Source organism: Zootoca vivipara, chromosome 1 (genome assembly GCF_965207765.1).
Source record: "Zootoca vivipara chromosome 1, rZooViv2.hap1.1, whole genome shotgun sequence".
In the NCBI taxonomy this organism is placed as follows: Eukaryota; Metazoa; Chordata; class Lepidosauria; order Squamata; family Lacertidae; genus Zootoca; species Zootoca vivipara.
Window position 1 is genome coordinate 109,643,105 of NC_142582.1, and position 72,089 is coordinate 109,715,193.

Genomic DNA, 72,089 nt, shown 5'->3' on the forward strand with positions numbered 1-72,089 from the left:
ACAGAAACTTCTGCTGAGAAGTGGGCTGCATGTGCCCACAAAGGAATGTCAAGCAGGTTCAGATTGGACAACAAGAATCACATGCTAGAGAGCTGTGGGATTTTGTTCCTTCCAGGCCTTCCAATGAAATGATTGGTGAAGGGAAAGCTAGCCAAGCCAACAACCACCTGTGAGGATGGGTGCATGGATAAGCTTGCACATAGCTCCTATTATTAAGTGGGGGTTTACTACCTATTGTTACACCTTTGTATGTACACAGACTCTGATCCAGGAAGAAGAACCCATGTGTGGAAGGAGTGAAAATTTATGAGTCATGGAGGTGTGAAAAATATGTGTATGGACTTAATGGTGCTTAGTCTATCTTTTCATTGCTAGTTTGTTCATGCTGTTATTATTGTTCTACAGATCATATAGTCAAACCTCGGTTGTTGAACGCAATCCGTTCCAGAAGCCGAAATGTTTGACAACCGAGGCACATCTTCCGGTTAGTTGCAGGAGCTTCCTGCATTCAAGCGGAAGCCACGCCAGATGTTCGGCTTCCGAAAAACATTTGAAAACCAGAGCATTTACTTTTGGGTTTTTGGCGTTTGGGAGCCGAAACGTTCGAAAACGAAGCCGTTCAGGAACCAAGGTTTGACTGTAAAGGCTTTATTGATTTGTTAACCATATAATATAATCTTTGCTTTAATTGTGGTGTTTAGCTTATTGTTATTAGTTGTTGCTTTGTTAACAGTGTTCTATAGATTGCTATTGTTTTACTGATGCTTTGTTAGTCATTCTATATGATTTATGCTGTATTTGTGATGCTCTATCATGTTATTGTCATTTGTTGTTTTTAAGCTGCTTTGGGATTCATTCAAATGAAAAGTGACATAGAAATATAATAAATTCAAATCAAACCAAAATGCCCCTTCATCAGATATTGGGTATTCTCACCCACCCACCCCTTTCAGATAAGGTGAGCATCGGTTGGCTGCTGTTTATGGAGGAGTAGGATTTTCGGAGTGGGTCCTGATTGTCTACTGGGCCTACTTTTTCACCTACCCCACTCTTTTGTGGCTAATGGGGTTCTTCTGATCTGTCTGTTTGGCTTGCATTTCACTGGTTGTGTAGGTGTAGGTGATATAGGACCTCGGTAGAGCAACTGAGCTGCTGGAGGCTGAAAGAACCCTACCTCAAGCTACTTCTCATTGCTGTCTTGCTAGAATGGCTATGGTAAGGATAGGTAATGCACACTCCAGTTCATCAAATACTGATCACTAAGAAGATGCTGGAGAGACTTTGGGTCCCTTGGTCTGAATTTATGGCAAGCAGGCCAAGAAAAACATGGGTCTGTTTGGGTGGACTGTCCTTTGACCTAGAATGGTTTAGCCAAAATGAGTGCTGTCTCCAAAATCTTCAGAAGTTCCTGTTGGTTACTCTTTTTGCACTGTAAACTTGAGAGGATTCCAGTTATGCCTCATGACATCATTCCAGTGAGGGGACGGGCAGCTGGACAATAAGTGATTTAGAGAGCTTGTGAGTCTTTTGGTACAATGCACCATTCTTTAGGAAGCCATATCTGAATGCAAGGATGTTGATCCTAATGTCTGTTGGATGGGTGCACAGATGAGAGAGACGGCCAGCTAGATCAGTATCTGTTAAACAATGTTTAAATGAAAACAGATTCAACATAAAGACAAATAGGCCAGCTGCCAGTAAAGAAATGGTAGACTCAAAAGGGAATGCCACTGCAGAGAGGCAAACGTTTCCAAGACATAGTACCTTTGAGAGAAGAGGGAATTCCTTTGTTCAGAACTACTGAGAAAGTAATCTAAAGTGAAAGGGGCCATTTTTCTTTGCGTGTGGAAAAATATTGCAGGAAGATCCGTCTGATATAATCCATTTGATCATTCATATCTTATGAAGCATCTCCGCCTACCTGAGCCATGAATCACTCCAAGCCATGTCCTCCTTCAAGTCACATCTGGCAATCTTTTCATGGCAAAGAACGTTTTGCACGTAGCAGCTCTCCTTTATCTCTTTATAAAGAAGATACTTTCCCACATCGTATGTTTCCCTGACTCAGGTTTCTGTAGTGTCCCCAGACAGATACTAACTGTGTTTTCGTAGGGTCCCATTTGCTAATGTCTTTGAGTGCTTCTGGATGGGTTTGTGAATACCAGTCCCATTTCCTTCCCAATTTAATGCTCCCCATACAGTAAATTGGATGATGGCAATGTTTTAGAGTAGCCTCCTTTCCTCCTTCTTTGGTTTACTACAGGGTTGGGAACATTAGACCTATGGACCAAATCCTCTATCTGGCTCCTGGGACTCTACCCCAGGCCACACTACTCACTACCCCACTTTGTACCCTCCTTGACTGTTTATATCCTGGATGGGGTATATCCTGAAATCTGATAGTTCTTCTTGTTTTCCTTGATGGAAGATATGGAAGGAAGAACACTCACGAGGACACTCCTCCACACCTCAAAAGCAAGGTGTAAGTGCAACAAAAAAAACCCACACTCCACCGATGAGAATATGAGCCAAATTTATTTCCCCAAATGCTGTTTCTTTACTTATTAATAGATGGACAATGTAAGAGGGGGGGAAATGCAGTATGTTTTTTTTCAGCACAGCACTACTATCGACAGTGGAGTGCAAAGGCAGTCTATGAAATGACAATTTTGGCAGATGATTGCTGAAGACTCTAAAAGATCTCTGAGCAGCAGACACTTCATAGCTAGAATTGCCTTGGTAATAAACTTTAATGAGTTGGAGAGGATGGAGGAAACAGGGACTTTTCAAGAGACACTTGATTGGCACTTCCCTGAGTGTAATTCATTTAACTGATTCCTATAAAACACATACTTGTGGGCTCTTCAATTACCTTGTACATGCACAGTTTCATGGTTATTGACAGGTTTGTGGAATCCCTAACTGACATCACTTCCAGATGTGATTTGTGAGGAAGAAAGTGTCTACCTGAATGACAACAAACTCAGCTAAGCAGAAGCCAGGTTATTCCCACCCTCTGCCCCAGGGCCATTTATCTATTCTGCTGTACTCATCTTATAGTACTTCAAGGTACAGATGGGGCAGACATTTGGTTCACTTCATATTTTAATGCGAACCTAATTCTTCTTAAAACAATATGCAAGCGGATAAGAAGAAGAATAAGTGTATAAAATGTAGTGTTGCATGCCACCCCTATCTCCCAGCAACGCGAGAACCCAGGGGTTCCAGGCACTCATCCAGGGTTTGTGTTTCCTTTTTGGAATGAGGCACAGCAGAGACTGTGGTGTCTTTATGATATATGGTTTAGTTACACAGAAATAAAACCCGAGCCTACGATGGAGGGGTTCACAGTATAAACACCCTAAAAGAGTCTTGCCTACACTGACTGGAAGTGGTTCTCTGAGATTCAGTAACGTCTTAAGGGTATCCAGTGCTGTGGTGCAAGAATCCTCCGGTGCCCCCCCCCCCACGGCGGCAGTTGCGTGTGGCTGAGGGGTGGAGATGGAGGGTAGCGGAGCCTGGATGGCGCACACCACCTTGCAGGGGGCTGGCCTGGGCGCAGAACCTACCTCCCGCAGAGGGGGCCGCTCGGCCTCCTGCCCTGGAGCTGCCCCTCCTTGGCGCCCCCCTCTAGCGGCTGATTCTGCTTCATGGAGGAAGCTCAATGGCCGCATGCTACTGCCGCCGTGCTCCCAGACACCAGCCGTTCGGCACCTCTTCCGCACCCCTGGTGAACAGGCGCCTGGCGCCACCCAGCCCGGGCCTAGAGACGGCCCTGCTGAGATTTCAGGTAGGAGTCTCCCTCCAGCGATACATGGAGGTGCCTAGGATTCAAACCTGGGACTTTCTGCTTGTAGATCAGACATACTACCACCGAAATACAGCCATGGAGAACAATAGGACTAGATTGTCTCCTTATCCATCAAGGATGCATGCATTGGGCAGCAGCCACAAGTATCACGTTCTCAACATTTGTACCCGGATAACATCAGGCTAGTTTATGTTTTACCAAATATAATGTGACACATAACCCATGCCAAAGTCTACTATATCTCTCTGGAGCAACTAATATTTATAGTGCTCCAAAAGCATCTATTGGGAAGATGCAAAAGTGCAGCCTGAGGTCATCAAATGTTCTTGTAGTCTTTGGCAACTGTGTCTCCTGAGATGAGATGATAAAGGAAGTCATGAGTTTGAGTCCCACTGTTGTTGATGGTTTCCATTTCCTGAGCACTTCATTCTATTTGTTTTCATCCGTGATCATGTTCCAAGTTCCACAATGGAATACAATCCAAGTTGTTAACTTATTTAAAGAGTTGCGTGCAGCAAAATAGCTGTTTTACTTGGGTGAACAAGAAAGAGATTGGAAATGCAAATGACATATCCAGATAAGGACCTGACAGCAAAACACAACAACTCTCTGGGTTAATTTTCCATTTTTTCTTTGATGAGCATGGCCAAATGCTGAGGTGATGAGGTGGCCATCTGGGTATTCCTCCACGAGGCTAAAGACCAATTGAACATGCCAGTGGAAACATTTCAAAAAGTGTGTGTCTGGGTCATAGAAGATCACAGTTTGGGCATGTGCAAGTTGACAAAAGCAAAATCACCAGAGAAAAGAAACTCCAAATATGGCAACCTGACTAAGCCATAAGCTGGATGGATCTTTGGTAGGTTTTTCTGGAACAAGATAGATTTCTTATCAATAAAGTTACATATAAATGTTTAATAATGGTACTTCTTTCTTTCTTTCTTTCTTTCTTTCTTTCTTTCTTTCTTTCTTTCTTTCTGCTTTTAATGTCTGAGGGCAGTGTAGGTACATTATGTATGTTTTGCAACCCATTCCTTTTCCTTAGGAGCCAGAGCAATTGTAGAGAACTATCCCCCCCCTGGCATATTTCCTCATGTGTAACCTACAGATATGGACAGAACAATGGACGTGAGTCTTACCTGTGTATACCTGTTCCACTGTGTCCTATGATCTACTCTCAAGTGTCCATTTGGATATGCATCTGATTTTCAAACATCATGCTATATCAAAAGTGTTACAAGTGAAATGCTTACAAGTGTAGATCTTTACTTCAGTTGTAACTGCATTGGATTTGAAATTGTTTTTCCATACATGCAATTGTTTTTCATTGTTTTCACATATGGAATTGTTTCTTGTTGTTTTAATTGTCAGTGTTTTTACTGGGAAATCGCTTTGAGATATTTTTATGGGAACTGATTTATAACCGGAATTAAATAATAATAAATAATGGGTGGAATTCAACTCACTTTTACTTGGAGTACACCTGTTGAGATTAATCAGGGCAGTATCCCATCTAGTCCAGCATCCTTTTCTCACAGTGGCCAACCAGGTACATCCGAGAAGCCCACAAGCAGGTCCTGAGATCAGCAGCACTCTCACCTCCTGCATTTTCTAGCAACTGGTATTCAGAAGCCCCCCCCCATCTAAGTAGAATAATAGAAGCATAACCACCCAACCCCACCGGGGTCCCCTCTTCCCCCTTTTCTTCTTCTTCTTTCTAATTGTTTAAACCAATTCATGAACCAAGAACTTATACATTGACCATGGATAATGAAACGTATGTTGTAGACATTTTTCCACATTTGTTGTGCTGTTTTTGTGATATACAAATGACATGAGAGAACTTGGTATACCGGTACTTATTTGTATAACATTATTCTTGTTTGCAAAACCCAATAAAAAAAAAGAGGCAGAAGCCGACTGCCTCTGACAGACGAAGTAGTAAAGCAGTCGTGAGTCACGCTGGCCTAGGTTGGGACCACAATTTGTATAGAAAAGGAGGTTTTCCCTGTGCCATTTTCCTCTCTCGCCCCCACCTCCCCCCCCAAAAAAAATCACCGGTTACTATCCACTATCTTCTGACATTGTTTGTGCATGTGCTCATCTGCATTCTGAAGCCTCAGGTGAAGATGGGGAAGGAGGCGTTGAAAAATATTATTATATTGCAAACCTCAGGGGTCCATCCCATATACCGAGTCTGCTTTCAGCCTCGACATCCTGTACATCCACCCATTTTACATATACAGAGAGCAATGCTTGCGGGCAATGTGTCATTTTACTCCCCGGCGTGCAGTTTCATAAATATTTGAAGTCATCGTGCCATAGTAAAAACAGTGGACCCTATGCCACAGCGAAGAATAACAATTGCATTTGCTAAAGCCAAGGAAGAAAGAGGAGTAAAGAAATGGGAGCTAATGAGGTGAGCGAGGTAAGTGCGGTGCAAATAATCTTCTACTTTTATCCTCCAGGATTGGCAATTAGAGACTCATTTGTGTTCTGTCAGGAGGACACAAATTTGTAGTGGTGCGAGGGGGCAGAGGAGGGAGAAAATGAAACTAATGCTAGTATGTTTTATAAAGAAGGAAGTTTTCCATCTTTGTTAAAGGGAAATCTCATGCACACCATAACAGCATGGATTGGCCCCTCCCACATCAATCTCCCCCTTTATTGAGTTCTGCTGTTGCTATGGTCTGATGCACACATGCTAAAATTCTCCAGATGGAAATGATCTCTGCTGCAACCACATGGGGGACGATAGTTAAACATGATTAAAATAGCATACCTTGCTATCCCAAAGAAGTATGCAGCATCCCAAGGGTTACTATAGTAAGATACTGTATCTATTTGTTGTTTGATTAGAACCCCAGTTGTAATCAAATTAATTGCAAAGGACAGTGGGGAGAACTCTGGTCCTGGGTGATGGAAATGCAAAAGCTGCACCCTATTGTAATGAGGGTGAATTTTGATCCTGTTCTGAGTCGATGAGTAGTTTGAGCTCTGCTGCATAGATTCATCTCTGGGTAGTTTGGATACCTGAGCCAGTACAAACAGTGTGGAGCCACATTCATTCAAGCTCTGAATAAAGGTGTTTATGCATATATACAGGTACATATATACACAATATACAGGTGTTTGCTGAATGCATGGTGCCTAAACATTGGGAGGGGGCAGGAGCAGGGACAGACATTGAAATCTACCCCACTGCCCCAGTATCTACTCCTCAGTTGCATAGTCACTGTGTCTACCAGTGAACAGACAATGCCATACCCTATCCACAGGATCTAAGTAACACATATGTTAAGGTCATGGACCATAAGAGCTGTAATTTTCCAGCATTTTGGAACTGGAGTGAACATGGAAAGCCCTTAACACAACAAGTTAAACCGAAAGCTTGTTTGCTAATTGAATTTATAATTGGTTGTAGTTCTTCTTATCATTTGAACAGTGCATTGCGTTTTCAATTTTTAATGGCCTGTAAACTGCCCACGCAACTTAATTATATGGGTGGTAAACCAATGTAATAATTAATTAATTAGAAAGCTGTGCACATTCAGTTGAACCTCCTGTAATTTGGAACTCAGCCTTATCACCTGGGCCCTTATGAATCTAAGTGGATGAATCCAAGTATGATGAATTCAAGTGGATTCATCCTCCAGAGCTTCCTCCTCAATGTGAGAAGATCTGATGTGGAGTCAGGACACAGAAGGTCAGTGGGGTTGGGGGTTGTTTGCATGTTCCTCATGTGTTACTTTTCCCATGCCATCTTGGCACCACGTTGCTTCTGCTTTTCTCTCTGTGCACCCTCCGTTGCATGTCACCCACGTGTTCACTGCAGAGAGAATTTCTTTCTCCGTGCACATACTGTGAAGGGCAGGCACCTCCAGCAGAAATGGCTGGGTGCCAAAGTTACATTGTGGGATAGGGGGTGGCTATATGGTCTTCCTCTCACATGCAACACCAGAAACATATTGGCAAGCTGGAACGTGTGCACAGGAGGACAACCAAGATGATCAAGTCTGGAAACCAAGGCTTATGGAGAACAGTTGAAGAAGTGGGTAGGTTTAGCCTGGAAAAAAAAGAGACTGAGAGGAGCCATGTTAGCCATCTTCAAATATCTTAAGGGCTGTCACATGTAGGATGGACCAGGCTGTTTTCTCCTGCTTTGAAGGGTAGGACTCAAACCAATGGAATCAAGTTAAATGAAAGGAGATTCTGACTCAACATCAGGAAGAACTTTCTGACTGTAAGAGCTGCTCAACAGTGGAAGAGTCTCCATCAGGAGGGGGTGGACTCTTCTTCCATGGAGGTTTTTAAGCAAAGGTTGGATGGCCGTCTGTCATGGATGCTTTAGTTGAGATTCATGCATTGCAGGGGGTTGGACTAGATGACTCTTGTGGTCCCTTCCAACTCTATGATTCTATGTCCATAGTAAATGCAAATAGTTCTGCCAACAGCTATTTTTATAATAGATTAAAATGCCCTGGTTCTATCCCCCCATTTCTGATATGTAGCTCATAATGTAATAGCCGGCTATACAGGATTTTGATAGCTCCCATGGGTGTTATTCCATCTCTGGCTAATTTAACTTAATGTCATGGATATTATAACTAATTCCCTAATATTTGTGCCAGAGTGGATCTTATTCCAGCATGAATTAGAGTTTTCACTTTGGATACGACTACTTACACATTTATTTACTTGTCCAGATTTATGTGAGAGCTGAATTTATTTCTAGAACTGAATTCAGTGTTTAAAAGAAGTGTTTCATGCAATAAATATACCCACTGAAAAATGTATTATAAGAGCATTAAAGTGTGTATCCATCAGCAACCTTTGCAATATTGTACCTTCACATCTTGTTCCAGGGTGTCAAACTCCAAAGTGTTGCAATACTCACTTTGAAATTGTGGAGTTTCAAAACACAGTGATCCAGTAAAAGGAGTACACACATATGGGGGGGGATTAATTAGGTGCACCCAGAACTCTTGATACCAGATTGGGATGGGAAGTGTTTATGCAACACCTGAATCTTCCTCCTGCCACACATCACAACCCCCCCCCCTTTTTCACATTCTGCCCAATTATGAAACCACCACCCCCTCCTTTTCTTCAGATCCTTTCATTCTCCTGCTTTTATCTTCAACCCCATTCCCATGCTTCCTGCTCTCTCTTTTTTTGCATCCCTAATTTCACCTTCGGGATGTGGGTGACTCTGTGGTCTAAACCACAGAGCCCAGGGCTTGCCGATTAGAAGGTTGGCGATTCAAATCCCCATGGCGGGGTGAGCTCCCGTTGCTCAGTCCCTGCTCCTGCCAACCTAGCAGTTCGAAAGCATGTCAAAGTGCTTCCCGGCGGGAAGGTAAACAGCGTTTCCGTGCACTGCTCTGGTTCGCCAGTAGCAGCTTAGTCATGGTGGCCACATGACCCAGAAGCTGTACACCGGCTCCCTCGGCCAATAAAGCAAGATGAGTGCCACAACCCCAGAGTCGTCCGCGACTGGACCTAATGGTCAGGGGTCCCTTTACCTTTAATTTCACCTTCACTCTCATTTTCCTCCTCTCTCCTTACTTTTCACAGCTCTCCCATGCACACAGATCACTCCCTATTTCCATGCCTCATTCTTTCTCCTGTTCTGCAGCTCCTTTTGTGCTCCCATTGATTATTTGTGTTACTGTATCTTTTAAAATGAGCAGAATTAGAAGTGTGAGACTGTCAGAGAAAGATGACATCAGTTGGGGGATATTGTACATGTAATAATAATAATAATATAATTTATTATTTATACCCCACCCATCTGGCTGGGTTTCCCCAGCCACTCTGGGCGGCTTCCAACCAAATATTTAAAACAGTACAGCATCAAATATTAAAAACTTCGCTAAACAGGGCTGCCTTCAGTTGTCTTCTAAAAGTAAAATAGTTGCTTATTGCCTTGACATCTGCTGGGAGGGCGTTCCACACGGTGGGTGCCACTACCGAGAAGGCCCTCTGTCTGGTTCCCTGTAACCTCAGTTCTCACTATGAGGGCCAGAAGACCCTCGGTGCTGGATCTCAGTGTTGGATCTCAAATATGGGTATTTGCTTATTAATGAAATAAAGGTAAAGGGACCCCTGACCATTAGGTCCAGTCATGACCGACTCTGGGGTTGCGCGCTCATCTCGCATTATTGGCCGAGGGAGCCGGCGTACAGCTTCCAGGTCATGTGGCCAGCATGACTAAGCTGCTTCTGGTGAACCAGAGCAGCACACGGAAACGCCATTTACCTTCCCGCCGGAGTGGTACCTATTTATCTACTTGCACTTTGACATGCTTTCGAACTGCTAGTTTGGCAGGAGCTGGGACAGAGCAACGGGAGCTCACCCCATCGTGGGGATTCGAACCGCTGACCTACTGATTGGCAAGCCCTAGGCTCAGTGGTTTAGACCACAGCGCCACCTGCGCCCCCGATTAATGAAATATCTCTTACAAATTATTATATCGAACACAACACATGGTATCAGGAGTGAAACACAGTGTGAGAAGGCTCCGGATCTTCTGAGGATCAGACATCCTTTGAGGGCTCTGCAACTTTTATCTCTCTCATATGAAGCAGCTAAGGAATGGAAGAGAGAGAAGTTTAAAGCAGCCATGTTTTAGTTCAGTGTCTCTACCTTTTCACCATACTCAAACAATGGCCAAAGTAGGAAACAAGCAAGGGTGGAGGGACACTGAGAGAAAAAATGTGTTTTTAAACAATGGCAGAAGCTTGAGTTGGAATGAAGATAAAACTGGTTTTAAAAACAAACAAAAAACAAGCAAAAAAACCCCTTAGTGTAAGGATGACCTCAGTTCACATATTATTTCAGAAAGTGTGAATTGGGGTAACTTCCCTTATAAATGCCAGCTTATTCAAATTTTCCTCCTATCTCTGCAGTCAAGTGTGATGAACGGGATGGAATTATGAGAAGGGGAGGTCCCCCCCCTGCTCAACTACCCTCCTCTTTCAACCCCTCCTGCCATCATTGAGATGATAATTTGAGACAGAAAAGGGGAAGGGACTACAAACCTACTTTTTCTAATTCAGCCCTTGCTTCCGTTCTCTCAAACTGGACACAGCCTCCAGAAAGAGGCAATTTATATTTATGGACGGAATACAGTTATGCCCCATTTTTCAGAGCAAGATTCCCTCCCAAGGCAGCTTGCGAGCATTTAAAGAACACAAAGAGTAGTTTAAATACAATTACAATGCATCAAAATAACTAGATTAAAAAACAACTACAACAAAAGCAGCAGCAGCTAACAATCAGCATGCATGACGAATCAATAAAACTTGAGCTAAACAGAAGTTTTTAAAATATCTGCTGTATGTCGAATATAGACAAGGCTGTACGCACTTGTCTAGGGAGAGAATTCCACAGCTGTGGAGAGACCTAGGAAGCTGCCTTATATGGAGTCAGACCTATGTCTACACAGTATTGTCTATACAGAGTGGCTATGGAGCTCCAGAGTTTCATACAGGGAGTCTTGTCAGCCCTTCTTTGAGGTTTTGAGATTCAATCGTGAGACCTTCTGCACTGAAGACAGATGCCCTGCCATTCAGTCAGGGCTGCAGGGCTGTTAGGGAACACTTGTTTGCATCACATGTAGTGGATTTCCTACTGGTCCTCATAACACACACTGACAACTCTGTTTGGTCATCCTGGAGAATGCAATTCTCAGAACATTATTAAAAATTAAAAATTAACTATGCCTATCTGAATGTTGCTGGATGGATCTAAGGGTTAATTTAGTCACTGAAAATTGAGCTATTTTCATAGGAAGGTGTAAAACAGCTGAATTATTTCACTGGGAGGGCAATGGGATCCCAAGTCCATTGCCACCACCCTCATTTCCAGTGAGCCCTGTGAGGGGGAAAGTGTTCTCCTAGCAACCCATAGAACTCTTAAGAAACTACACCTCCCAGAGTTCCAAGCAGGAAGTCATTAATGTTTAAAGAGGGTATAATACTTACAACACCTTCTATAAATGACACCAAAGAAGGCTGTTCTTCTCATTATAGGGGATTGGAATGCTAAAGTAGGGAGTCAAGAGATAAAAGGAACAACTGGCAAGAGACGACTCTACACATGGACATCACCAGATGGACAGCATCGAAATCAGACTGATAATATTCTCTGCAGATAAAGATGGAGAAGCTCTATACAGTCAGCAAAAACAAGACCTGGAGCTGTCTGTGGCTCAGATCATCAGACCTGGAGCTGACTGTGGCTCAGATCATCAGCTTCTTCTTCAAGCTTCAACAGAAGAAAGTAGTAAAAACCACTGGGCCAGTAAGATACAATGTAAACCAAATCCCTTATGAATACACAGTGGAAGTGAGGAACAGGTTTAAGGATTTAGATTTGGTGGACAGAGTGCCTGAAGAACTATGGATGGAGGCTTGTAACATTATACAGGAGGCAGCAACGAAAACCATCCCAAGGAAAAGGAAATGCAAGAAAGCAAAGTGGCTGTCCAACGAGACCTTACAAATAGCAGGGGAGAGAAGGCAAGCAAAATGTGAGGGAGATAGTGAAAGATACAGGAAATTGAATGCAGATTTCCAAAGAATAGCAAGGAGAGAGAAGAGGGCCTTCTTCAACAAGCAATGCAAAGAAATAGAGGGGGGGAATACAATGGAAAAAACCAGAGATTTGTTCAAGAAAATTGGAGATATGAAAGGAACATTTCGTACAAAGATTACCATAATAAAGGACAAAAGTGGTAAGGACCTAACAGAAGCAGAAGAAATCAAGAAGAGGTGGCAAGAATACACAGAGGAATTATACCAGAAAGATATGGAGGTCTCGTACACCCCAGGTAGTGTGGTTGCTGACCTTGAGCCAGACATCCTGGAGAGTGAAGTCAAATGGGCCTTAGAAAGCACTGCTAATAACAAGGCCAGTGGAAGTGATGATATTCCAGCTGAACTATTTAAAATTTTAAAAGATGATGCTGTTAAGGTGCTACACCCAATATGCCAGCAAGTTTGGAAAACTCAGCAATTGCCAGAGGATTGGAGAAGATCAGTCTACATCCCAATTCCAAAGAAGGGCAGTGCCAAAGAATGCTCCAACTACTGCACAATTGCGCTCATTTCACATGCTAGCAAGGTTATGTTTAAAATTCTACAAGGCAGGCTTAGGCAGGCTTAGGCAAGCTGGATTTCGAAGGGGCAGAGGAACCAGAGACCAAATAGCAAACATGCGCTGGATTATGGAGAAAGCTAGAATGTTCCAGAAACCATCTACTTCTGTTTCACTGACTACACAAAAGCTTTTGACTGTCGACCACAGCAAACTATGGCAAGTTCTTAAAGAAATGGGAGTGCCTGACCACCTCATCTGTCTCCTGAGAAATCTCTTTATGGGACAAGAAGCTGCAGTTACAACTTGATATGGAATAACTGATTGGTTCAAAATTGGTAAAGGAGTACAACAAGGCTGTATATTGTCTCTCTGCTTATTTAACTTATATGCAGAATTCATCATGCGACAGACTGCACTGGATGAATCCCAAACTGGAATTAAGATTGCCGGAAGAAATATCAACAACCTCAGATATGCAGTTGACACAACCTTGATGGCAGAAAGTGAGGAGGAATTAAAGAACATTTTAATGAAGGTGAAAGAGGAGAGCAAAAAATATGGTCTGAAGCTCAACATAAAATAATAATAATAATAAGATCGTGGACTGGTTCCATCACTTCCTGGCAAATAGAAGGGGAAGAAATGGAGGGAGTGAGAGATTTTACTTTCTTGGGCTCCTTGATCACTGCAGATGGTGACAGCAGTCACAAAATTAAAAGACGCCTGCTTCCTGGGAGAAAAGCAATGACAAACCTAGACAGCATCTTAAAAAGCAGAGACATCACCTTGCCGACAAAGGTCCATATAGTTAAAGCTATGGTTTTCCCAGTAGTGATGTATGGAAGTGAGAGCTGGACCATAAAGAAGGCTGATCGCCGAAGAATTGATGCTTTTGAATTATGGTGCTGGAGGAGACTCTTGAGAGTCCCATGGACTGCTAGAAGATCAAACCTATCCATTCTGAAGGAAATCAGCCCTGGAAGGACAGATCGTGAAGCTAAGGCTCCAATACTTTGGCCACCTCATGAGAAGAAAAGACTGCCTAGAAAAAACCCTGATGTTGGGAAAGATGGAGGGCACAAGGAGAAGGGGACGACAGAGGACAAGATGGTTGGACAGTGTTCTCGAAGCTATGAACATGAGTCTGACCAAACTGTGGGAGGCCGTGGAAGACAGTAGTGTCTGGCATGCTCTGGTTCATGGGGTCATGAAGAGTTGGACCCGACTAAACGGCGACAACAGTCATACTGTTTTAGATGTATAGTTTGAATGTGGCCCAAATGAACCAGCTTCCACTGATAGGATATCTGGTGCATGGGGAATTACTAACAATGGCCTTCTTAATCATGGTGACCCCAGAAGGACATGGAGCAGTTCCGAAGACAAATTAAACTTGATTCAGTATTCATCCATTGTGTGTGTGTGTGTGGCTTTGTTTATTCCCTCATCTTTTATTCCTGCTTGTATCCACTCACTTTTTAATATTAATTTGTTGCTGCAATACTTTATGGAGGATTTTTCTTTTCTCTCTCCCTCCCTCTCTAAGAATTGTGCATATAAATTATTGCCTTGCACTATTTTCTTTCTGCCTTCAAGCGATTCGTTCGAGAATATGAAATATTTACCAAATACCGCTTAGATGTCTTTTCTATCATATTCTTCAACGTTACAAAACAGATTGTTTACAACTGCGTTGCCCTTCTACCTAATGGGCACCCTAGGGGGATGTTGTTGGCTTTGAGACTCAGCTACATATATTTCAATAAACAATTTCTGAAGCAAGCTCTCTTTCATAGCAGTGAACATTAATCAGGGACCTTTCTGAATGGAGTACTCGCTGTTCCTCCCTTTGGGAGGAAACAGGAAAAGGACACACGTTGAATGTGTATAATCAAATGTGCATGGAAAGAGCATTGTCACATATTATTTGTATTATCAGAAGCTCACCTGATAAGAACATACCCTTGTAGTATGGCTATAGATTTTTACCTGGTGGAAGACATCTTTTGTATGCTTTTTTTTGGGGGGGGGGAGGAGATAGCATTGTTGTTTTGTAACCTGTGGGCATTTGTAACTCAGAAGGCAGCTTAACTACCCTAAGGCTGCAATCCTGCACCTGCTACCTGGCAAAGCAAGCCTCACTGAACTCAAAGCACAGAGAGTGTCGAAATAGCATTAGAAATCCAGTAAGTTGTAGTGCTTAGGGCATTGGACTAGGGCCTGGAGGACCATGAAGCTCACTGGGTGACAAGTGGATTGAATGGATTGAATAGAGATGATACACCAATCATTTTCACCTACCATTTTTAAATCTATTAAGCAGCCCATTCTTACTTAAAAATAGAACAGAACATAATTCAACTGTAATTCAGCTACTGCATAAATCCATTTTGTGCCTCTCTTCTAGGAACCCATTTTTTTAAAGCTGTTTATGCAAGTGATTTATCTCTGGTTGACAAATTCATTGAGAAATGGGAAGAAGAACATAGGAATAAGTAGACAAGTTCTTCCAATGGAGGAACCAGAAACCTCTGCTTTTCAACTTGCTCACAAATGATCTAGAACAGGCTTCCCCAAACTAAGACCCGGGGGGCCAGATGCGGCCCACAAGGCTCTTTTATGCGGTCCCTGGCGACCCCTGCCACCCGCTGCCACCGCCCGCTCTTAACTGCGTGGCACGGCACAGCTGCCCACTTCCGGGTTGCTGGAGCATCGGAAATAGCTTGTGCACATGCGCATACGTCATTTCCATCGCACTTCTGGGCCGGAGGAGACCCATGCACATACACACAAGCTATTTCTGGCGTTCTGGCGACCTGGAAGTGCACCAGAAATCGTGTGTGTGCGCACATATGGGCGTGAGCTCTCACGGGCTCCCACGGGCTCTGGCCCACAGCGCAATCGGCGCTGGCAACACCGGCCCTCATCGACAGAAGTTTGTGGACCCCTGATCTAGAACTAGGGGTGAACAATGAGATGGTCAAGTCTGCTGATGATATCAAAATATTCAGGGTGGTAAAAACAAGAAGGAATTGCAAAGAGCTCCAAAAGGATCTCTCCAAACCTGAGTAAATGAGCAGTAAAATAGTAAATGAAATTGAATGTAAGCAAGTGTGAGATGGTGCCCATTGAGGCAAATAATAAATATGTCTACAGTTCACAGATACACTCATGGGGTTTGAACTAATGGTGACTGGCCTTTGGATTCCAAGCCAGAATGGCCCGGAGAAAGAAGGGACACTTAAGATGCAAGCTATTTCTGGTTACCATGATTACTAAAGGAGCAAAAAAAGAGAAGAAAGCGGCATTGGAATGGGAGGGTCCATTGGGAAAATGCATGTCAAAATCCGCTCAGATTGGCTTCCAAAGCAGTTGCTGGCAACAGGGAAGAGGAAAGAAACAGAGGAAATTGGAGGGGAAGAAAATAAGGGATTGCTGAGCCTAATCTGCTTCTGAGCTTTTCCCACTAGCGCCTAGAGTCTAGACTGACAGGCGGAGAGAAGTCTGTAGGGGGTTACACTTGGCCGTCCCATTTTTGCATCATGCCCACTGAAAGGGAGACATCTGAAGAAAGCAAAGCGAGGAGGAAGCCAACAGCACTGCAGTTAAAACAAAACAAAAGTGTGCAGAAAGCCAAAGGGGGATCTATTAGACGACTCCGGCAGATGAACTTTGGCCTGAAGAATGTACATCTTAGAAGCTACTTGCCAAGTTGTTTTCCTGCCTTGCATTGTTTGATTAACCCCAAAAGAGCTGGCATGGCACTGCTGGTCAGGAAGAGCCTCACTCAGCTTATTGTGTTAGCAACCTGAGGGCACTAATACCAGTGATATAAAATTAGAAGGCTTCATGCTTGGGCTGTTAGTCTGTCCCCTGGCACTGTGGAATCAGACAGGGACGATTGATCTTGACCTTCCTGTTTAGCTATTTAAGTGGCAATTCTTTAGTCACTTACCCAGGTGTAAGTCTTATTGAACACAGTAGAGGTGTCTTCTGAGTTGACATGTAGAGGACAGTGATGACAATCTTTAAGATTCCACTCAAGTTGTTTCTTTGTTTAGACTATTTGCCAAAAAGGTAAGCATGGTGACTTACTTAAGGCAGTCCCTGCTCCCCCCCCCCAAGCTCACAATGCAAGGAAAAGTATGTTTAGCCTGGAAAACAGGAGATTGAGAGGAGCAGGCGCATAGCAAGGAAGGGGCTTAAGGGGCGGGCCGCCCCTAGCTCCACACTAGCTCCACTCTGGCGGGGGCAGCACATGCGGGCAGTGCCCCCGGCCCCTGGCCCACCCCTCGCCTCCTCCGCCTAAGCAGGAAGAAGCAGAGTGTGCTACAAAGCGGATTGCCGGGCGGTGTGCATACGATGCATACACGCTGCGGAGTGACTCCCCTCCCCCAGGGGGTGCCACTCCGGGCAGCCAAGCGGCACCGTTCGCCAGTGGAGATGAGTTAATATTTATTTATTTATTTGTTTGTTTGTTTATTTATTTATTTATTTGTACCCCGCCCATCTGGCTGGGTTTTCCCAGGCACTCTGGGCGGCTTCCAACAAAATATTAAAAATACAATAAAACATCAATCGTTAAAAACTTCCCTAAACAGGGCTGCCTTCAGATGTCTTCTAAAAGTCAGATAGTCGTTTATTTCCTTGACATCTGATGGGATATGACAGCCATCTTCAAATATCTTATGGCTGTCACATGGAATAGGGAGCAAGCCTGTTTTCTCCTGCTCTTGAGGGTAGGACTCAATGCAATGGCTTCAAGTTGCCCATTAGGTAGAAGGGCAACACAGTTGTAAACAATCTGTTTTGTAACGTTGAAGTTGCAAGAATGGAGATTCCGACTAAACATTTGGGAAAAACTTTCTGACAGTAAGAACTATTCAGCAGTGGAACAGACTCCCTTGGGAGGTTGCGGTCTCTCCTTCCTTGGATGTTTTTAAGCAGAGGTTGGGTGGCCATCTTCCATGGATGCTTTAGCTGAGATTCCTGCATTGCAGGGGGTTGGACTAGATGACCCTTGGTTCCCTTCCAACTCTAAAATTCCATGATTTTATGGTTCTTGGTATGACACATAAAGAAAAATGAATGGGAGGGAGGAGGGGAAAGCAAGCTCAGGCACAAGTTATTAAAGCTATAGAGTCAAAGATATATATTCTGGATGGAGCTCAATGTCACACTCAGGATATCATTCCATCAGCACAAATATTTCTGCCTGAAAGGTGAAACAATTTCTCCTCCAGCCTATGTACTGTTTGAGGGGTTGTCCTGACCCTACTGAGGAGACTTGTGGGGGCGCAGGATGCATGGGGTGAGGAAAGGGGGAAGTTCCACTATGCTGGTGGGACTTGTGTTGGCTTCTGCTAGTAAAAGAACCTGGTTAAATATGCCATTGTGTATAAATGGAATTGGATGTGGGGCTTAAAACAAAAAAATATATATCCAAAAATCGGGATTGTGCTTTGCAGAATTAGGTCCTGCTGCCAGGTTTCCTGCAAGCATCTGGCTGGCCACTGTGAGAACAGGATACTAGAGCCATTGGCTTGATCCAGCAAACTCTTCTTAAGTTCGTAGAATCTTGGGAAATAATTGAGGGTTTAGATTTTATTTTTAAAATAATTTTTTAAGAACATTTTAAAACTGTGAACCAAAAATAAAAAAATACAGCCCCCCTCAGTATCTCAGCACACAAAAAATCCATTACAATGAAAGAGAGCTTAATATAAATCATTTTAAAGGCATCATCATCATCATCACCTGTGCTTTAAAAATGTTTAGGGGTACTCTCATTTTGTCTCAATAAAATCACCATTTCATAGTTCAAATACGGAAAAATACTACTTCACACATTAAATACTCGCATCTGTCTGAGACGCAGGAAACACAGTGACAGAAAATGAGGCCGCCATTTGGGGTAGCAATGGAACTGACAATTCACCGTGCTAGAGAAGAAACTATTTTTTTTAAAAAAATAAAGTTTATTCTCCTGTTAGATTCACAAAATGTTTAGGGGTATGTGTACCTACCCCTGCGTCCCCCCCCCAGAAAAAAGCACTAATAATAATAATAATAATAATAATAATAATAATAATAATACCAGATTAATGCAGTTGCAGCTACACTGAATCACATATTAGATTTCTGTATTTTCAAGGTGGATTGGCTTTCATTTAAATGCCAGCATATGGAAGAAAAGAGCACCACATAGTATAAAACAATTCAGATTTAATTGAAACCTCAGTTCCCCTGATGTGATTTGTTAGATGGTCTATTACAGCATAGTTCCAAATCTGTTCATATAAAAGCTTAATCTCTGTGTGTGTGTGTTGTGTTGGTGAGATAAATTGGAATTGTTCCATCAGAGCAGCTGTATGTAATAATTGACCATATTGTGGCATAAGGTCACTAAGAAGACTGAAAGTGTGACATGACACAACGTCTCCTCCATCTCTCCCTCCCCCTTTATTTACAGATGAGGATGTTTCCCCTTTTAAAAAAGCCAGAGGGTAATTTTGTACACAAAGTCTTTGCAAAGAATGTGCTCAAAAATGGATGGTCCCCACTAATGCCAGAATGTGGGAGCAAGGAGCAGAGGACTGTAAGTAATTACCACTGGACTTAGCCAATAATTCATGCTATATTTCTGTTTAATAAGATGTAACTTACTTTGGAATCCTGAGGGATGAAAGGAAAGCTTGCAATATAAGACTTGATTATCATCTGAAGCACTTCAGCTTTTCTTTCCCACCATGAGAAAGTTCATTTGGAGTCATCAATTACAATTAAAGGATCATTTTTGCTTAACCTGCTGAAAACAGATTAAATTACGGGCAATCCAAATGGGCTGATTATATAATCAACAGCTTATATTGCATAAAAGGCAGATAAAACAGGAATCTTGTCATGATGCAGGAAAAAATACACATGATATTTCTTATCCAGAAAGAAAATCATTCAAAGGATTTACTTGCCTGTAGTTATACATTTAAAATCTTCTGTCACCATGCGGTTTGCATTATAGATGTCAACTTGGTAAAGAGTCACGGCAAAGACAACACAATTAATAGTAAGTAAGAATAAATAAAATGATCAGATTCCAGTCAGGCCATTAATAAAACTACAGCCTCTTAAACCCAAAAACTTGTTCCAGAAATTTTCCATAGTAGACAGGGACAGGAAAAGCATTGAAGGAGAATTGTCAGAAGACACAAAACACCCTTGGTTGATTATTTGTTGGCCAGTTATTTACTAGCAGAGTGGACTAAGTACATCTAATCCAGCATTTTATTTTCACATTCTGGCCAACCAGATGCATAATAGATAGAAGCCAACAAGCAGACCCTGAATGCAACAGCACTTTCCCCACCTGTGATTCCTGGAACTGGTAGGTGCGTCTCCACCCCCATTGCTCAGCCGAGACGCTCAGGTCCTCCTCCAAGGATAATTTGCTGGTTCCCTAACTGTGAGAAGCAAAGTTACAGGGAACCAGGCAGAGGACCTTCTCAGTAGTGGCACCCTCCCTGACGGTAAGTGCTGTTTGACAGTAGAACAGTGCCCCTCGGGAGGTAGTGAACTCTCCTTCCTTGGAGGTATTTAAGCAGAGGTTGAATGGTCATCTGTCCTGGATGCTTTAGCTGAGATTCCTGCATTTCAGAGGGTTGGACTAGATGATCATTGGGGCCCCTTCCAATTCTACAATTCTATCATTCTACAGTGGAACCTCGGTTTACGCCTAGCTCCGTTTACAAAAACCTCCGTTTACGGGTTCTGCGGTGTCAGATGGGCAGACGCAATCTGCGCAGTGCACGAGTGCGCAGAAGTGTGCCTTCGGCGAGCGAAAACCTCGGCAAGCGAACTCCTCTGCAGAACGGATTGCGTTCGCAAACCGAGGTACCACTGTATAAAGATTCTATAGAATCATTATATAGATTCTATATGATTCTAAAAAGTGCACACTGTTTCATACATACACTTGTAAATTTATAGAGACAGTGTATACCTTTGTTTAATATAACGTTTGAACAAGCCTTCCATTTCCATGATACATGTGTTGACTACAGCCGGCCTCTTGGTGATAGAGTAACATCTTAGATATACTCCTAAGATGTCTTTCAGGTAGACCCATGCAGACTTATTTTCCTTTCTTTTGTTTTTCTTTGTTAGTAACCTCAGACCTGTGTGGCATAACTAAACAGCAATTGCAATTTATAGCACCTTTGTAGTGAAAACCTACACATGTCTACTTAAAATTAAATCCAAAGATTTTAATGTAGCTTACTTCTGGGCAAGTGGGTACAGGATTGCGGCCTTAGTTTCTCAGATGGAAATTACTATGCAAGTTCAAAGCATTATTATTGTTATTCAGAATGGAAAAAAGAGAGACCTGTGTATTTTTGTTCCACTCTAGCAACAACAGTGTAGAAGATTGATTTCCTTTCCATTAAAATTGTACATTTTACTTATGACCCAAGGGGCTTAACACAATATATTGGGTAATCATAACAGTAATAATAATAATAAATTTCATTTATAGGCATCCATGCCTGAAGGCCACTTGGCATCCTATAAAATAATAAAAACAATTTTCCAATATAGAAAACCCCAAGAGCTTGTAAACAAGTTCCCCCGCTTCCATCCCACCCACTCTGTAACTATAAAGATAAAATATTACAAAAATCTAAGCAATGAAACTAAATCCCTAAAATTTAATCCAGATCTCACTGGGATGGCAAACCAGTGTCTGGGTTGGGACACTTTATATTGCAAATGGAAGAATCTTCTATGCAAAAACCTCCCTGCACATTAAAATCTAGGTTCTAGGATATCCAGGGAGGTTGAAGCTGGAACACTTCTCCTTGATAATATAGTTTCCTGCATGCAGGTAACCTTTTGCACAGAAGGGAATTATTCCATGTGAGCACCACCTTCTGTCTGAAGTGGTTCAGTTTAGACACAGGTTAAAACTAATCTCAGTGCCTCTTTGGGAATGATTCACCTCAAAATTCAGGCCCTGTAAGTTCAATTGTTTATTAAAGCATTAGATAATGTGGTAGTGAGTCACCTACTTCTGAAGGGGAAAGATAATCTAAACATGTCAATATTCAAAACTCTTTTTATGAAATGGGAAGTCTCTTAATCAATGTTAGCTATCAATGCTTTTTTTCCAGCCAGAAGCATGTCATTAGGGAAGAGAACTGAAACAACATTGCCAATATCATAATAAAGGTAAAGGTAAAGGGACCCCTGACCATTAGGTCCAGTCGTGACCGACTCTGGGGTTGCGCGCTCATCTCGCATTATTGGCCGAGGGAGCCGGCGTATAGCTTCCAGGTCATGTGGCCAGCATGACAAAGCCGCTTCTGGCAAACCAGAGCAGCACATGGAAACACTGTTTACCTTCCCGCTGTAGCGGTACCTATTTATCTACTTGCACCTTGAGGTGCTTTCAAACTGCTAGGTTGGCAGGATATCATAATATCATAATGCCTTTGTACAAATCTATGGTGCAACCACAGTTAGAATACCTGTGTACAGTTCATCACAGCTCAAAGGGGATATTTTAGTGCTAGGGAAGATGCAGAAAGGGACAACTAGGGAGCTAGACTAGAGTAATCAGAAAAGAAAAGGCATGTAAGGAGGGACATGATATAAATTTGTGAATGGGGTTGAGGAGCACATGCACACAAAAGCACATCTCTGTGCATGTAAGGCTGAGATGGTGGGGCTTTGGGACATCACTAGGAACAAAAAGCATGTAGGTTTGCAGCAACCGATTGCATTGAATGGCACTGTGATCACCTTTCGATGAGGAAAGGCAAACATGGAGGAAAACAGCTCTCAGAAAAAGCAGTAATGGGAACAACAAAGCAATCAATGGAATCAAAGCAAAGCAAAGCAAATGCTCAGAAAGGTGAGTTATTGGTGTTCAATGGGCTAGGTTGAATATTCTTTCCAGTGAATATTGAAATAATGGAATATTCAGCCCTACCCTAATTGAAATTCAACTCCCATTATTAGTCTTCCTCGTGTGCTTTTTCTGTATCTTGAGTAACTTAAGAGCAGAATGAATACACAGATGCTAAGAAACATCTCTTTCCATCCACACTTAGTACCCATCAGTCACATTCTCCTTTTAAGCCTTTTATGTTGAGTCAACGTGATTTGATATGAGTTTTTCCTACATAATCGCATTTGGCTGGACTTAACTGTCCAGGGGTCAATTACCTTTTTACCTTACCTTATTACTCTTCTGTTGGTGTCCAAAATGTTATCTTGGCATACATAAATTTAGCAGTGATGAAGGTAAGAAATGTGCCATACGTTACCAAGACACAAAACTTTTCCAAGGGGACTGAAGTGCAGTGAGATGATTGCTAAGAAGTCACAGATTATACTTGGCTAACTCAAAGTGTACATTGCATCCAGGAGGCTAAGAAATAAATGCTTCACTTCCAACGCACAATGAAAGTCATTTTGGATCCTGTGAATTCTCCCAAGGGCCATGCCACTGATTCATGTCCAAGGATTAATGCATTTTCTAATATCATTGATCGTGGGAAAAGCATTCAGTGACCTTGCTTCACATGTAATAAATTAGTGAATGCTGGGTTCCTGAGTGCAATAGGAATTTTACCTCCCTGGTACAATGAACACTTGTTTGTGAATTTGTTTGCTAATAGGATCAATAGAGGCCATCATCATTAATCATCTTGTACTTTTGACTTTCGGCTTTCCAGAAAAGACCTTTAGCTGTTCTACATTGTTGATTTTTCAGATATTGACTTGCTGTTTTTTTAATGTCTCTCTTAGGTTGAGAGTTGGACAGTAATAGAAATTGGTTCTTCCACCCAAATCCCTAACTCGCTTGCTTGGAATAAAATCCCGTGGATTTCAATGCGCCCCCCCCCCCCTGCCTTGTTGGTGTCCTTGAGAGGTTTTGCTTTTTTGAAAACAAATGAAATTTAGTTGTTTGTTAGCATTGGGCATAGTTGCTGCTGGAAACTCAAGGAGGTAGCGCTCATTCTTACTGTATGTAGTCACCAGGTTTTCCCTAAAGCAGGGAAATCCCCTCTAGATGCATTTAGATGCCCAAGTCCCAACAGCCCCAGTCCAGTGGTCAGGGAGGTATTGTCCAACAATGTCTGGAGTCCACAGTTTCCACTTTCCTGCCCTAAGTCAAAAATTGCTCCTCCTTGGCAAAGCATATGAGGCATTTCAAATAAAGCCAATAGTATAGAAAGCCTAAATGTCACTATTTTTGCTAGACTTGACATTTGTTCAGTTGAATACTTTTTCTGGTTAGCTTGTTTTCCCCCCGTATGGAACCAACAGACATACCTTTCATAATTAAACTAAGCTCATCTTGATTCAATTCTTGCCAGCATTATAAAACCAGCATCCTGAAATCAAAGAGGAGCTTTGTTAAGAAATATCCCAGCATAATCATATTCTTAAGACTGCAGAGTCAGTGAGGAAGAGCACTCTGACCAATCTTGATTACATTATCACCTTGGAAATAACAGCACAGAATGTAATGAAATCAGATGAGGTTTTAGTTTTATATTTTTAAAAGGAAATTATTTAATATTATGACTCATCAAGCAAGCTAATTTCTTGTGTGTGCAACACTGATATACCTTTCTGCAGTAACTATGAAATATCTATAGCAATACATCTGGATTGTATTTTGCAAATGATTTTGATCTGAAAATATAACCTGAGACATTCTAAAGAAAAAGACCTTGCTTTTTTTCAGTTCATAATGTTGTTGCCTTCAGGGCATCACTTTGGCTAACAAGAAAATATGCAGTTTAGACATTGTCTGAAGTGGAGCTTGCTGAGAATAGTGTGTACTGACCACAAGATTCAGTTTAGACTCTAGTTTGCCACTTCTTAAAACAGTCTGATTTGGCTCCGATCAAGTTGGGGCGGGGGGGAGTCTTAAGTCTGCTTTGTTCCCCACACCCTTATTAACTATTGGGAAATTTAAAAAATATAGCTATGCTTTTGCTTTTGACAAAAGGGAATGGAATTTTTTGAATATAGCAGTCCCTCCTGAGTGGATCTAGGGACTTTTGTGCTGGACACCCCTAAAATATTATTCCAACCCTGAACAACTATATATCTTTTTAAAAATTATTATTATTAGACAAAATCAGATGAAATTTTCAGGAACGGTTACTCCTTCTGAGGGCATAAATCCTGTCAAATTTCAGAAGAATGTTTGCAGTGGTTTTCTTATACAGGCAGATATTACAGTTTGGGGGTGCATAAAAATGAATTATTTGCTATCCCCTGTGGGTTTGGAAGGCAATTGGTTTGAAAATTGCAAAAAATGGAAGAGATGTCCCTGGGTAAGAAACCTGCCAAATTACAGTCAGGGACTGGGCTAGGGAGTTTAGAAGTTGGTTTTGGTGTGGGAAGAACAAAAGGGCTTTGGTCTCCAAGGTAAACTTATTCTCTCTGGTTACAAGTTAGAACAGTCTACTGTGAAGGATTTCTCCAGCCCATCATTTCCTTCCTGACACTTTCCTTAATCTTCAAGACATAAGTTTCACTCTAGGAAAGCTACTCCTCCCATCCCCTAGCACTAGGATTGGACAGTGCTTGTAAAATCACCCCCTTTGGTTACCAGGTAGTTCTGACAGTCACATAATAGAATTTTCTCCATACTCTCTATCTACTGTTGTGCTTGCTCTCTCTTTCCCCTTGATTCCATCAAGGAATATGAGATATATTATTTTTGCTTTTGGCAGAATCTTGCCAATAAGTGTTTTTTATGTCTGGATCACTGAGACACCATGAAGTGCTTCAGGAGTTCCTGCTTCGACTTGTGTCCACCTCATAAACATCCCACTTTAACTTTTGCAAACCTCAAATACCACTGAGGCACCTTGCTCAGGATTCATTTTAATCCAATGCATACATAACAGAGAGGAACTATTTGGGGTTACTTCCCCCCCCCCCACATTACAAATCAAAAAGCAGAAACAGAAGCATATCTCAAGGCATTTTTATTATTTGGGAGAACTTTTAATTCTCAAGAGTAATACAGGGATAAATTTGTGAAGCAGTATTGGCAGTTTGGTGGGGGCTATCCCAATTTAATTATAGGTTTTATGGATTTTTACATGATCCTCCTCCTCCTCAAGGAAGGCTAGGAAAAGGAAGGGAGAAGTTCCTGCTCAATACATTTACCTCTGTTTCCACCCTGTTTCTTATAACTAAGGTAGTTTACTTTCCCCAACAAATTCATACCTATAAGCAAAAAAAAAAATTGTCTGTTTTTTTCCTCTCCGCTTCATCCAATGAAGCCAGAGACAATGAGCAGAGGTAATTCAGACAAACATTTTATTTTAACTAACTAATTACAAATGTTTGCTTTAAAAAAAAACACACGACCTAATTGTTCTGTAATTTCATGATTTAGGATACTAGTTCTTGTCCAGAACCTTGGCTGGGAAGCATACAGTACCCAGATATGAAAGAGAGATTCCTGCTATCATTGGTGTGTCGGGATGGGACAGTTTCAGCCCTTTAGTCACCTCACAACATTAGAAGGTCCCCTCTCCCCCATTGCTTTCCTATTAAGTGGCTGCACTAAATGAGCTCCCTCCCAAATTAATGAGCCTAGACAACACCAGTGGTCCCCAATTAGAAGGTGTATGGCTAGCAGAGCTGGCAAATTCCTCTGCCTGGGATCTTGGCTAACAGCCAGCATGTGGTGTATTCTGCACTGGTCTAGATGCCCCAGAATTGCACTCATGTCAAGTCTGCAGGCTTCCCATAGGCCTCTAACTGACCAGTGGGGGACGGACGGACATGAAACTATATTAGATAAGCCTTTAACACACAAGGGAAATTCTTCTGTGTGACACCGTTTCTTTTAGACTTGTTCTTGGCACAGCAGAGCTTTAGAACAACTGCTCTGAAGAATGCTGCCCCTTGCTCCGAACCTGCCCTGTACAAGATGCTGAAAGGAATATTAAATATGGCATTAGTGCCCTTAATACATTACAAACTTGCAGGGTGCGTCTCCACTTCCAGTTAATTGGCCTTGTTTCACAAGCACTTTCATTTATCCTGAAGGACAAGCACTTTAGGCAACATTTGTCAGCCTAGCTGCCAGCTCCCCAAAGCAAGCCCAGCTCAGGGTGACCTCATGCACCAAGCATGCAGGGGCCTGACCATGAGCAGAGCCCTTGAACAAATATAGACATGAAGGCCAGGCACTGTATCAGTTGCAATGATAGGCAGAGTTTGCGATAAACCTTTATCACATTTGGAAAGGGAGAAAGGGGGAAAATCTTGGTCCGATTCCAGCTCCAGAGATTGAGACTCCTTATTATTATTATTTTTACCCTCCACTCTCCAACTCTTGCCATATCAAATTAAGCCAAATAAGGCTGACCACTCGCCCCACTTATTTATAACATCACAGGAAACTTGGAACGACTTATTAAAAGATGGAAATAGCTTTCTTCATCTTGGAGACAGGCTTGTCTCTGCCAAGGTACACAGCAACTGGCTGTGCACACAAACAGAACCCCACAAAAAAGTGCCCCCAACACCAAAGGTTACAAAAACATACCTGGCCTTGCTTAGCATGATGAACAAGGCATTGGTGTTCCTGCTTTGATACAACAAGCAACTTTCTCTGAGGGATTCTATCGCCCTTGACTCTCTGGCATAGCCTGATAAATATGAATGACAAAGTGTAACAGAAAATGACTAATTGATGCGTTCATCACAGTCTTGGCAGCAGGACTGAGATCACCATGACTTTGCCTTGGGATGTACTTCAGAACTCAGCCCAGTCCTATCTTCTCCTACCTATAGCCTATAGCATGGCATAAAGTCCACAGCTCTAATAACATAGCAATGTGGTAGCTCCTCTGCCCAGTGGGGTGGCGGCCTGGCAGAGGGGACCCCTAAGTTGTGGAATTCCCTCCCCACAGAGCTGTGATTGGCACCAACAGAGCTGTGATTGGCACCTTCATTATACAGTTTCTGGAGAACGCTGATGAAACTGATGAAACTAGTGGGCCATGGCTTGATCCAAGGTCAGGATCCAAGGTCAGGAGCACTACCACCATGCAAATACTTGGGTTACCTAAGTTTATTTTAAAATTAGATGTTCTGTTTCCCCCACCCCCTTGATAATTATCTTATGTATAACTTTTAAAAAGCTGTTTAGTGGTTGTAGCTGTGTTTTATTGAATAGAGCAGGCATCCCCAAACTGTGGCCCTCCAGATGTTTTGGCCTACAACTCCCATGATCCCTAGCTAACAGTGGTCGGGGAAGATGGGAATTGTAGTCCAAAACATCTGGAGGGCGGAAGTTTGGGGATGCCTGGAATAGAGAGAGAGGAGGTAAGTGGAAGAGCTGCAGGCCTCAAGCGGGGTCATGCTTTGCACAAGCCCTGACCATGGCTGTGTCATCAGAAAAGCCCTTGAGACAATGGTTTCTCTCTGATCCTGTTTTGATATGACGGCTATGTGCTCCTTCCACTGTCGGAAGCAGCATGTCTCTGAATACCAATTGCAGGGAGCTGCAAGCAGGGCCAGTTGCTGTTGCACACAGGCCGTGTTTCCGGGCTCCCTATACTGTAGGTCCCATAGAGGTTCCAAAGGGACCTAACCCAGCAGGGCTCTTCTGGTGTTCTTAACATGTGTAGCAACATATCGACATTTCTCGTAATACGTTTCATTTCATTCTCTCTCTCACCCCGCCCTCTGCCAATTCCTTAATTAAAAGGGACTAATTTTTGAAGGTGATATATATGCTGAGGTTTCTCTTGAGATTTAGTGTTGAAATAATGGCAGCAGAATAGCATACAAAATAACATAAAAGCCATATCCCAGCTGCCTTACTGGGATATAGCATGTTCCATATGATGAATTTATTGGTGGGGAATGTAAGCTTTAAAAAGTAAATCCATCAACACTATCAAGATGGATGTGCGGGTAGTAAAATATACACACACCTGCAAGCTGTTCTCAGAAAAGAGAAATGAACAGTTTCTTCTTGATCTCCTCTTCACCCCCAATTTCCTTAGAGGTAATTGTTTCCTTAGAGAGAAAATTCGGTCTCTAACATTCCAACTGTTGGAGTCTGGTGGCTTCCTTCCTTCGGCTCTTTCTGATGCCTAACTGTAGTAGGAACCCAACATGAAATAATTCTGTTTGTGTGATAAGAACATAAGAGCCTGCTAGAGCAGGACAGTGAGCCATCTAGCACAGCATCCTGTTCTCACAGTGGCCAACCAGATGTGATGCCTATGGAAAACCAGCAAACAGGACCTGAGCACAACAGCCACTTTCCCTTCCTCTAGTTTCCAGCAACTGATTTTCAGAGGCATTGCTGCCTTTGACCATGGCCATCAGGGTTAGTAACGATTGATAGCCTTATCCTCTATGAATTTGTCTAATCCTCTTTTAAAGACATTCACATTGGTGGCCATCACTGCCTCTTGTGGGAGCAAATTGCATAGTTTAATAACGCAAGATCGTGATGTGGTTTTGGCAGTCCTGGACATCTGTGAAGGCCAGTAGTACTGAGATTGTCTCAGCAACTATGGGCCAGTTGACGTGGCAGAACATGCGGAGACTGGGAGTGGTGACAGTACATATGACCCTCCTTCTTCCACCATGTGTTCATCATAACCAGCCAATAGCATACAGTCCAACTTTTTCTGACTCAAAACCAGGATGCCCTTCTTCTGCAGCACGCTCCCAGGAGAGTCACGTGACCCGTGCCTCACTCTCGCCCCCCCCCAAAAAAAGTGCTTTTTTTTCTGTGCGAGATCTCTTGCCTTGCCCTCAAATGTGTGTGAGATAATGGATGTCAAGATAAAAAAACAGAATGTCCCCCCTTTTTTTCAGGACACTTGGATTGTATGCAACAGGGCTTGTGTGAATGTCTACAAGAAATGGGGATTTGTGGAACCCGATGTTCATATGAAGAGAATGTTTCATACTGAAGGCTGTCTGCCTGATGGAGGGAAGGCGCTTATGTGACCCCACGGCTATGCTATTTCGGCACTGTTCACCCCCCAAAAAATCTATGAACCAGGACTCTACCCTTCCTACTATTTCTTTCCTTTTCATCTGTACTGGTATTCCAGATCACTTCAGAAGTTTGGGCATCTAACCCAGGCATCCCCAAGCTGCGGCCCTCCAGATGTTTTGGCCTACAACTCCCATGATCCCTAGCTAGCAGGACCAGTGGTCAGGGATGATGGGAATTGTAGTCCAAAACATCTGGAGGGCCGAAGTTTGGGGATGCCTGATCTAACCCTTCTAGGCAACGTTGCCCATGATGGTTGAGCCAGAGGCAATGGTGGGCAGAGCAAACAAATGCTAGCTCTTTACAGTTCTCTAGTTCCTGCATATTCTCACATACACTGTCCATCATCCAGGCAAACAAGAGGCATTATCAAAGTTCAACAACACATCCCAGCTAGGCAAGGAGAGGTATCAAGCAAGGCTAGTGAGTGGTCTGGCCTGGAGAGACAGAATGTTGACTGATAGCGGTTGTGTGGCCCTATGAGGGTCCTAAGTACCACACAGTGAGGCCTGCAGAGTTGTATTTGGCCCCCAAGCCTGAAGTTTTCCACCCCTGCCCTAACGCATCATTCGCAGCACATGGCAGGCCCAAACTTTTCTTGGAAGCTCCAAGGGAAGATATTCCACAGCTTCTGCGCTGCCAAACTTTCCTTGCAGTTAGGATATGTCTTCATCGTTAAAAATGCCCCAGAGGTTCTCCATTGTTTTCATTGCATACCACTGACATCGGTCCCAGAGAGGTGACCTCTGTGGCAAGGCAAACGGTTTAAATAAATAAAAAACAGGAAGAGCTGTGTTTTGTTTCTCCCCTTCCATCTGTGCACCAAATGGATTTTTAACACGAAAACTGGATGTTAATGGAGCCCTTCCAGGAAAGCTGTACTCCAGCAAAATCTCTCCTGGAATCTGCTGTCTCTCCTAGAAAGCCTGGATGTTTGCTGCGTGGCAGAGTTTCTTTCTAATCATCAGACTCAGTTGGTCTGGCCCAACTCAGTTGCTGTGGATGTGATCGTGGAATGGATAAGGGAAGAGGATTGCCCAAAAGGTATCGAGGGAGTCAGCTGCCGAGCAGGGGTGTGAAAACTTTACTTACAAGTTGGTTTTACCCACTGTGCCTTCCCTTGCAGTTGATGGAGTAATGGCATTGTAATGCTTTGCTTGCAGGCAGTCAATTAAGCACCTACAGTTACTCCGCAGGGTGTAGATTTTACATGTCTGGCAGGTTCATAAATAAAGAGAGCGACTGCATACTTTAATGCCTGGTCTCTCCCCCCAATCCACCCCACCCCACAAACATCATTCCAGTATTGATTTCAGATCTTTTTGCACTTATACCGAGTTCACTGCTCACCCTCTCCCGCTTTGTCAGGCATTGATTTGTGGCATCCAGTTCTGCAACTCTGGGAGACTAAGCACCTGTAGACACACCACATTGGTTTGCGATTATGTCCAGGGCCAGGTGTTTGGCAGATTGGTTCTGAGCTATTTCGGAATGGGCAAGCCCCAAGGAAAATCCCAAGGCTGCAGTGCAATTCAATGGCAGGTGCAAGTTCCCACAGCAGCTTGTGCCTCTAGATGGCGCTAGAGCAGGTGTGTCACCAGAGATGCTCATACAGGGGTGGTTTAAACATTACAACAGGGGTGAGGAAGCTGCAGCCCTCTGGATCGTTGGACTCCAACTCCCATCAGGTTCAGCCAGTGCAACCAAAGGTCAGGGATGATGGGAATTGGAGTTTGTTCCATATGTGTTTTATTCATTATTTCAGCAAGCCCATCTAACATGGAATTAGGTTTTGTGTACTTTTCCCCGTAAAAATAAAAAATGCATATTTTATGTGTTTCAGGTATTGTTGAAATAAATTTATTATTTTTTATCTGAGTCATGTGACTTGAATTGGGTCTACTAGACCCCCCAAAATTAAACAAAGTGGACTAAAGTTGCTTCTGGGACCCCTCTGGAATTAGGGGCCCTCAAGCTTACATAACAGCAGCAGCAGCAGCCACAACAACAAATAATAATAATAATAATAATAATAATAATAATAATAATAATAATAATTTATTTATTCATACCCTGCCCCTCTAGCTGGTTTCCCCATCCACTCTGGGCGGCTCCCAACAGAATTGAAAGCACAATAAACCATCAAACATTAACAACTTCCCTAAACAGGGCTGCCTTCAGATGTCTTCTTAAAGTCAGATAGTTGTTTATTTCCTTGACATCTGATGGGAGGGCATTCCACAGGGCAGGCGCCACTACCGAGAAGCCCCTCTGCTTAGTTCCCTGTAGCTTTGCTTCTCACAGTGAGAGAACTAGCAAAAGGCCCTTGGCACTGGACCTCAGCATCTGGGCTGAATGATGGGGGTGGATACGCTCCTTCATGTATACTGGGCTGAGGCTGAGGCCATTTAGGCTTAAACTTCACTAGTTTTATAACTAATGGGCTTTACCAGTGCTGACTTCCTCACGCTGCCTACAATGAATTCACTGTGACATGTCTCCAGCACACAGCCCTACATCAAAAACACACATGATGCCACAGTGCTACCCAAACTACTCCAGCTCCAAGAAAACAAAACAGAAATGGCCCCATTACTGCCAGGTTTATCAATTCAGACAGGGATTTGAATCTCCTTGTGCTGTTCACAAGAGAGTCCATCACATATGAAGCTCCTGGGTAGGGATCCTAGAATCATAGAGTTGGAAGAGACCACAAGGGCCATCCAGTCCAACCCCCTGTTCCCCTGCAGACAGCAGGCACCCCCCTCCCAGGCCAAGGGTTCAAGAGCTACACAGGGAATAAAATATTCTTGCTACAAACAGCCAGGGGAGGAAGGGCCAGGAAATTCAAGAAGGATGCACACACAACAACAACAGCAGCAATCCCCCAAGGCTCACCACAGTAAATGGAGTTGGGAATCAGGAGATGAATTTTGAGCCCCATTCGTGGAGAAGGGATGACATGGCTCCATTTTCCTTGTTCATGCCTGGCAAAAACCAGCTCTGTCTGGGCCAAAAGCTCCCAGGATTCAAGACCTAACCACTTAGTCACAACAGGAGAGGGGAAATGTACTTATTACAGACACTTGGCTTCCCCCAGGTCCTTAACCTCAACACCCAGTCATAGACTCCAGGAGCTTACTTATCAGAAGCAGGGAGGTTTATTTACTAATTACGGTAAGACTAAAGTGATGGTGTTTGCCAAAAGGCATAAGCATCATAAATGACTTGTTCATTTGAGTCCTTAGGGTTTCATTTTTCGTGAAGGTGCTCTATGGCACACCCATTGTGAGGCAATCAAAATCCCATCTGCATATTCATTGGGGGACTATAAAGGCAGCTTATTATACCAAGGGTCATTGACGGTAAAAGTTCCTCCTAGCTGAAACTGTACCTTGCTTGTTATATGGTACAGCAATTTAGGATTGCTTTAGAAGAAATGATTTGAATATAATGCAAAATGTAAAATAAATTTCTACATGGGTTACTTGGAGACACACCTGGGTGTTGCAATGAGACCTGGAAACTGACACCCTGTGTTGTGGGTGGGTAAGATTGGTCAGCCACAGCACCCGATTGGTAGGTCCCTTGATGTTGGGTTCAATCTGGCCAATGGGGCACAGTCCAAACGGATTGAGGGACCTATATATGCCCATGCACATGACCCAGAGCTTCCTCTTTCGGTGTGTGCATTTGGAACACCGCCCACCTCTCCCTACTTTTAGGGCTTGTTGTGCTTGACCTTGCTATGCCATTGTGTGTCATCTGTTGTTGGGACAGGGGCACAACAGGATTTTCCCCCACTTGGCTGACTGGCTGGTGCCATTTGGATTTGGCCGGCTGCGTAGCAAATCATCACAACTTGTAAGGTTGCGGATAGGCACTGGTTCAGGTGATAGGGATGGAAGAATGTTCTCGCCATCCCTATGTGAAGGTTATTCTGTTAAAGGAATCCTGGGACTGTGAGGGGGTTGTGCCCGTGCCTGAGTCCAGGGGGACATCTGGGTGGTGGACCCTTGGCTGACCTTTGATAGAGCTCTGGGTCAGCGCTACCTTCAAGGGTGCAGGGATCTAGTCGAACCAGAGCCTGCAACCACTCACTTTCTGTAATCAATAAAGTTGTGGCCTAAATTCTGCCAAAAAGCAAACTAAAATTTGAGTCATGTGTGAATTTATTTACGGGGGAGGTTTCTGGGTCTGAACACGCAACTGGCACATTACTTAAAATTGAAGTTAAAGTTGATCCCCATTCTTTAAAAGCATCCATTCATAAACCCATGATTCTATAGTAGGGTGAATGGGAATTTTGCTAAGGTCAGACTAACATTTAGGAAAACAGTAGGTTTAGAAGCCTGGGCACAATGTTGTAACCAGGGGTGTTCTGCTGCCATATATTTAATGGCAGAAGTGTATTTAGAGTTCTGAGTAGACATATTTAGGGCTGCCCTGCTAACTGGGAGAAAGAATGATTTCATGATCCTGCTGGGATATATTTGATTTTGAGTATAAAGGTACAAAGAACCCAAATTTCATTTATTTGGGACCAAGATGGAAGCTACTTTGAAATTTACAGAAAATAGATGTATCATCTTGGCTAGGAAACTGTACAGATAAAAGCCACAAGTCACAAATATTTCCATGGTTACAATACATGGTGACTGCAGGAGAAGGAAGAAAGAGGGGGAAATTTAATCACTGCTTAAACTCCGATGAAAAAATAGCAGCATGCATATAAAGACACAATCAGGCCACTATCTTCACTTCACCCAGGTTCCCCCCCCCCCCTCTTCCTCTCCCTGCAGGACTCCTGCCTGCAATTTCAAACAGTCTGTGGGTGGGATCAAGGACATGAAGGGAGGGAGACAGACAGCAGGAAAAGCCTGTTTATACAAATCTGTCCCAGGTGCAGTGACCTAACCTTGCCCTTCTGATGGTCACACTCCCCAGTTGACAGGATGACAGAGTTCAGCCCACAAAAAGACAATGATTTCACTGCCACAGTCAGACCACAGGCTGCCTGGCAGGAAAGAAAACAATAGCAAGCATTTTTTAAAATAAACAAATAAATAAAAAGGCAAATAAGTACGGTAGTTATTTTTATATAAATGGATTACTTTATCCCAGTGTATAGCATGTGGGTTCTTTGACTCATCTCTGTCTTCAATATTCTCTGCATGTTTAAAAGTCCTTTTTAACTCATTAGCAGGGATGAGCAAATATGTCAGTTTTGGTTTCTCTCAGTTTCTCATTTTTCCAGTATTTAAGTTCACTTCTCCTCATTCCCACATCAGTTTGCATTGTTGCTAATGTCCTCATGAAAACACACCAGCATTTTAGTTCAAGAATCTCCTGTTATGCACACGGTTTGTACGGAATTTTGCATACCAAGCATATTTTCGCAAAGTAATTGTCTCTACCCTAATGTATTTTATGTTTATTATTTTCACTAATATATTCACTTTTAAGTTCAGTTATCCCTGGTTCATATATGCCTTTTTGTACGTGTTATTTGGTTGGAGAAATGAACTACATAATTTAGGAAAGTGCATTTCAACAACAACAACAACAACAACAACAACAACAACAACAACATTTACAAATTGTTTCAGGAAGTGCAGATTAGGAAGTGTTGCAGGTGTGAGGGTGTTGGTGGCGAGCTGTTTGGCTCGAGTGGTGGTTAGGCATTGGTAAACCTGGTTGATGGGAGGGGAGGTTGTGACCTTCACCTGCCCTTCCTCTTTAAGGGTATTCCATTAAAGGGATCCGGGTGTGTGACTCCTGTCCGAAGCCTGGGTATGGGCTAGGGCCATGCCACGACCCCATTGGGGACCCTGGGGGAGCTCGCAGTTGATGTAAACCAACAGGGCTCCCCCCCCCCTTACTGGTGGTTGACCCTTATGAGACTACCTGCATGATGGGCAGGAGTCAGATATAGTTGGTTCAGTTCCAATGCCTAAGCCAATATCGCTCACATCTGTAACCAATAAAGTTGTGGCCTTATTTATCCCATTAACCCAAAGTATTGGTGCCCATGTGTTTCATTATCTAAGAAATGTGGTGGGCTCGGGGCCTTGCCATGCAAGTGCATTTCAACAACAACAACAAAATCATTTGCATATTGTTTCAGGAAGTGCAGATTAGGTAGTCCAACTTTAAATGTGAACCAAAATGAATTTGTTCCCCACGCATAATGACTGTGAACATGTGATGAAGAAGGTTATGAGTTTTAAAACCAACAAATAAAATAAAATAAACAAAATGCATTAAACAAAAAGTAAAGAATCGGTCATTTGAAAAGGTTATGAAAAGACTAAATCATTTTCATAAGAAAGCCTGGCGAAATAACCTAGGCTTAGCGTGCTGCCTAAAACTAATTGCAGACAGAGGCAGCTTGATTTCATAAGAGAGAGAGAGAGTTGCGTAACCCCGTCTCACCACACTTTGCATATTACACAGATCAGGCCTGGTTATAGGGAGTAAGGTGGGCTGGATCTAGACACATCAAAGAAGCATTTCAGTTAAATGTGTCGTAAACTCTGTATGAGAAATCGCGTTGGCGAAAACGGAACTCCACAGCGCCATCTGGTGTCACAGGGATATAATGCATATAGGTAAAGGTAAAGGGACCCCTGACCATTAGGTCCAGTCGTGACCGACTCTGGGGTTGTGGCGCTCATCTCGCATTATTGGCCAAGGGAGCCGGCGTACAGCTTTCAGGTCATGTGGCCAGCATGACAAAGCCGCTTCTGGCAAACCAGAGCAGCACACAGAAACGCCGTTTACCTTCCCGCTGTACGTTCCCTATTTATCTACTTGCACTTTGACGTGCTTTCGAACTGCTAGGTTGGCAGGAGCTGGGACCGAGCAATGGGAGCTCACCCCGTCGCAGGGATTCGAACCGCCGAACTTCTGATCGGCAAGCTCTAAGCTCTGTGGTTTAACCCACAGAGCCACCTGTGTCCCCATAATGCATATACAATGCATATAAAACGCTTTATCTTTACCAATCTAGCTGAGTCCGTGGTCTTTCAAGAACACTGGAACCAGCTTGCTTTTAAGACTTTGAGGATAGTACCCCATCACCACGTGGGTGTCTCAGGGTGCTCTCCAGGGTAGTCTGTTCTATTTTTCCTCCCTGTCCACACTACGTGCCAGTTGTGTCCTGGTTTGAATGCCAGCTAGCCAGATAACATCACCACATTCAAAATTAGAGGTTGTGGAGTAGGCCAAAATAAAGTGCACACTCTGCCAATCATGGGAGAATCCCCCCCCCTCCGTCCTGCACTTCTGGCGGGTAATTTCATACTCTGTGTAGATATGGGTGACAGGCTGAGGCAAAGAGGTGGTCTTCCACCTCAGGACCATCTTATAAAAAAGCCTCCACTTGAACTGCTGGGCATGTCCCAGCCTTTGTAAGCCTCCACTTGCCGGCCTTTCTTTCTTCCAAGGTGGCAGGACAACATTCTCGAGGAGCACCCCTCGCAAACCAAATGGAAGAAGTTCCCAGCAGCCTCTTTGCCTCTAAGTCAGGGGTCCAGAGAACGTTCTGCTTGAGAATTCAACTCTGCCCGCTCGAGTCATAAGTGAAGTACCCATCTGTAAAAGTCTGGCTTCAAGCAGTTTCTCGCCTGCTCCCTCTCCTCCACATGATCCTGCCGTCCATTGTGTGATGTTCTGAGATAGGGAATCAAAGCAGATATCCTCTCTGGACAAATGCCAACACAACAGTATGTAATATACTGCTCCATATCCAGGGGTATCGGCAGTTCATCCATGGGGATGAAACTGTACACTCGCCTTTGCTGCAAACCACAAGCTCTTCCATTGGGGGGGGGGAATCTTACAGGACTCTGTCTGTCGCAAATCCTCAGCCTGTGAGCTCAGCACAGAGACCCAATAATTTCCTTCAATTGTCCGAGCACACTCTAAAGGGACGTCACCTTTGCCTTTATATAGATGCCGAGGCATTGCCTTATTTATTTAGTTTAAAACAATTTTCCTTTTGACTTACTGAGATGTATTTATATATCATCATCACTCAGTGAAGGAAAGTGTTTCTCAAACCTTTGGAGTTTGCCCCCCCCCACCTTCCCTAACCTTATTGCATATTCTGCCTCCCCAACAGTGCAACATCTGTTCCACAGCAGTGTGCATGAAGTCAAATGCATACAAATGGCTACTATGTGTAAAGGTCCATGGAGTAGAGCCCAAATTCAAGGCTAGAATTGAAAAAAGAATGGAAGAAGACACCTCTCCTAAAACTACGTGCACTGGGTCACCATTGGAACACATCAGGAGCTCTTCCCAAATTATGTTGGCCCAATGGGGGCTGCAAACCCAAAAGAGCAGCCCAGGTGTTAATCTAGTCTACCAAGGTCAAGTAGATGCCTCCTGGAAGCGCACAAGTAGCGCAGGAAGACGATTACTCTTCAGCAGCTAAAATTATGCAGCATTTAGACCAGAGACTGTTCCCATATAGCCAGCATGACTAACATCCATTGGCAGACCTAATTTCCACAAGTTTGCCCTCTGTCATTGAATCCACATTTTTTTTTTCATGGCTAAATTAACCTGTTGTTGTTTAGTCGTTTAGTCGTGTCCGACTCTTCGTGACCCCATGGACCATAGCACGCCAGGCACTCCTGTCTTCCACTGCCTCCCGCAGTTTGGTCAAACTCATGTTCGTAGCTTCAAGAACACTGTCCAACCATCTCGTCCTCTGTCGTCCCCTTCTCCTAGTGCCCTCAGTCTTTCCCAACATCAGGGTCTTTTCCAAGGATTCTTCTCTTCTCATTAGGTGGCCAAAGTATTGGAGCCTCAGCTTCACGATCTGTCCTTCCAGTGAGCACTCAGGGCTGATTTCCTTAAGAATGGATAGGTTTGATCTTCTTGCAGTCCATGGGACTCTCAAGAGTCTCCTCCAGCACCATAATTCAAAAGCATCAATTCTTCAGCGATCATCCTTCTTGATGGTCCAGCTCTCACTTCCATACATCGCTACTGGGAAAACCATAGCTTTAACTATACAGACCTTTGTAGGCAAGGTGATGTCTCTGCTTTTTTAACCTACATATTAACCTACATATGCATATATTTCAACTCTGCTGATATACCAGAGACAGACACTGTTTTTGCCATTCAGGGTGCCTCTTGTTCACATGTTATTTTGAATTGCTAGGGGTCATACACACAGGTGCGTGCACACACACACACACACACACACACACACACACACACACACCTTATTTGAATGCACAGGCATATAAATGCATGCAAATTAACAGACAGGCACCATGTATCTAAAAATGTGGCTGACTAGCCCCCACACTACTGGCCCGGGAAAGGTGGGTGGGTTGCCCCAGTGGATCTGAAAACCCAGGCAGTTGGTAGAACCACATTATGTATCTCCTCCATGTCCCCATTCTGACCAAAGAGGGTAGGGTAAAACTTCTTCTGGCAGAGATTCAGAGATGCAACATTCAGCCCATTAGTCCACACTAAATTTATATAACGTACCCTCCCCAGCCCTGTACCAAATCCAGCAGTGTATGCTGGGCATCCAAACGTTGCCAATTTTGTACCAACACTATGAAGCCTGAGAATATCCTTAACTGGTGGCTGCATTGCCAGAACATGTTAGCAGTCACAGATCATTACTCTATCACTCTGCTCATTAGACTGATAAAGACTGAGGGAAAAAAAATGAATAATCAGATTCAGCTATCACAATGGCACCATCTGCCTCCTTTGCACTACTTTCAAAGACCTCAACTATTTTTGTTTCAAAAATATTTTCGTTTTTTTTAAAAAAACAGAGCTCTCACTTGTTTTGTATATTATTTAAACCTGGATTTCTCATCTCTTTTTTTCTGTTATTCCCCTTCCCTTTTCCAGAACAAGAAATAACTGCAGGGTTGATGACTAGTCCTTGAGATAAAGCTGGTGAGTTACGTTAACAAGAGTCACCCTAAAATGTCTGAATTTTGGCTCCTTTGGAAGAAGGAAAGATAGGATGTGGAACCCCCTTGTGGGTGTTTCAGCTTTTTAGCCAATGGGCATTGTCCTTGATATTATTTGGAATGTTGACCAAATAATTTAAACAATCGAGATTTTTAAGCAATCCATCATCTTATAAATTAGAAATAATTTGTTCTGGAAAGACAAATTATTATTACTATTTTTAAAGCTTCTCCTCTCCCTAGAAAGTCAGGATGACACAATTCTTTCCCCTGGTAAAATTGCATTCAGGGGTTTCGTATGGCAAGCTCTCTCCACTTCCACCTCCAGGAAGCTTGAGCTGTTGATGAGCTGTGATTAGCAGTACAATTTCAGAGCACATGTATACTAAAATAAATAAATGCCAATGCCTTTATCCTCACTGGAGGAGATGAACAAGTGGACAAGAAAAGCATCACTTCTGCATAGGTCCAATAATTATAATTAAATATACAACATTCATTTTAGACCAGTTTTCCTTTTTAAGCTATCCATTCTGTATCTGTAAAATAATCCCTGGTGTGCCGTTAATACTTGTTGTTGTTGTTTAGTTGTTTAGTTGTGTCCGACTCTTCGTGACCCCATGGACCATAGCACGCCAGGCACCCCTGTCCTGCACTGCCTCCCGCAGTTTGGCCAAACTCATGTTTGTAGCTTCGAGAACACTGTCCAACCATCTCGTTTTCGGTCGTCCCCTTCTTCTAGTGCCCTCAATCTTTCCCAACATCAGAGTCTTTTCCAAGGATTCTTCTCTTCTCATGAGGTGGCCAAAGTATTGGAGCCTCAGCTTCACGATCTGTCCTTCCAGGGAGCACTCAGGGCTGATTTCCTTAAGAATGGATAGGTTTGATCTTCTAGCAGTCCATGGGACTCTCAAGAGTCTCCTCCAGCACCATAATTCAAAAGCATCAATTCTTCGGCGATCAGCCTACTTTATGGTCCAGCTCTCACTTCCATACATCACTACTGGGAAAACCATAGCTTTAACTATACGGACCTTTGTAGGCAAGGTGATGTCTCTGCTTTTTAAGATGCTGTCTAGGTTTGTCATTGCTTTTCTCCCAAGAAGCAGGCGTCTTTTAATTTTGTGACTGCTGTCACCATCTGCAGTGATCAAGGAGCCCAAGAAAGTAAAATCTCTCACTGCCTCCATTTCCTCCCCTTCTATTTGCCAGGAGGTGATGGAACCAGTCCACGATCTTATTATTATTATTATTTTATGTTGAGCTTCAGACCATATTTTTTGCTCTCCTCTTTCACCTTCATTAAAATGTTCTTTAATTCCTCCTCACTTTCTGCCACCAAGGTTGTGTCATCTGCATATCGGAGGTTGTTGATATTTCTTCCGGCAATCTTAATTCCGGCTTGGGATTCATCTAGTCCAGCCTTTCACATGATGAATTCTGCATATAAGTTAAATAAGCAGGGAGACAATATACAACCTTGTTGTACTCCTTTCCCAATTTTGAACCACTCAGTTGTTCCATATCCAGTTCTAACTGTAGCTTCTTGTCCCACATAGAGATTTCTCAGGAGACAGATGAGGTGATCAGGCACTCCCATTTCTTTAAGAACTTGCCATAGTTTGCTGTGGTCGACACAGTCAAAGGCTTTTGCATAGTCAATGAAGCAGAAGTAGACGTTTTTCTGGAACTCTCTAGCTTTCTCCATAATCCAGCGCATGTTTGCTATTTGGTCTCTGGTTCCTTTGCCCTTTCGAAATCCAGCTTGCACTTCTGGGAGTTCTCGGTCCACATACTGCCTAAGCCTGCCTTGTAGAATTTTAAGCATAACCTTGCTAGTTTGTGAAATGAGCGCAATTGTGCGGTAGTTGGAGCATTCTTTGGCACTGCCCTTCTTTGGAATTGGGATGTAGACTGATCTTCTCCAATCCCCTGGCCATTGCTGAGTTTTCCAAACTTGCTGGCCTATTGGGTGTAGCACCTTAACAGCATCATATTTTAAAATTTTAAATAGTTCAGCTGGAATATCATCACTTCCACTGGCCTTGTTATTAGCAGTGCTTTCTAAGGCCCATTTGACTTCACTCTCCAAGATGTCTGGCTCAAGGTCAGCAACCACACTACCTGGGGTGTACAAGACCTCCATATCTTTCTGGTATAATTCCTCTGTATATTCTTGCCACCTCTTCTTGATGTCTTCTGCTTCTGTTAGGTCCTTACCACTTTTGTCCTTTATTATGGTAATCTTTGTATGAAATGTTCCTTTCATATCTCCAATTTTCTTGAACGGATCTCTGGTTTTCCCCGTTCTATTGTTTTCCTCTATTTCTTTGCATTGCTCATTTAAGAAGACCCTCTTGTCTCTCCTTGCTATTTTTTGGAAATCTGCATTCAGTTTCCTGTATCTTTCCCTATCTCCCTTGCATTTTGCTTGCCTCCTCTCCTCTGCTATTTGTAAGGCCTCGTTGGACAGCCATTTTGCTTTCTTGCATTTCCTTTTCCTTGGGATGGTTTTCGCTGCTGCCTTCTGGATAATGTTACGAGCCTCCATCCATAGTTCTTCAGGCACTCTGTCCACCAAATCTAAATCCTTAAACCTGTTCCTCACTTCCACTGTGTATTCATAAGGGATTTGATTTAGATTGTATCTTACTGGCCCAGTGGTTTTTCCTACTTTCTTCAGTTTAAGCTGGGATTTTGCTATAAGAAGCGGATGATCTGAGTTACAGTCAGCTCCAGGTCTTGTTTTTGCTGACTGTATAGAGCTTCTCCATCTTTGGCTGCAGAGAATATAATCAATCTGATTTCGATGCTGCCCATTTGGTGATATCCATGTGTAGAGTCGTCTCTTGTGTTGTTGGAAAAGAGTGTTTGTGATGACCAGCTTGTTCTCTTGACAGAACTCTATTAGCCTTTGTCCTGCTTCATTTTGAACTCCAAGCCAAACTTGCCAGTTGTTCCTTTTATCTCTTGATTCCCTACTTTAGCATTCAAATCCCCTGTAATGAGAAGAACATCCTTCTTTGGTTTCATTTCTAGAAGGTGTTGTAAGTCTTCATAGAATTGGTCAATTTCACTTTCTTCAGCACTGGTAGTTGGTGCATAGACTTGGATTACTCTGATGTTAAAAGGTCTGCCTTGGATTCGTATCGAGATCATTCTGTCATTTTTGAGATTGCATCCCATTACAGCTTTTGCCACTCTTTTGTTGACTATGAGAGCCACTCCATTTCTTCTACGGGATTCTTGCCCACAGTAGTAGATATGATAGTCACCCGAACTGAATTCGCCCATTCCCTTCCATTTTTGTTCACTGATGCCCAGGATGTCAATATTTATTCTTGCCATCTCCTTTTTGACCACATCCAGCTTACCATTATACATGGTTCTTACATTCCAGGTTCCTATGCAATATTTTTCTTTACAGCATCGGACTTTCCTTTCGCTTCCAGGCATATCCGCAACTGAGCGACCTTTCGGCTTTGGCCCAGCCGCTTCATCAGCTCTGAATCTACTTGTACTTGTCCTCCGCTCTTCCTCAGTAGCATGTTGGACGCCTTCCGACCTGAGGGGCTCATCTTCCAGCGTCATAACTTTTATATGCCTGTTGTCTTTGTCCATGGAGTTTTCTTGGCAGGGATACTGGAGTGGCTTGCCAGTTCCTTCTCCAGGTGGATCACGTTTAGTCAAAACTCTCCATTATGACCTGTCCATCTTGGGTGGCCCTGCATGGCATAGCTCATAGCTTCTCTGAGTTATTCAAGCCCCTTCGCCATGAGAAGGCATTGATCCATGAAGGGGGCCGTTAATACTAGGGATTGGGAATTTGTAGCCTTTCAGAAATTGCTGGACTGCAACTTCCATCATCCCTGACCATTGGTCACTCTGGCTGTCCAAAACACCAGACATGCATAGGATAGCAGTGTTCCTTTCCGTTTGTTTTTATAGTCAATACAGGCAGGGCTGGTGCAGCCATTAGGTGGCGCCCCTGTGGGTGCCCTGCCTGGCCCTCTACCTCTGCTGGTGGCAGCGGCATGGGCAGTGCAGGAAATACCAGCAGCAGGGTGGCACATCCTGTTTCGCCACAAGTGGTGAATCGGGATGTGCCACCCCTAAATACAGCCTTCCAGCCAATAGCAGCTAACCTTTGGCCTTCCAACTGCTGCTGGACTACAAACCCCATCGCCCTTGACCTGAGTGTGATGGGACTTGGGAGAGCCACAACAACTACAACTGAACAGGTTCCCCACCTTTGCCACAGAACCTGTACGTATCTTGACTAAACCCCTCCTGAAACATGGGTCAAGATGGTACCCTTGAGTGGAAGGAATGATAGAAAACCCAAATTAAAAAGATGAATTGCTACTACTCTGAGAACTACTGAAGAACATTGGAGTGGTGTGTGTGTGTGTGTGTGTGTGTGTGTGTGTGTGTGTGTAGGGGGTCTAATATATATAAACTGGCCTGGAACTGAAATGACAGGCCCCGTCTGAGAGAGATGAAGGATTCACATACACAGAGAAAGCAAAATGAATCAAGCTTTTTAATGCACTCTAAACATGACAGCAATTGGCCCCTGTGGAATCTTGGACAAGCTTGACAGCCGAGAGCTATTTAAACCAGCAATAGTCTCAGCAGTGTAGCATCTTCATACTTATGAAGGGAGGGGGGGGATTACTCTGCATAGCGAAATACAAAACAGCAGGCAGCCACGGAAAGAATTTGCAATGGGCAATGGAAGCCATTACCCAGATTATGCATCCTTGTTATATTGCTTTGATAACCTTGCTCATCTCCCATAGGCTCAGCCAAACCTTTCACAATCTTAATATAATCTTATTAAAAATGGACGTGGAATCAAACATAAGTAAACAGCAAAAATAAAAAACCCATAAATATTCCTCAGGTTAAACATCCCACTTGCATCATGCATCCTTCCTGCTGTGAGACTCTCCTGTATCTCCTGCTTGTCAGGATGGAAGAATGAGAGGGCTATGTGAATGTATGGAGAAACTAGGCAGCTATACAATGACAAAGTGTGCGACTGTTGCTTAACCCACCTGTGCCTCTGAGCCATGAAGCTTTCCTCTCACCTCTGCTCTATGCCACACGGCTCTAGGCTCCTATTATATGCCATCCCATATAAAGCAAGATTATGGTGGGTTGGATGGGGAAAAGCCCTTTTCTGCATTTTTTAGAAGTGCAGTTAGATAATTTTAGACCCCCTGATTTAATTGCCATATGTACCTCCCTCCCCCTTATAAATAATTGGCATGTCTCACTTCTCTGAGGTCACATTCAAACCAGCACTATTAAGCAGCCACAAGATTCCACCCAAGAATCCTGGGAACTGTAGTTTGTGAAAGGTGGTGAGAGTTGTTAGAAGGCCCGTCCTCCCTGCCCAGAGAGCCCAAGTCCTGTCCTGATGGTACCAGAAACGGTGTGTACAGAAAGTAACTCAACAAAGCAGCTGAACCATAGAATGCTCATCTCAGACTGTGGCCTTCCTTCTGATGGGTTCCCTTGTCCCCTTCCCCGTATTTTAGATTTTGTTTCTTTGATATGAAGCCTACATGTTGTATTGCTGGGAGCACTTCCACTTTAACTCAGAAAACTGATATGAACAATAAAAACAAACAGAAATTAGGAAATAAAAGAACTTTTTACTGCAGAGGGAAAGAGACCAGCGGGCTCTCATTTCCCCCCATTCCCTCACAGAGCTATTTCCCCTCACTGGTACAAGATGCTGCACTTTCTATTCATTTCCTGGCATTACTGCAGAGGCACGACCATAGCCTTTGGCTTACACTAAAATCAGGCACTGGATAAAATAACAGTGGCATTACCTGCAGCGCTGGTGTTAAAATAGCTTTCATTTAAGGAGGGGAAAAATACAAAATAAAGTGTTTGCACTTATGGGAGGGAATGGAAGGCTTGTAGCCTGGCTGTAGCAATTATTAGCCTGGTTTATTTTACCCCGGAGAAAAAAATATGCAACCGAGGAGAGCAGAGTAATGGCTTGGAAATTACTCAGATCAAAATGCTGTTGTACACCGGATATTCTTTGCAGGCTTGAATCACCTTTTCCATTCATTCTCACAGCACTGCTGCTTTCGAAGAAAACTACCATTTCAATTTTCCATGCTATATGCAAGGTCCATATTGAAAACAAATGTCAGCCTGCTTTAGAATAACAACCCGGTGTTATTTTTTCCATAAGCAATCCCTCCCCCACTTCTTTCTTTGCCTTTTAAGTCTGAAGTTCCCTCTGTCTGGTTTTATTAAGTGTGTGAAAAGGTAGGCAGTTTGCCCAAACTCTGAAAATGAAAGTTTGTTAAGCAACCCAGGTGGGGTGCACGAAACCCAGAGGTTCAACAACAAAGGAAGGAATACAATATGTGTGAAGGCAACCAGAGGCCTTTCAGGCCTGTGACCTCAAGAACAGCATTCCTCTTCAAGTTCACACACCTCTTTGTGGTGGGAAAAGTTTAAGATGGTATGAGGGATCTGGGAGGTTGGTGCTTTCTGCCCACAAGCTCACCATGGGGCTGATGGGCCATAGTGCAATCTACCAATGGCCAAATGGGGTCCATTGGGAGCAGTTCAAGCCATAACTCAATGGTGCATGGCCAATTTGAGCTTTATACATGGTTATTCCAAAGAATAACCATGGTGCTGGAGGAGACTCTTGAGAGTCCCATGGACTACAAGAAGATCAAACCTATCCATTCTGAAGGAAATCAGCCCTGAGTGCTCACTGGAAGGACAGATCCTGAAGCTGAGGCTCCAATACTTTGGCCACCTCATGAGAAGAGAAGAATCCTTGGAAAAGACCCTGGTGTTGGGAAAGATTGAGGGCACTAGGAAGGGGACGACAGAGGACGAGATGGTTGGACAGTGTTCTCAAAGCTACGAACATGAGTTTGACCAAACTGCAGTCTGCGGGAGGCAGTGCAAGACAGGAGTGCCTGGCGTGCTATGGTCCATGGGGTCACGAAGAGTCGGACACGACTAAATGACTAAACAACAACAACAACAACAACAACAACATTCCAAAGATCATGGCATCAGCACAACTGGTATCACTTGATATAATATATATTCCTAAATGAACTTCCTTGACCCTACTCTAGTTCTTATCTCAAACATGTACTGGCAGGCATTGATGAAGCTTCCTGTGCTCCTAATACGTTATGTAAAGATCAGCACAGTAATCTAGTATTGTCAGCAAACTTTAATTAACACTGCCTTCAATTTATAGCAAGCAACTATGAGGGCAGGAAGATGAAGGGCCTTGGGCACTGTGTCCTGTCAGGGGCGCCATACATGCAGGGCCATGGCGGATGAGCCCCTCCACCCATTTTCAATAAGGGGGCTGAGCCCCCTCAATATTCCACAGCCCACATCATGGGAGGAGGCCCGGTGGGGCCTGTCACGCCCTCTGAAAGGCCTGAGGGGGTCTGCCTCAGCTTCAACGGACTCCAGTGGGTCTTCGTACTGCAGTGAGGGGCTCTAGTCCACAAGCTTTGTTGTTGTTTAGTCATTTAGTCGTGTCCGACTCTTCATGACCCCATGGACCAGCAGTCCACAAGCTTAACATGAGTCAATGGTGCGATGCAGCAACAAAACAGTGAATCCTCTCCTAGGCATCAACAGAAGTATAGTGTCCAGATCAAGTAACAGGAGGACCGCTCTGTTCTTCCTTGGTCAGACCATACCTGGAATACTGTGTCCAGTTCTGGGCCCTACAATTTAAGAAGGATATTGATAAGCTGGAACATGTGCAGAGGAGGATGACCAAGATTATCAAAGCCTCGGGAGGTTACGGACCATAGCTGCCAAGTCTCCCATTTTTCACGGGAAACCCCCGTATTTTAAAACGTTTCCCGCTGGCAGCCCGGATTGGAAAAAATCCCGTAAATCCCCCGGATTTCCTACCTGCCAGGGAGGCTCCATTTTGGGTCCTGACACCCCCCGATTTCCAGGCATGGGCAGAGCGGCACTGGAAGTCACTTCTACGCATGACATGCGTAGAAGCGACTTCCGGTGCCGCGCTACCCATGTCTGGGCACTGTAAATTGGGCAAAGTGGCACCGGAAGTTGCTTCTATGCATGTCCGGACATGCGTAGAAGTGACTTCCGGCACTGCGCTACCCATGTATGGGCACCAGAAATCGGGCAGCACTGGCACCGGAAGTTGCTTCTATGCATGGCGACTTCCGGTGCCACGCCGCTGCTGATCCCACATTTTTCAGCAGGAGACTTGGCAGCTATGTTATGGACTCAGCTTCATTAGAAGTCTGTAAGCAGAGGTTGGATGGCCTTCTGTCATGGATGCTTTAGCTGATATTTCTGCATTGTTGGAGGGTTGGACTAGATGACCCTTGGGTCCATTCCAGCTCTACCATTCTATGATTTTATGATGTCCCACAAAAAAGAATTTGTTTCCCTGTAAACAATAGTAACATAAACTTTGGACTCAAGAAATGAACACAAGTAACCGGGTAAGTCACTTCTCACTGATTATATTCTTCCAACTAGCAACTGAGCAAGGTAAATAAAATGGGAAATAAACAAGAGCTTAATAGGAAATAAACTGGGAATATAAGTGTTATGACAAATCACTCATCTCCAAGACACCCTCCATTCTGCATGGACTCAAAATAGAACTTAAGCCCTAGTTTTTCAATGGTTGGGTAGCTTTCACAGCTCCAACATAGACCTCCCCCCCTTTCACTCTACACTCTCAAGAGCCAGCCTGACATTATGTTTCACTTCAGGTCAGACATTCCCTTCTCTCTACATTTTCTTGCTTTGCTGTATTGTGGCTACTGTGACAAATGTCACACTTATTTTCTTTTTAGGCTTTCGAAACATATATCCATCAAGGTATGTACTGGTATGTACTTTATGCAACATACCAGGACCAAAATGCCTTATAATATGTTTTCGAAAAGAACTTTTAAAAGATCTGTGTGGTGCTGGCGGTTCGCCCTATTTGGTGTCCCTGTTCAGGTGTCTGAGTTATTTACAGCTCTGTCCCCAGTTTATTTCATTAATCCAAAAAAAGCTAATGCAGGCTCTCATGCTACTGACTTTTTTTTAAAAAAAAAAGCTTTTCAGGATAAAAGTGTGGTGTGTTATAGGTTCCATCACTGAGTTATGGATCCATCCTGTGTTTTTATTGCCCTTTCTTTCCATTGATTCAATTAATGAAACTGATGAATGGCATTCAGGATTAAGGTAATGGGAGCATAAAGTAGCAATGGAACTATTTTGTATGCCATTGTTCATCATGAGCCCCAAATAAAACTTCCACTTTTGAGCGATTTGTTTTCCAAAGGTCCTAAAGTGAGTGAAAGGAATTTTAATTGTTTTTGTTGACTTTCTTTTTCCTTTCTAAAGCTGCTTGGTGACATGCGGGTGAGGAAAGCAGTCATGTCGTTCCTGCTAGATATTTTCCCCTCTTTCATCAAGCAGCATAGCCTGAAAATACTAGTCAATCACTACTTACCACCACTTTGTAAGAATCACAACTGGAGGATGCCTTATGATACAAGGTGACAAATGTTTGATTACCATTGTAAGTGAGCCTGGAGTCCCTGAGGGCTATTGGAGATCTGTAAGCAAAGCCAAGGCATTATTGTGCTTTAGCATCAAATTTGAAACTGCGAACAATGTATTCCTCAGGTATAATGGTGGGTTTTGGGGGAGGTGGGGGGTGCAGTTACACCTACAAATTTGTACATTAGGAGAGTTGACACAAGGAGTTTTCAAATCACCTTCAATAAAGTTGTAAGGGAGTCACAAGGTTGTGTGGTCTGCCACCATTGTGTACTGTGGTTGTTGTTGTTGTTGTTGTTACCACCCACCGATGAGGTAGGTTCGGCTAAGAGACGGTGACCCTGAGAGCTTCGTGGCTGAGTGGAGATTTAAACCCTCCTCTCCCAGTTCCTAGTCCAACACTAACCATTACACCACACTGACATGTGCCACATACCTAGATCAGAACATGTGATGAGTGTGGTATAGCAGTTAGAATGCTGGACAAGGACCTGGGAGACCAGGATTCAAATCTCCACTCAGCTGTGAAATTCACTGGGTGACTTTGGGCCAGTCACCCAGTGTTGCAGCCTAATCTATCTCGCATGGTTGTTGCACAGATAAAAATGGAGAGGAGAACCATGCGCACCATCTCCTTGGTGAACTTCAACATCAACTTCATTGGACTGGTCATGTTGTTCAGATGCCCGGTTATCGTCTTTCCAAAGCAACTACTCTATTCCATACTTAAAAATGGAAAGGGTAATGCTGATGGCCTACAAAAGAGGTTTGAAGACTCTCCCAAGGCAAACCGTAAAAAATATAGTATAAACACTGACAATTGGGAAACATTGGATTGTGAGCGCTCCAACTGGAGAACAGCCTTTACCAAAGGTGTCATGGACTTTGAAGATGCTTGAACTCAGGATGAAAGGGAGGAACGTGCTAAGAGGAAGGCACGCTTGGCAAACCCTCACTATTATTAACTCCCGCCCAGAAACCACTGTGGAAGGACGTGTAGAACCAGAAGTGGAAGGACGTGTGGAACCAGAATTGGCCTCCACAGTCACTTATGTACTCATTGTTAAGACCGTGTTCATGGAAGACAATCTTACTTGGCTATGAGTGATCACCAAAGAAGAACAAAGAAGAAGATATCAATGAACCATTAAATAAACAAACAACAGAGATCCTCCACACCATAGACAAATCAGCATCCCCTTCCCACACTGTCTGAACATGCAAAAGGATGTGATGATTTGCCATGACCACAGGCAGTGGGGGGGGGGGGCTAACCCAGAAAACCTCACAGCCCTCCTCTGTTATATGAGGGGCATAGGGGTCTCCTAACAACTCCCAGGGCTTTTACCAAACTACAGTTTATCAAACCTTACAGGATTCTTTGGGGGGAAAGTCATGACTGCTTAAAGTGCTTTAAATGTGTAGTGCAGATGGGGCCACAGTCTTAAGACAGTGAAAAAAATCCATAATTCTGTCTAGCATTCCAAAACAAATTCTAAATATAGCCTTGCGCCTCTTGCCTCCACTATATTTCAGTGTTTCTGTGGAATAAATCTGCCTTGAATTAATGGCTCAAAACAGGGGCATGGCAAATGATGCAGGATGGTGAGAACTGAGTGGTTCTAAGCCCTGATTTTAATTTAGAGAGTTCCTCTTTGGTTGACAATATCTAGTAACGGAAGAGGGGGCTAGTTTGGGGTTGGTTTTTGGTTTTTTTTTTTACAGTAGTTTCTGAGTTGCTCAGTTCATGTGAATGAAATTTACACAAAAGCCCCCAAATGTAATCATCCAGGCACTGTTTATTTGGCTTTCAGGACTGAAGCTTTTGGTTACATTTCCTGTCACAACGCAGAAGCTTCAAACTATATTTCTAAACATTACAAGCTGGCTTTTGAAGAAAAAGTAGAGCTAATGCACGTTTGCTCAAGGCCACTCATTAGGGAGAAATGCAAAGCAAATGATAACTTTTTTTCCTTTGTTTTCCCCTTCATTTGAAAATGAAGCTATTGATCTTGTATCCGGCAAAGCTTTTAAAGTGTACTGTAAATGAATGCAGGGCCCTACCACTATGTACTGCTAGCTTTTACATTTCAGGGGAACTGACATATCTTACAAAATGTCATAATTGTGCTAGCTGGCAGTTGAGAATAATGACTTTGGGCTGCCTTTTTATTTATTTCCCATTTATTTCTGAGGAAGGAGAGATGTCACAGAGAGTAGCAGGAAAGTGGTCAGCACATGGACTCAAGCATACCGTCAATGAGACAACATATTTCCTTTCCTATGTCTTCTGTTATCTAAGAACAGTCACAGGTCATATTACTCACATGTTTTCCCCAGTCAAACAGTATTTTCATTGGAAGCTGAGTTTCACAGGGTCCTACGCTTCCAAGCAACGAACACTTTATGTTCCATTGTTTGACAATGTGTGCACAAATGTTTTGAAGCATTTCCTAAAATATTATATTCACTTATTATTTATGTATCCGTAATGACATAAGGTCTCGAAGCTACGGACATGAGTTTGATCAAGCTGCGGGAGGCGGTGCAGGACAGGAGTGCCTGGCGTGCTCTGGTCCATGGGGTCACAAAGAGTTGGACACAACTAAATGCCTAAAGAACAACAACAATGACATAAGGATTGTTTTGTCAGACTGTGGCCTAGCTGGTCTGTTTTAAGACAGCTTTGCCTTAGTTATCCATATCCTGGGTACCTCCAGGTTGAACTACTGAAATGTATAATACATGGTGCTGCTGTGGAAGATGGTTCTGAAACTGTCATTGCAGGAGTGCTAAATTGGATGGGTTGTCAGGGACCCATCTCACCTGTGTGAAAACATCTGCACTGGGTCCATGTTTGGTGATTCTCTTTTAAAGACTTTCATGGCTTGGGACCAAGAGTTGGACCACCTTTCTCCGTATGAGCCAGTGTTTTACATAGCTGCCAAGTACCCCGTATTTCCCGGGAAACCCCCGTTTTTACTTACCGTTTCCCAGAGGTCTCCCATTCCTGCTCCTCTCCCGTTAATTTCCCTTAGTTTTGTTCCTGTCGGCGGCCATTTTTCTGGTGTCGCTTTGCCCATCTATGGGCACCAGAAAATGGTGGGCGCCGGAAGTCGCGTCTACGCATGTCCCGAAGTGCGTAGACACAACTTCCAGTGTCGCTTTGCCCATCTATGGGCACCGAAAATGGCCGGCGCCGACACCAGAAGTTGCGTTCACACACTTCTGGACATGCGTAGACGCGACTTCCGGCACCAGCGCCAGCCATTTTCAGTGCCCATAGATGGGCCAAGTGACACCGGAAGTTGCGGCTATGCAACTTCCGGTGTCGTATGGCTGCCAATCCCGGATTTCTCCGCTGGGTACTTAGTAGCTATGGTGTTTTAAGATCATCCACAGAGGCCCTTCTTTGAGTATGCTCATTGTCACGGGTATATCAGGTGACTAGTTAGCAAACAAGCCTTTTCATTTCTGCTTTCCTGATTATGGGATACTCTCACCAAGGAGGCTTACTTACCAGCTACTGTACTTGTAATTTCAGTACCAGGCAAAAGACCTTTCTTTAATCTCACAGACATTTTAACAGTATGGCATTGTTGGTGTTTTCTCCATTGCCTGGTTTTTAATTATGTTCATATTTTATCTGTTGCAGATTTTATCATTTCTGATGGCGTTCTCATTATTGTTCCTTCAGTAGCACCTTAAAGACCAAGTAAGTTTTTATTTTGGTATGAGCTTCCGTGTGCATGCACACTTCTTCCAGTGTATCTGAAGAAGTGTGCATGCACACGGAAGCTCATACCAAAATAAAAACTTACTTGGTCTTTAAGGTGCTACTGAAGGAATTTTTTTATTTTGCTTCGACTCAGACCAACATGGCTACCTACCTGTAACTTCATTATTGTTGTATAGTTCTTGAATATTTGAAGGGTAGGGCATACATATTTGAATCAAATAAACCAGCATTCCTTCTCTGGTACACCATTGAAAGCTCATGTTCTGAGTACATATAGTATTTTGTATCTTCTTTCAACCTTCATATAAAGCAATCAGAGCACAGTGCTGTTCACCATGGAGGTTAAGTTTTACTTGGTGTTGATGATGTTCATTAAAATACCTTTAGTGGTTGCAATTACTGGAGGAATAGGAATAGGAAAAGCTTGAGTGAGAGGGCAGCAGTAAGTCAGCTAGATTCTAATCAAAACTAGTGAACTGGAAAATATTCTCTAAAGGATTGGCAAACAACCATTGGGAATTTCCCAATAAACCAGTGAATCAAAGTGGGTAGATAGTAGATAGCACCAAGTAGATATGAATATAGAGTATAGGTGAAGAAATCACCCCAAACGTCAAGGCTGGTGATACATGAAATGTATGGGGACAATCTTATGATTTGATCACACACTCAGCTCCACTGTAATAGTAGGGATGACAATAGGCATAGGGAATATATAGGGTTAATGACAGTTGCTAAACCCACCACTTGACTTCTGCACTGGGCTTCCCAGAAAGCCTCTGAATGGCACAGCTGTGCTTAGGTGTGTGTTTTTAGACATGAAGAGTTTGCATAAAGAGACATAAGACTTCCAACCAAGGGTTTAGGTTTATTAAATTTATACATAGCTTCCCACTCAGAAAGTCCCCAAAATGATTTACAGCCATGTTTTTGTTTTAAAGCCAAAAGAAAATCATATACATACTGTATAATTAAAAAGGTCATTTCAGTTCTAATGAATGAGTAGTTCTTGGACCGCGCTCCAGGAAATATCAGTGGTCCCTAGCATATGATGAAGAGAGAGAGAAAATAAGATTTCTTTGAGTTGTTTTTTTTTTATGTGCTGAAAAGTTTAACCTCCGATGAACATCAGCCTGGCTCTTTGGCAGTGGAAAGTGGTTGCATGAAAACCTAGAGTCATAGTATCTTAGATTTGCAGAGTTGTAAGTGGCCTGGAGGCTCCAGCTCTCTGTAATGCAGGAATCCTGCCCACAGAGTGGGCTTGAACCACCAACGTTCTGGTTAACTGCTAGCTGCACTGACCCATTCCGCATGAAGAACAGAGGTGTGTGTGTGCAAATTTTGTGCTTTTGTGTGCCTCAGCTTATACCGTATTTAATTGAATATAATGCACACATTTTTTTGCCAAATTACGTCGAGAAAATTAGGATGCACATTCAATTTGATGGTGCTTTTACATTCACCAGCAGATACTTCTTTTGTTTCAATGTTTTGAAAATTGAGGTGCGAAATAGATTTGATGGTGCATTAGATTCGCGTAAATACGGTAGTAGTTCTACCCATTCAAAAGGTGAGCTAAAAGCGACATAATAGAAGTTTATAAAATTATGTGTGGAGTAGAGAAAGTGGGTAGAGAAAAGTATCTCTCTCTACCCACATTAGAAGTCATGGACATCCAATGAAGCCAAATGCTGGAAAATTCGGGACAGATTTATTCACACAGCACATAGTTAAACTATGGAACTCACTCCCACAGGAGACAGTGATAGCTAACAACTTAGATAGCTTTAAAGAGTGGAGAAATTCTCAGAACAGAAGGCTATCAGTGGTTAATAGCCGTAGTGGATATGTTCTGCTTCCACACTTAGAGGCAGTAATGTTTCTGAGTACCAGTTGCAGGAAACTACAGGAGCAGAGAGTGCTCTTGTGCTCTGATCCTGCTTGCAGGTTTCCTACAGGCATCTGTTTGGCCACTGTGAGAACTGGATGCTGGGCTTGATGAACCATTGGCCTGATCCAATGTTCTTGCATTCTTAACTCAGATGTATGTTCTTATTTTTTTTTCCTCTGCAGTTACTAGCTTGATGATGGCAATAAATATAGTTTTCTAGGTTAAGCCCCTTGGTAGTTGGAACCTGTGCCAATATGCAGTATAACAAAAAAGGCAAGCCTTATTATTTCTTTCTTTTTTTAATAAAACAGATGGAACTTGATGATTTCCAATGAATTTAATGGTAACCTATGTAGCATAACGGGGTTTGTTTAAGGCAGATGATTTAAATCCCCCATTTCTAAATGCAGACCACATGAATCAATACTGAAGAAAACATTCTTCCATGGAAACAAAATATATGTTGAGTATGAATACAACACCAACTAAAATACATCAGAATATTTTCTTAGTCGTGGGGTTCATGTTAGCTATATGACAGTTAGATGGACAGGAGGCATTCAGTTCGTATGTGTTTCTATGCACAAATAAGTCCCTTTGGGTTTAATGTAGTTTCTTACTTCAAGGTTTGCAGCCTTTGATTCACTCTGTAGAACTTGCCAGTGGAACTTTGCTGAAAATTCATTCAAATAATAACCTTCTATAAAGAATATGCGGAGAGCACTTTGGGCAACATTTCCACAAAGTGGTACTAAATAATAAGGCAATTCTGTAATTGCAGTGCATTCATCACTGCAGTAAATCATTTGACTCCAACCCAGTGCAGGTAAAAGGGATCATAGTTTATTTTAGATCATATGTCACACTAAAGGTATTGTGTCTCCTCCCTTCCCAGTTGCAGACGATGACAAATGCAAAGGCACTTGGATAACATCTTCAAATGAAACAGATAACTCTGTATTTGGGGTATCGAGTAAGGATCAAAGCCGAAGCAAAGCTTCCCATTCCTTGATTGCTGGATTTGACATCCAGCATCCAAATGCTGAGAGTATCTTCATCAGGAGAAGAGAATTCTGGAATGCCAGAAAAGGCTTCTCTTGAAACCAGACAAGAATCGGTCAACACAGCCTTCTCAGCAAGGCAAGAAAATAGTCACCAGCTGAGTAAAGCCTTGGGATGACATGATGATGGATGGCCAGATGGTTTCAATCACACAGAAAAAGAACAAACTATCCTAAAACAGTAGGGCACAGTTCTTGGGATGCAATACAATGACCTACTCAAAAATCAGCTGATGAGGTGAGCCAAGAAATCCAAGGTTTTGGGTGCGATTTTGCTGACTTTCTCAATGCTGTCTCCTTTTTCGTCTTGAAAGAGAAGTGAAAGCCAGGAAATGCCACAAATAAAGGAGATGCAACTTTCAATAGAGTCTGCACAGACACCAGGCCTGCCTGTTACTGTCACCAAGCAGAACCACAAACAGTTACCACAGCTGTAAACACCTCAATTGGGAAGCCTGATGCAAAGTTTAGCTTAGTGTAGCTTCTCAAACAAACGGAAAAGCCACAATCTTTTTCAAGATATCACAGGCATGCCTATGTTCTATACCAGCTTTCACCAACCTGCTGCTCTCCAGATGTTCTGAACGTCGACTCCCAACAGCCCAAGCCAGCACAAAGCTGCCTTTTTATACCAAGTCAGAGCATTGCTCCATCTAACTCAATACTGTCTACAGTACTGACTGACAGCGGCTCTCCAGGACAAGGGTATCTCCCAACTCTATCTGTAGATGCCAGGGGCTGATCTTAGAACCATCTGCCTGCAAAACAGGTGTTCTGCCAATGTGCTAAGGCTGTTCTCTTATAAGCAGAGTCACATTAGGTACCCTGACCCTAAGCCGATGGTGACTTTATTTTTAAGGTCACAACCAGCTGCTTTGCAAGCTGAAGATGGAATTTATACTCCCAGATTCAAGCTTGGCTCACAACAGTTGGGTCTAAAGAGCATCTCTTTTCGCACACAGGATCTTCACATGCTGGAAACAAACTCACAAGAAGATACATAATTCACACTAACTACCCAGCTGCACTTAATCCATTGGCAGCTATAACCTTTAAGAAACAAGAAGTCGCAGACTTTGCACATAAGTTATAGATGCTTCCATTAATCAAGTATAATCTAATAGATAGGTGTTTCGGTCTGTCATGTCCAGTGTGCATTTTTCACCACAAGGTAGCCAATTAGACTGAAAACACCAAAGTGGCAGAGATATAGTTGTGCTCTCTACTGAGATTGGTTGGTGCGCCTCCTAATTTCTTAGGTGACCTTGTCCCGCTTTATTAGTCTTGAATAGCCTATTCCTATGTCTTTAATATCTATTCTGCAGGGAAAGGTTTCAAAGGTATTACTTTTCCTCCTAGCAAAGGAGCATTATGATAATACAAAGGATACATTATGGTGAAACCTTTTGTTGAAACACAGCCAAGGATCCAAAGACTTCAGGGAGTAGCAGCTGGTATCCCCCTACTCCAGTATTTCTCTTCCGGAACTTCAGTACAGTGGTACCTCGGTTTATAAACACAATTGGTTCTGGAAGTCCGTACTTAACCTGAAGCGTACTTAACCTGTAGCGAACTTTCCCATTGAAAGTAATGGAAAGTGGATTAATCTGTTTCAGACAGGTCCGCGGAGTACTTAAACTGAAAATACTCAAACCGAGGCGTACTTAAACCGAGGTAGGACTGTAGTTTACCACCTTCAACAAATACAATTGTTCCAACAGCATAGAGATTTCTGCTTGCAAAATAGAACTTCCCATGCCTCCCTAAACCTGTTCTGGGGTTTCTCCAACCCCCGGAGTAGATTTGAAGAAGGCATGAGGGAAGAGGGAGGAGTCCTGTAATACAATCAGAAATCCTAGGGCTGTTGGGACTCATTAGTAGAATACTGCAATGTCCTTCTATCTGATCTGAAGAAGTGTGCATGCACACGAAAGCTCATACCAAAATAAAAACTTAGTTGGTCTTTAAGGTGCTACTGAAGGAATTTCTTTATTTTCCTTCTATCTTCTTTATGGCATGTTGAAATTCATCAGATACAACTTCTCACACCACAGCCTCTGCTTACTGGGATGACCTGCACCTGTTGGCTTTCTGTTTATCAGGCAATAGAGCACCTCTGTTAAGAAATTCAAAAGGGAATGGAATTTAATCTGGAGCAAACCAAGCTCTGGTTCTCTGGAGCAAGCTAATGCCTTTAGTTGATCCAGTCCCTCTTGGCAGAGGTTTAGGAGCCAGGGGCCAGCTATGTACGTCTTAAAGGCTTCTTTTTTTAAAGCCTCCTCCAATTATGAATTGAAAATGAAGCCAATACTGCCAAGCATGTCTGGGAAGAAGAATGGGTAGCCAGAAGGGAGAGTGGCGAGGCAGCAACATATTGCTCTTTTTATTTGTAAACAGAATCCCTCCGGGAGTCCTGGTTGAAAGGCACCGTCATTAATTACATTTGAGAGGGGAAATCAGGAGAATCTACACCACGGAGATTGGGTGCTGATTCCTCTCCCTGAAGCGGCAACGGAAACTTCACGCTCATCTGTCAAGAACAGTGATGAAATGAAGCAAAGCCCGTGAGGGAGATGTGTGTTTTCAAGGATGTTACACAATTGTAAAACAGAGTGTTCTCCATCGCTCCCATAACCCCATAGCGGAATTTTATATCAAATAGACGTACACACACACACACCTGATCTCTCTTGACCATGGATCCTGTGCTAGACACTGGATCTATCATTTCATTTCAGGACTCTTCACATGGTTGTAGAGAGAAGAATAAAGTGGCAAAACATGAAGATCTCCCAAAGAAAAATGAATATTGCCTGTCTGTCCTCTGCCTTAGGCGGTATTCACTCTCTTGTTTACTGTGTGCACCCACTGTGTTTTCAGTACTGGGTTTAAAATCTGTGTTCAAACAATGTTATCCAAAATGCATATATATCCTGTGCTTTGCTATGAGATATTAGTATCTGATGTGTGGACCGAGAACTCCCAGAAGTGCAAGCTGGATTTCGAAGGGGCAGAGGAACCAGAGACCAAATAGCAAACATGCGCTGGATTATGGAGAAAGCTAGAGAGTTCCAGAAAAACGTCTACTTCTGCTTCATTGACTATGCAAAAGCCTTTGACTGTGTCGACCACAGCAAACTATGGCAAGTTCTTAAAGAAATGGGAGTGCCTGATCACCTCATCTGTCTCCTGAGAAATCTCTATGTGGGACAAGAAGCTACTGTTAGAACTGGATATGGAACAACTGATTGGTTCAAAATGGGGAAAGGAGTATGACAAGGTTGTATAATGTCTCCCTGCTTATTTAACTTATATGCAGAATTCATTATGCGAAAGGCTGGACTAGATGAATCCCAAGCCGGAAATAAGATTGCCGGAAGAAATATCACCAACCTCAGATATGCAGATGACACAACCTTGATGACAGAAAGTGAGGAGGAATTAAAGAACCTTTTAATGAGGGTGAAAGAGGAGAGTGCAACATATGGTCTGAAGCTCAACATCAAAAAAACCAAGATCATGGCCACTGGTCCCATCACCTCCTGGCAAATAGAAGGGGAAGAAATGGAGGCAGTGAGAGATTTTACTTTCTTGGGCTCCTTGATCACTGCAGATGGTGACAGCAGTCACGAAATTAAAAGACCCCTGCTTCTTGGGAGAAAAGCAATGACAAACCTGGACAGCATCTTAAAAAGCAGAGACATCACCTTGCCGACAAAGGTCCGTATAGTTAAAGCTATGGTTTTCCCGGTAGTGATGTATGGAAGTGAGAGCTGGACCATAAAGAAGGCTGATCACTGAAGAATTGATGCTTTTGAATTATGGTGCTGGAGGAGGCTCCTTAGAGTCCCATGGACTGCAAGAAGATCAAACCTATCCATTCTTAAGGAAATCAGCCCTGAGTGCTCACTGGAAGGACAGGTCGTGAAGCTGAGGCTCCAATACTTTGGCCACCTCATGAGAAGAGAAGACTCCCTGGAAAAGACCCTGATGTTGGGAAAGATGGAGGGCACAAGGAGAAGGGGACGACAGAGGATGAGATGGTTGGACAGTGTTCTCGAAACTATGAACATGAGTTTGACCAAACTGCGGGAGGCAGTGGAAGACAGGAGTGCCTGGCGTGCTCTGGTCCATGGGGTCACGAAGAGTTGGACACAACTAAACGACTAAACAACAACAACAACATTAGTATCTGATGCATTGTTTAACAAACTAGCTTTACACCTATTGAAATCCTTAAGCAGAAACAAATTGAAGCCATGCCCATATGAACAGCTACAGGGGAAAGAGCTGTGAAATGGATGCACACAATAGCCCAACGTCATGGCACTCTAAGGTGGTATGAACTCCTTCATGGATCACTGCCTTGTCGTGACGAGGGGGCTTGAATAACTCAGAGAAGCTATGAGCTATGTCGTGCAGGATGGACAGGTCATAGTGGAGAGTTTTGACTAAACGTGATCCACCTGGAGCAGGAACTGGCAAGCCACTCCAGTATCCATGCCAAGAAAACTCCATGGACAAAGACAACAGGTATATAAAAGGTATGACGCTGGAAAATGAGCCCCTCAGGTCGGAAGGCGTCCAACATGCTACTGAGGAAGAGAGGACAAGTGCAGGTAGATTCAGAACTGATGAAGTGGCTGGGCCAAAGCCAAAAGCTCGCTCAGTTGCGGATATGCCTGGAAGTGAAAGAAAAATCCAATGCTGTAAAGAAAAATATTGCATAGGAACTTGGAATGTAAGACTCCCTGGAAAAGACCCTGATGTGGGAAAGATTGAGGGCACAAGGAGAAGGGGACGACAGAGGACTAGATGGTTGGACAGTGTTCTTGAAGCTACAAACATGAGTTTGACCAAGCTGCGGGAGGCAGTGGAAGACAGGAGTGCCTGGCGTGCTCTGGTCCATGGGGTCACGAAGAGCCAGACACAACTAAACGACTAAACAACAACAACAAGGTGGTAATATGAACACATCTCTAGATAAATGTGGAGTGCCATTACCAAGATTTCCTTAGCCACCCCTAGCTTCAGTGGTGTTGCAAAAGTGTAATGGTTAGAGAAACAGCATATGTACCATCAGTGGAGAAGCTGCTTTGATGTCACAGAACATGAAATGAACCCTCTGTGCTGGATAGTGGGCTGATTTCTTTTTGCATTGCCATCAGATGTTTCCAATTTTAAAAATAACGTTCTCTGCTTCCAGAACTCAGATGATAAATCCCCCAATAAATAAACAAAGGGCTGAGCCGAATGTTCACCAGTTTCAATATTTGAGTTAAACTAACAATATCAGTTTGGAGGTAATTTCTCCAGGAGACCACTTAAATTGTGCAAATATTCACTCTTTTAAAACTCCCGTGCCATTATTTCATCAGTACACTGCTGGTTTTGCACCATTTTGTGGGAAGAGCTGCAGCTCACTGGAAGAACACCTGCTTTGCAAGCAGAAAGCTCCAGGTGAATGTCCCTGTGTTTTCAGATAGGGCTGGAATATAACCCTATCAGAAACCATGTAGAACTGCTGAAACCGAGAGCCACTTGCCATCAGCACAGACAACAGTGAGCTAGCTATACCAAAAGTTTGATTTGGTATAAGATGACTTTCTATGTTCCTAAAAGTGTCAGTAATCAGAACCTGCAATAGAAAATACTATGAGCTGTTGGCGAGTGAAGTGACAAGGCAACACCATGTTGAAGCCATACCAAAAGTGTAAAGACAGGTTTTACATAACATGGCTGTGTGATTCATGATTACCTCCTTTGTTTCCCTTCTCAAATTTCTCGAATTAGCCTCATGGATATAAAATATCTGTGTGTGGGACACACACACACACACACAGAGAGAGAGAGATAATTTTTGGATTCAGAGCCCTTGTGGATTTTCATATGGCATCTGTGTTCTCAATAATATTTGTGTGGAAGTTGGAATATTCCTTCTTTATGGTAGCTTTCATTGAATGCCGCACAATTTAATGCCCATATATTTTGCTGCTGAAATAGTAAGTTGCTGAACTTTTCCTGAACTTGTTATTCTCAGAACACAGTGCATAGTTAATACAATCTATCGTCTTCAACCCTAACTTGCATTTTATTATTTCGCAAACCTTGTCATCATTTAATATAAATCCACCAAGAACAATACTGCTGGACCCATAATTGGAACTCCATAAATACACATTCCAGGCAGATTATTGGAGAATGCATTCCCTTAACTCTTGACAGTCTGAAAAACAAGGAGGCAAGCAGGTTTCAAAAGATCATGTTTCAAGAATAATACATGTGGGGTAAAGTGTGTGTGTGTGTGTGTTGAAAAATTGTTTTGCTGAAATTCACAGAAATGAGATGTAGCAAAGTTTCAGCAGGTGGAGTTGTTTATGGTTTCTATTGAGTCTGAATCTATACGGACAGAACAAAATCACAGAGAATCTTGAGGTGGTTGAAAAGGCAGAAGCAATTCAGGCTGCAAATGGAGAAGTCCTTTCGCAAGCATTCCCCAACACGTGTGTGTGTGTGTGTGTGTGTGTGTGTGTGTGTGTGTGTGTGTGTGTGTTCTTAAAACCCTGCAAGAAGATAATAGCAGGAAGAAGACTGGGCTGGGATCTTATCCTTAATGTGACTGTTTCCTACCTGCAGAGGTGTTTCTATGCAGCATTCAAAAATTATACCCCTCATCTTTGTGGGAATTGTACATTTGGAAGAACAGCCTGGATCTGTGGTAAAGAACATGTTTTGCATGAAAAACAACCCATGTTCAATACCCAGCATCCCCAGATAGAGCTGGGAATGTTCCCTCTCTGAACCCCTGGAGAACCCCTGGCGGATAGTGTAGATGGACTAATTGTGTGTCTTCTGTATAATGTGGCTTCCTCTGTACCTGTGGTCTAAAGCAGTGTTTCTCAACCAGTGTGCCTCCAGATGTTTTGGGACTACAACTCCCATCATTCCTGACCACTGGTCTTGCTAGCTAGGGATGATGGGAGTTGTAGTCCCAAAACATCTGGAGGCACACTGGTTGAGAAACACTGGTCTAAAGCAACACAGTACATTTTACCCTCTCAGGGTTTTGCTTGTGTCAAAACACCCTTAATTCTCCCTTGCTGCTGTTTCTTCCTAATTTTCTTCATCAACCTCAGGGTCTGATCCAACACTCAATATTTTTTCAGCCCCCACAACACCCCAATGGATTTTGGTGACAGAGAAGATTGGGGCGGGATTGAAGCAAGCACAGCACTGCGGTGGCAGAAAAGGGAAAAGAAAATTCCACGTAGCCCTAATGGGGATGTAAACTGCCTCCTCCTCCTTATTAATTTGATGCATGGATCAAATGGGATGGGGAGGCTGTGTGTAGTAATAATAATAATAATAATAATAATAATAATAATAATAATTTTTATTCATACCCTGCCCAACGGAATATTAAAATTCAATGGTTTGTTAAACATTGAAAGCTTCCCTAAACAGGACTGCTTTCAGATGTCTTCTCTTTGACATCTGGTGGGAGGGCGTTCCACAGGGTGGGTGCCACTACCAGGAAGGTCCTCTGCCTGGTTCCCTATAACCTGGCTTCTCGTCGTGAGGGAACCGCCAGAAGGCCCTCAGCGCTGGACCTCAGTGTCCGGGTAGAACGATGGGGGTGGAGACGCTCCTTCAGGTATACTTGACCGAGGCCGTTTAGGGCTTTAAAGGTCAGCACCAACACTTTGAATTGTGCTCAGAAACCTACTGGGAGCCAACGTAGATCTTTCAAGACTGGTGTTATGTGGTCTCGGCACCACTCCCAGTCACCAGTCTAGCTGCCGCATTCTGGATTAGTTGTAGTTTCTGGGTCACCTTCAAAGGTAGACCCACATAGAGCGCATTGCAGTAGTCCAAGCGAGAGATAACTAGAGCATGCACCACTCTGGCGAGACAGTCCGCGGGCAGGTAGGGTCTCAGCCTGCGTATCAGATGGAGCTGATAGACAGCTGCCCTGGACACAGAACTGACCTGCACCTCCATGGACAGCTGTGAGTCCAAAATGACTCCCAGGCTGCACACCTGGTCCTTCAGGGGCACAGTTACCCCATTCAGGACCAGGGAGTCCTCCACACCTGCCCGCCTCCTGTCCCCCCAAAACAGTACTTCTGTCTTGTCAAGATTCAACCTCAATCTGTTAGCCACGATCCATTCTCCAACCGCCTCCAGACACTCACACAGTGTACACCCTGTACTTCTGTGTATTGTTTTTTTTCCCTATTATGTGTCTTCTGTAGGGTTAGCCAAGGGAGAATGCACCTCTTGAAGCACTGCTCTATGCAGACAAAAGTTGGATTCCGATTAAAGAAAAGAAAGCTGTGAGGATTAAACTCTACTTCTTCTTGTTTGCTTGCTGTAGTGGTCTTTTAAAAAAATATTCTGACAATGGAAGCTGGCTCATTGAGGCAACTGAAGCAGTGCCCCATCAATCTCTATCGGCCTTCAATCACCAGCCATCTATCTACCTGCTTCCTTCCTTAGGGTCAATTCAAGGGCTAACCCTGACTGTCTGCTTCTTCGTCATTAGTCTCAGTGTTGTCCTCAGCAGGGAGGATGTGCTCTGCCTGTTATTGGCTCTGTCTCTTCTTGCTGTTGTTCCCCCTGCCTTTTGCCCCACTGGTCCTGATGGTCCCCAGCCATCACCATTGCCTGATACTTCACTCATGTATAGTGATGTTGTAGCTCTCCACCTCCAAGCCCAACCAAGATCTAACTTGTATTCCAGGAGATGGTTAATCCACTTGATTCAGAACTGTGAACACGTGTACTGAACCTAAAGGGGGGGGGACCCAGAATGACAGATCCATCCATCCCTAAGTACTAATAAAGCAACCCAATGCCTAAGGAGCATGAAGACTAAAGGAAGCTATAAAGGGCACAAATCAATCTTCTTGTTTTTTAGAACATGGAGAGAGAGAGAGACCATAGATCAATGGTAGATCAGATGTATTGTATAAAGAAGGTCCCAGAGTCAATCTCTGGCAGTCTAAAAAGGTTCATTTATCAGGCGGTGGGGAAAACCCCTGCCTAAACTCCTGAAGATTTGCTGGGGGTCAGAGAAGACAATGGCCAGATAGTCTGCCCACCTGATATAAGGCAGATTAAGGACATCAGAAGAATCCTGTTGGATGAGACCAAAGGCCCATTTAGTCCAACACTGTGTTCTTACAGTGGCCAACCAGGTGCCTATGGGAAGCCCACAGACTGGAAACTAGAATAATATCCCTCTCCAAACTTTGTTTTCCAGCTACTGGTATTCAGAGGCATATTTCCTGGTGGTAATATAAAATCATAATGACAAGTAACTAATGATGGCCTTATCTTCTGTGAACTTCCCTAATCCCCTGGAAGTCATCCAAGTTGGGAACCACCATTCTATCTTGGGATAGCAAATCCCATAGTTTAATTATGTGGTGTTCCTAAAAGGCTAGAGGATGGGGGAGTGGGACTATTATCTGAAGTTTGCTTTGGGCCCAGAGAAATGAAGATTGTGCTAGAATGCTGCCTTCTGGGGAATTCCTTCAATGTTTGCAGACTATAATTTCTTGCCCCGTTCGGAGGCAATGGCGAGAAGCCTGCCTATATTGCTGCTTTTAATCCAGACTTCTCACCAGGTCTTTTGAGAGAGAGGAAAAGAGAGGAAGGGAGGGAGGGAGGGAGTTTTCAACAGAAATTCAATGGTATTTCTAGAGAGAACTTCAGCAGCATCGAACTCATCTCAGAGGCTCTCAATTCTGGCTGTTAAAATACAGTATGTGTCTCGAGGTAGCACTTCATGCAATCCTCCCAGGCATCACAGAGCCATTTGTAATTGTTGATAAATTATAGTGCTTATCATTTTTAACAGGGTAAGCAGCAAGTGTTGGTGCTCCCACAGGGCTGACAGCTTTAGAAGGAAAGCAATTTGCAGATATGGTTCCTTCTGCTTCTCCTCTCTGTAGAATAGACTATCCAGAAAGAGGGTAATAATTCTGGCCTCCTCCAATGCAAATGAAAACTCAGAGGCTTCAGGTTGGGTGTGGAAGCACATAATAAAGAATGTGTTTATATTTCTAAATTTGTGTACAAGGATCTTTGCCATCAGTTGATTGGCCCTTTGTACCCCATGAGTAGGGAGCTAATTATTTTATTTTGTTTAGCATATTTCTTAACCATCCTTCATTCAGAAGATTCCAAGGAGGTGTAGAAAAGTATTCACCCAACTTAGAAATATAACATAGAATACAGAAATACAAAATGAAAACTGGCAAATAAGCACAATAATGTAGAAAAATAAGATGCAGACTAAAAAAAGAGCTAAAGAATAAGTGAGACGAAATTCCTACTGAAATGCCTGGACAAACAAACCTTGCACAAATAAGGTTGTAATGTTTGCATCATACATGCCTCCCAGAAGAGAAGGGTTTCAGAATTGTGACACCACCACAGAAAAGGTATTCTCTTTTGGGAAAACATAACATATAACTGCTAAAGAGGGTATACATGGAAGGGTCCCTACAGAATATCTTAATAGAAAGGCAGGTGGGTATGGGAAGTGGTACTTCCTCAAGTATCAAAGAGGCATTAGACCCAATGCTCTGCAATGTGAAAGGATAGAATATCAAAGCTCCACAAATAAGGATTGCCATTTCAAAGTTCTCCACTTAGCCAAAGGTTATGAGGGCGCAGTATGGCTCCATACCTTGATGGAGCAAACGTTAAACCTGGAACAACAACAACAACAACAAAATCCTTCCAGTAGCACCTTAGAGACCAAGTAAGTTTGTCTAAAGTCCTGCTGCTCCATTTTTATAGCTATCCTGGCTCATTCATGATGGCAGGTCCTTTGGCCCTCTATGGCTGGGTCGTTCTCCTCCCCTTCCAAGAACCTCATCTTGCCCTCTGGGCCCCTTGTGGTCACCTTTGTCTTCTGATTTAGACTTAGTATGTGATGACATATCAGAAAACTAGGGTGTGGCTGAAACAATTACCCCCCCTCTCTTCCCCCATGACTACAAAATGTAGCACAATTTATTGCAAATCATTGCAACATTCACAATTAAGATGCCCTGCTTCCCCACCCCACGCCACCCCACCCCACCCCACCCCACCCCAAAAAGTGCACTGGTCATGGAATCCAGTTTTGTCTAAATAGAAGATAGGATATTCTGATGCAAACAGTTTGATTTATTTTTCCTTCAGTGCTTAATATACACTGCTCTGCTATAGCTTATTTGCTGTTTGTAGTCCTAAGGCCACTTCATACTTGCTATGTTTCTAACTGAAGACAATCTAAACATAGGGGGAATTGTTATGTGTGAAGCAGTTCTGTGGCTCCAGCGTCATAGGACTGACCCGCTCAATTCTCATGACCAGAAATTGCACTGAAGTTGCATCAGCATTGCTGTGTCATCTAAGGGTACCAGAAAAAAAGGATAACAGTGCATGGTTTTCATGCAGAAAGTCTCTGGTTCAATCCCAAGCACCAACAACTCAGATAGGATGGAGTGGATAAGATCTCCGAGACCTGAAGACCCGATGCTGATCAGAGTGGGCATCACTGAACTACGTAGCCAGAACAATGATTAAGGCAGCTTCGTACATTCAAAGTGACAATTGTGTCCCTGTTTCGAAAATGGCCACCCTGTCAAAGGTACAGAGATAACAAACACATTTTGGCCACTTGGTGACACTGTTCTTGCATTTTCATCTCATTTTGTGTGGAACAAACAAATTACATTGGGTTGGGCTTTTTTTTTTTTTAGTTATTTTTCTTTCTCTTTTGGAAGGCAGCAGACAGTTTAAGTCAGAAAGCTAATCCATAAAAACAAATACAATCTGCCCATTGTCTACCCTTCATTTGCTCACTCCTTGTGAAAACCAGGAGGCGCTAAATGATTTACAGTACACCCCAGACAGCCTTTTACCATTTATGATTAGCTCTCCAAGTGCATGGGAAGCACGGAGCCTCCACGCTTCACATTTTGAAGGCAACCAAACCACCCGCTCAAGCATCACCTCAATATAATGTTAATTTGAAGTGAATTTACCCAGCACAGTTTAATGCTTTGTACGTATTATATTTTGCCACAGAGTATGTCCCATAAAGCTCCTTGACTGGCGCATACTTGTAATTATATGTAAGACCTAAATCTAATAAAAACCAATTCACTCAAACAGGGTTGGAGCCTTTTAAAAATCAGGATTTGCCTGAGGGGATAAGAAGGAGCTTGACACTGTGTCTGAAGTGCATATTGGGGAAAGATTTTTTTAAAAGAAAGCAATAACTATACCTCCTGCCAGATCATTACTTTCCTTTTACTTTCTTTTTTTAAAAGAAATTTCATTTTTTTATTCTTCACACAGCAGAGGCCCCTAGTCAATATGCAATATCTAAAGGCATATCACAAACCCAAGCAATAGGGTCTAAATCAGATGGAACCATGTGATTAGCTTTTTACTTTCAGAAGTACACTTTTACACATCGCCGTTGGTATGTCTCATCTAGGGATGAGGAATAAATCTTTTCCAGTTCACATTTAATGGTGAATTCACCATTTCTGAAGCACCATGTGGCCCGGCAGACAGCTATCCTTTGAGGTTCATACTCCTTTGAATATTGCAATGCGGTTCTCAAGCCAGGTAATGTGCCCCCAAAATGTGTACATTAAAGTGTTCATAAAAGTGAATACACTGTGAAGATGCACTGTGCATATTCTGCATATATTGTGAAGATGGCATGCAAAAAAATGTGTGTATTACGTAACATTGCACAACATGTCAGGCGAAATTTACAGCAAACTGCTGGTGAATTTTCATGATTTTTTAAAATGTAAACGGATGTGGCAATGCGAAAAAATGGAGTTAAAAATAACAAAATGAGAAACAGAGAGAAATCGTAACTGATTGGTTCACCCATCCCTAGCTTCATCTGTTATGATGTCCCCTGTTTTTAAGCTAACCAAGGTTTGGACAGATTCACAAAGTCACATTTTTCATCTGAAAGTCACAACTACTTTCTGCTTACTTGCCTTGAAATTTCCGTAACATATCAGAGATCACAGACTAGGCATTTTCAGAATATGCACTGTAAGAAGTATCCACAGTTGGAGATTAGAGGTCACATGTGGTGGGCATTTTCACCTGAAGCTGCTGTGTGCTCAGTGCTAGATCTGTATCTCTTGATCACATTTAGAGCTCCCCTTGCCCCATATAGATTGTTTTTAAAGAAATCTATTCCAGAGGTGTTTATTTCCTGAAATTAGTACTGCACAATTAATAGTTGCCATATCACATTAGATGCATGCTCATCTAACTGAAAATAAGGTTGCTAAATTAAGGCTGTGATAGTCAAGCTTTTGAAAAGCAACTGAATATGCAAGGATGTTCTATAGCAGTGTTTCCCAACCAGTGTGCCTCCAGATGTTTTGGGACTACAACTCCCATCATCCCTAGCTTGCAAGACCAGTGGTCAGGAATGATGGGAGTTGTAGTCCCAAAACATCTGGAGGCACACTGGTTGGGAAACACTGTTCTATAGACTGCATGCACCTCATAGAGATGAATGGGAAATTAGGTTAAGATCCCATTTTATTGTGGACTTAACTAATTCATACTTCAAAATGGAAACTAACATAGCTATCCTTCAAAATTCACACTCCTCTGAATTTTGTGATGCAGTTCTCCGGTGAAATCATGTGTGCCCAAATACTTATATTATGAGAAAGTGTGTGCAGAAATGCATATTAATACAAAAATGGAAATTGGTTATATTAGGCAGTATTTCCGTCCATTAGACAAAATTGCATACGAAAATCTGTATGTTAAGAGAAATGTGAAATTAAATGCTACTGAATTTTTATACGATCTGCTTTTTAAAAAAATACAAATTGATGCACAAGTGTGGAGGACTGAATTTAAGTTTGGAAAAATGAGAAACTGAGATTGGGTTGTGATACGTCCGGAATGTCCCAGACATAGCTGGAATATGGGAACCCTAAATTCATCCCAGATTTCTCCATCCCTAGTGCCTCATGTACTTCCTCATACATAAGTTTCAACATTTGCCATATATATGCTTTTCATCCATCAAAATTCTGCAGCCTATTTAGAGCCACTGTGCTTCTAAATTTGCTTGATAAAATAATCAACAGCAAAAAGAAAAGAAAAGCAAGTGTTGCCAGAATATGGGAGCTGCTCCCTTTCTCTGATTCAAGCAATCGCTTTCTGTTCTCTAATAAATAACATTTTTAGCCTGGATGCCTATCAAACTTCAAGTAGGTCAATATCAAATCATTGAAGTACTCTTGCTGTCAGCTGAGGGAAACTATTTTTTTTAGGATGATATAATGTCTCTGGTTATAGGTTATCAGATGGAGGCAAACAATAAACCAATGATCTTGTCATCAGTCCATCAATTCTGCCCTCTTGGCTGCTTGCTGAAGGGCAAAATGAAACAAGCGTAGAATGAAGGAGTATTTTGAGGACCTGGAGGAGACTCAGGAAAATAGAGTGAATGTTTCTTCCAAGGGTTGGCATTTCTTTTTTACTTCCATTTTACATTATATATAGCATTTAATATTGCTATTTTGTTTTCAAATACAAGTAGAAATTGTAGCTCTTGCTATTTATAGTCCACCTTTTCTCCAATGTGCTTGGAGTTGTGTTAAATGGGTGGGATTTCCCCACTTTATCATAACAGGCCTATGAGATAGGTAAGTCAGAGAGAGAGAGAGGGCGGGAGGAAGACAAGAGTAGATGAGATGTGGGGATTGGTACAAGCTTGCCAGGATGTAATCCTATATACACTTACCTGGCAGTAAGTGTCACTGCACTATAGGACTAATTTCTGAGTTGACATGCATAGGAGTGTGCTGCCAAAGAGCTTCAGGACAGAGTATTCAACCCCTGATCCAAATGCCAACATTCAAACAATCATGGCACAACAATCAATTAGCACTGAGAAGTCTATGTACAAAAGCTAAATTAACAGCAGAAGAAAGATCCATAACCTGAATCTGTGATTTCTTGAGACTACTAGTTATGGAAACTCAAATAAATTGGGATGAGAAAAAGCATGATAGGGTAGTGCTTATGTGGAGAAAACCAGTAAATTCTCATCCTTGACCGCCTCCTATAAAAAGCAAACTGGTGTGGTTAAGCTTTAGGCATGCAACAGCTTCTACGGTTTAACATATACCAGTGAGTGATGTGGCCATTTCACAACATTTGACATTCAGTTGGATATACGCTTAATATTATGTGGGCTACTGTAAATATTCTTCTGTGTAAACACACACACCGTTTAACTAGTCTTCTGGAACCAAGTTGGCTATCTTGGCTGCCCAGACTGGCAATTTGGATAAATGAGGTTGTACTTTATGTTCTCTGTTTTCTAGTGGATAAAATGATCTTACTAAACGTCACAAATGCAATTCGGGATTAGGGGTAAGCAATTCAAGATGAATGAAAAATGAGCCCAGCAGCTGTTGGTCATATTTTAACCTAAAGGTGAACTTTTTCTGTGCTTCTTGACATTTCTGTAAAGTTCTTTCTTCTGTTCTTGAATTTCACTTTCACACTCTTCTTTCTTTCCTGTTCTGGGCTTGGTCAGTAAGCAGATAGCTAGAGAGGGCTTGAGTAGCTTAATTCTGTCTTGTTTTCACTTTCATTGATGCTCAGTCATAGGTAGGTCCATACCATCTCATTTTGCATGGATGTTTTGAAAGAATGCATGGAAAGTCCACATTTGAATTCTACACATTTTGTTATCATTTTGTATGCATTTTATGCACTTTAAATGTAAAACACACATTCTCAGTGCTTTTTGATGAATCCCCCCTCCCAAATGTATGTTTTGGTCCAGCTCCACCCTCAAAGCCTATATGTTTCAGC

General features: G+C 43.0%; 1 long non-coding RNA gene across 1 annotated transcript; it reads left to right on the plus strand.

Annotated features, from left to right (window-relative positions):
• The first annotated feature begins 19,550 nt into the window (after positions 1-19,550).
• Positions 19,551-58,647, plus strand: LOC118081307 (uncharacterized). Its single transcript, XR_004692056.3, has 3 exons — positions 19,551-20,442; positions 39,879-39,926; positions 56,033-58,647. It is a non-coding gene; the product is annotated as an uncharacterized LOC118081307 (long non-coding RNA).
• Positions 58,648-72,089: the final 13,442 nt, after the last annotated feature.